Raw genomic sequence first — 63808 nt, forward strand, 5'->3', positions numbered from 1 at the left:
AATTCAACTATGTTGTGTGTAGCTGCATTTTACTTCTTTTCCCTGATGTGTGGCTCATTCTTTAAATATACCACAATTTATTTATCTATTTGCCTGTCAAAGAACACTTATGTTCCTTACAGTTTGTAGCTTACCTTTTTACTTTCTTTAGGGTATCTTTTGACGGAGAGAAATTCTTACATTTTTACATACTCAAACTTACCAACGTTTTCAATATAACTTTCAATACAGTGCACACAAGATGACTCAGGTATATACACATATAAAGTTTCAAGTGCAACCATCTTCATAAAAGAAATGGAGTAAGTGAATTCCTCCACAGCTGTCACCATAAGTTCTCAGCATTTTAGTTATTGAAATTCCTCACAGTGATGCTCTCCCTTGACAACACATTTATTTATTAGCACTCATTTCATGCTTATCCTTCTACAAAGGGCTAGGCATAATAAATTCTTCAGTACCAAATAAACTAAAAATAATTCCAATATATAAACAACGCTCAAAGTCATCCCTTGTTTGTAAGTATTTGAATAAACTAAAAATTATTTCTTCTATTTTCTTTGGATCAGGATGGCACCAAAAAAACAAAATTTGTTTTTCTTCTCTGAAGTTTTGGAAAGAAGGAATGGCTTTGTGTCAGGCTAGTATATGGCCTCCCACAGACACCCAAAACAGTAGCTACATCTGCTGGCCTCCTGGTAGATCCCAGAAAAGTACCAGAAACTTGTACAGTCCTTGCTGCATTTGAATCACAGTGCCCCTGTATGTCCCATCCCACATCCAAACAGACAGGGGACTCCTCCCTGCTGCTTGGCATGCCTTCTCAGCAGGCCTCGAAAAAATAGGGAGAAGTAAATGCCGCAGGGAGCCCTCCTCAGGATGAAGCTCAAACCTAATCTAATTCCACCCCGATCTGAAGGGATTGCCCTCTCCCAATTGCCCTGAGTAGGAAGACTACTACAAAATACTCAAAACTCTCTCAGTATTCACCAGAGCAATGGGCAAAATGTTGACACAGAGTTGCAGGAAGGTAGTCTCTCTCTCACACTCTTTCCATCCAGACAGAGACACACGGCTGCATCAGTCAAAGCAAATGTCAGCATCTTTTTTAAGTTCCTTATTACCACGGTTTTTTGAGTTCCATACTGCCTGAACCACCGTACTTTGTATTACCAACATCAATTTATTTTCACTTCTAATATTTCCTCATTGCTCAGTCTGATAGTCAAAAGAAGATTCTTTTGAATTTCACCATTGTGTGTGACCCACTGAATGCCTTGGTCAGGTCACTTTCCTTTCTGAGGTTCAGTTTCCCCATCTTTGTCTTCTTCACAAAACAGTCTACAGGTTGGTGGGATATGTTTTAAAATGAAAAGAAAACCACTGGCAGTGATTAGTTTCTACATGTAGAGAGAGTTGAGGAGCAGCGGAAGAAAAAAGAGAGTCTGGATGAGGGAGACGAGAAGGACAGAAAGATGATTGTGTTGCCTTTGAAATAGTGGAGGGATGGGAGAAACTACAGTCAGGGTATTCTTGTGTAAATGCTCAGCTTCAAGAGGTGCCTTCTCTGAACATACCAGCCCTTTTTCTTCCTCTACCCAACTTCCAAATTCTAACATTTGAACCATTCAGTGCCTATGAAGTTCTCACCCAAGGAATTTGGGAAATTATGGAGAAAGGCCTCTGGATATTTTCATTTGGAGGAGGCAACAGAATAAATTTTAATAGACCCAGACCTACCTGATTACATGGCTCCACTTAAGCCTGACACAGACTCAAGTTCCACACAACTACAGACCAATCCCAAGTTATGATCACTCACACTTTTGTTCAAATTGAGCCTAAACTCTGTTTCAATCTTAACTCCAAACTCCAACCCTACTCTACCCAAGGTCTATCCATGTTTAACCCCAAGTCAACCACAACCTAACTTTACTACCACTAGCCCCAGTTCAGCCCATCACCCTGCCTAATCCCTATATTCAGATTCATTTGGCCTAAAATTTCACCCCCTCTCCAGACCACCTCATACCAACCCTAATTCCCCCAATACAACTCCTTACCTAGTATTTATCCTGAACCATCCTCCAAATATCTCCCTAATTGCATGCTCCCTTCCCACTGTCCAACAAAATTTATCCCTGGTGTCCAACATAATCTCTCAGAGATCCCTTCCCCTCCTCAACTGGGACTCAATCTCTTGCCCCTAACCCTTCTTCTAAATGTGTGCTGTATGAGTCAGAGTTTTATCAGTTATCTTAACAGAGATTATTTAACATTTAAGTGTAATATTAGTGTTCATATTAATAAATTTAATATTAACTTTAATATAAAGATTTGTTACGTAGGCATTTAAGAATTAAAAATATAAAAAGAGGACACTCGGTTATCACAGAGGTAGCAACTGCAGGAATCAGCTACCAATTCCAGAGCAGGAATAACAAGAAAAAAGGTTGGAACCATTAAAAATAAATTAGAAGCTTGGAGGAAGAGACCTGCAGAGCTAAATTTCAGATCTCTGAGGAAGGAGCTCTGCTCAGCTAGAACTAGTATCTCTATGAGGCATCATGAGGCTGGCTCTCTGTGTTGGAAAATTGCAAATTGGATTCGGCTGTGCTAGAGGAATGCCCTCCCAGCATTGGAGTGAAGAAGCAAGAATGAGTGATGCTGTTGGCAACAGGAAATAAATAGGAAGCCCTTAGCAGGTAAATAGGAAAGAGTTCTTCCCCCTCCAACTTTGAAATGTGCTTCTGGCACCCCCTGTTGGCAGAGCTTAAGGAAACATTCTGCAAAGGAGAACCGCTGTTTGTAGAGTGCTAGCCTTAGCATTGCAAAGTAGAACATAGATGGTTGGATTTGAAGATGACAGACAACAGGCAATAGCATATTAAGTGACAAACATATTAGTGCCAGCCTTGACTGACACATTCCCAAGTCTTCCACCTTCCCATGACTGCAAAAGCAGCAACCTCTTAAATCCACCTTGGCAGAAAGCCACAAAGAGATGCTAACATGAAATGGACATGGAGATAACTTCATCAACCTACCTGAAACCCGGCTTCAGTTGCTGGCCACCCTACACAAGACCAGAATCTTAAAAAAAGACCAGAACTCCAGCACACTTGAGAGGGTCCTATATTATTTGAGTTCCATGAAGCAGGTTCCAAAAGTTGACAAAAGTCAGGATATGAAACTCTGTGGCTGCAGGGTCCCAGGAGAAGCAGGTGGCTGGTTTATGAAGGATGCAAAATAATTTTTGCAGCAAGTCTGAACTCTGACTGTATTAGCTTCTGAAGCATGGTAGGGTTTTGGTCAGTAAAATATAGAGAGAGGCAATTTATCTGAAGTCAACATAACAAAGATACAACATTTAATATGTATTCCATCTAGACATTAGAATGGGAAAGTGAGATACTGGCCAGCATCCATAACAAAAGTGGGCTTTCTCTCCTAGTAAGAGAAAATAATTTGTCCTTTCATAAAATGAGTAACAAAATATCTAAAGCCCTCACTTATTAATAATTACTTAAAGTAAATGAATTGAACTTCCCAATCAAAAAGGGAGAGTATATGAATGGGTTTTAAAAAAAAAAAAAAAAAGGTCAATGATATGCTGTCTACAAGAGACTCACTTCAGATTTATGGGCACACATAGACTGAAAGTGAAGTGATGGAAAAAAAAAAAATCCATGTAAAACATAACCAAAGGAAAGCAAGGGTGGCTATACTTATATCAGACAAAATAGACTTAAAGTCAAAACTATCTCTAGAGACAAAGAAAGTCATTATAATGATAAAAGGGTCTCTAGGGACAAAGAAAGTCATTTATAATGATAAAAGGGTTAATTCAACAGAATGATATAATACTTATAAATATAAACCTATCCAACATCAAAGCACATAATTATATAAACCAAATGTAGACAGATCTGAAGGGATAAACTGACAACAATACAATAATAGTAGGAGACTTCAATACTCCACTTTCAAAAATGGATGGAATATACAGACAGAAAAATTAATAAAGAGCTGACTTGAACAATATTATAGACTAAATGGACCTAACAGACATAGAACTTTCTATTCAATAGCAGAGAACTACACATTCTTCTCAAGTACACCTGGAACATTCTCTAGAATAAATCACATGCTAGGTCACAAAACAAGTCTTCAGAAATTTAAGAAGATTGAAATCATATCAACCATCTCTTTAAAAAAAAAATAGGTATAGAAGGAACTTAATACAATAAAGCCCATACTGAATCTCAACAATGAAAAGACCTCAACACTGAAAAAGCCCTTGGAAGAAAGCCACAAAGAGATGCTAACATGAAATGAACATGAGGATAACTTCATCAAGCTGCCTGAAACGAGGCTTCAGTTGCTGGCCACCCTACACAAGACCAGAATCCTAAAAACAGACCAGAACTCCAACACACTTGAGAGAGTCCTATATTATTCATAATCAATGAATTGAAAAACTAACATAATCAATGAGGAGAAACTGAAAGTTTTTTTCTCTAAGATCTGGTACAAGACTAGGAGACCCACTCTTGCCATTTCTACCCAATACTGTATTAGAAGTCCTAGTCAGAGCAATTAGACAAGATAAAGAAATAAAAGGCATCCAAATTTAAAATGAAGAAGTAAATTTACCTCTGTTTGCAAATGACATGTTTATATATGTAGTAAGCCATAAAGACTTAACAAGAAAACCTTGTTAGAACTAAGAAAATAAGTCAGTAAAATTGCAAGATAAAAATCAACATACAAAAATCAGTGGGATTTCTATGCACAATCTGAAAAGGAAATTAAGACAACAATGATATTTGCAATGGCAACAGAAATAATAAAATACTTAATAATAAGCCTAATCAAAGAGGAAAAAGGCTTGTACAATGAAAATTATAAAGCATTGACAAAGGAAATTAAAGAAGGTACAGGTAAATGAAAAGACCTCATGCTCATGGATGGGAAGAATTAATATTGTTAAAATGTCCATACTACCCAAAGTGATCTAGAGATTCAATGCAATCCTTATCAAAATTCCAATGCTGTTTTTCACAGAAACAAACAAAAAAACACTAAAATTCATGTGGAACTACAAAAGACCCCAAAAAGAACAAATCCATCACACTTCCTGATTTCAAAATATATTATAAATCTACAGTAAATGAAACAGCATGGTACTCACATAAAAACAGACACACCAATGGAACAGAATAGAAATTCTAGAAACAAATTTACACATTCAGTCACCTAATCTTCAACAAGGATGCCAAAAACATACCCTTGGATAATGGGTATTTTCTTCAACAAATAGTGTTGTCAGCCTCACAGAGGCAGAGCGTACAATGGCGGTTGCCAGTGTGGGGGATGGGGAAAATGGGGAGATATTTGTCACAGAGTACCAAGTTTCAATTATGCAAAGTGAGTAAGTTCTGAAGATAATATGCAGTATAGTGATTACGGTTAGTACTATATACTTGATATTTGGTAGTAGATGGTTAAGTGTTCTCACCACAAAAAAAAGAAAGAAAAAAATAACAACCAAGTGAGGTAATGTATATGTTAATTAGCTTGATTGTGGTGATCACTTAACAATGTATACATATATCAAAACACAAAGTTGTACAACTTAAATACACAAATTTTTATTTGTCAATTATACCTCAATAAAGCTAAGAAAAGAATGTCATTACCATCCCCCCCCCAAAAAAATGTGTCCTTTTGTGTAGGACACAAATAATAATTAAAGGGATTTTTTAAGAGACCCTTTAAAATAATAAATTGTCCTTCCCTCCTGTTGTGTAAGAGCTATGGAGCACTTATGCACTCAGCCTTGTGCTAAGCACCATAGGAACAAAGAAGAAAGCAGAGATGAGAATAAAAATTGAGGGTAGCAAGAAGAGAGGGAAGATGACAGAAGCAACTACTTTGTGTCAGGCTCTGTCCTAAACCCAACGTGGGCAGTAAGTACAGATACAAATACAAAAACGGAAGTTCCAGGAGAGATGTTAACCTTCCCAAGCTCGTGCAGCTCCTGAGAACAAGGATGGGAATGCAGATTTATCTGAAGTCTTGAACAAAGTACATTTTCTTCACAGAGTCAGGGTAGGATGGAGGACAGCAGAAGAAATATTTATAAAATAATAATGTATCAATATTTTCTTAATACCCATTATTAATTTAAATGTGTCCAATGTTGGTTTAGATAAGAAACCTCTGGGGTCATCATACTTGTTTGTTCTGTTTTTAACGGGAGGACTTGGAAGATCCAGTGATCGCCATCTGGCTTCTTATCTTTGAGAAAAGAGAAAATACAACAAACATAATAAATAGGACAACCAAGTGGAATTACAGACCTCATGGAGGTTAAGGTTAACTTCATAGGGCAGAGCAACAAACTTTGAAGTCTGGGTGTTTTACAAAACTTCTTTGTTAGCATGAATCTTCATGAGAATAGTTTTATCAACCTAAATATTACCTGCTTTCCTCACAAACTGCATGGGAGGAGGAAAAACATTTTCTCTTTGTTGAAATTTACTTCACCAACAGTGAGTAGGGTTTATAGTTTCAAGGACAGGTGCTGGAATCTCAGCAATCACTAACAGGGGGAGGGAGATGCAAGTTTAAAACTCACAATATAGAAAAAGACAAAAGAGAGTTTTCAATAAAGAAAATATGAGCATGTCATGTTTTACACTCACAGTGCCCCTCTCTGATGCCACTCAGTGGCACTTTACTTAGACTTGAATTTGTAGAAGATGGTTTAGTTCCTTTTTTTCAGATTTCTTTTTCCAGTATGCATTACTCCTTAATATCCACGTAAGAACTTTTAATTTTCATTAGTAAAGATTGCAAATGATGCAGCATTCTGTAAGTATCACCGCTAAATTTGAATGGTTTCTTCCAGCACCATTACAATACTGTATATTTCAAAGGCAAGAAAACAGAAGTGAAAAAGTGTTAAATTTTTTTTTTCTTTTTTGAGATAGTTTTGCTCTTGTTGCCCAGGCTGGAGTGCAACAGCGCAATCTCGGCTCACTGCAACCTCTGCCTCCCAGGTTCAAGTGATTCTTCTGCCTCAGCCTCCCGAGTAGCTGGAATTACAGGCAGGCACCACCACGCCTGGGTAATTTTTGTATTTTTAGTAGAAATGGGGTTTCACCATGTTGGCCAGGCTGGTCTTGAACTCCTGACCTCAGGTGATTCACCCACCTCGGCCTCCCAAAGTGCTGAGATTACAGGCGTAAGCCACCCCGCCCAGCTGATGTCTTTAAATACTCAGAATCCTTCTATATATACTTTCTACTTTCCACACCTCTTCCATCAGGGCCCATTCACGTTCCTCTTTTCATCTTTCACATTCCCTTTTCTACATTCAAGTCTTTCTGAAAACTTCTTTGCCTCTTAATCACATAACTCTCACTGCCGATTTCTCATTTATATGCAAATTTGTACATGAGATTGGTTCGATCAATTAATGTCAAGTCTTTGTTCTCCTGAAGGACACCCAATTTGGAAAAGGATTTGTAAATTGGGGCTTCAAAGCCACCATCATCTGCAAGACTCAGTCCAGCCAATAAATTATAACCTAATAAATCCTTGCATGCATTCAAAAAAGAAAATAATAGAGTTTAATCTTTGAAAATCCATATCTGTCCTTAGTCTTCTTTCAGTCTCATGGAGAGCACAAGTCTTGGCTACTCTAGCTACCCATGGTTTTTTCAGAGTGCCCACTAGATTTAAGCAGTCAACAACAAGACGCCTCCAGAAAGGTCACACAAACTATACATCTCAACATATATTCTGTGTTGTACCACCCAGGTGCCCATAAGGACTGAAGCTTTCATTTCCCCAGCGGCCAAGAGTGCTGGCTGCTGAGAATTCACAGCTGAGTCTCTATCTCCGGGAATTTCCCTCTACTGAAAGAAGCTACCATATCCAGGATCTCCACCTTTTCCCCAGGAAGAGCCCTATAGCCAATATTTGAATATTTGAATATTTGGTCAAAGAAAAGGTTCAATGTCCCCCAGCTCCAGCTGAGGCCTCTGCTGCAACTGCATTCTTTTTTTTTTTTTTTTTTTTTTTTGAGACGGAGTCTCGCTCTGTTACCAGGCTGGAGTGCAGTGGCACAATCTCGGCTCACTGCAACCTCCGACTCCCTGGTTCAATCTACTCTCCTGCCTCAGCCTCCCAAGTAGCTAGGATTACAGGCACGCACCACCACGCCCAGCTAATTTTCATATTTTTAGTAGAGACAGGGTTTCACCATGTTGGCCAGGATGGTCTTGATCTCCTGACCTCGTGATCCGCCCACCTCGGCCTCCCAAAGTGCTGGGATTACACGTGTGAGTCACCACGCCCAGCCAACTGCATTCTAATTTAACTTCTCCCTCTGCCCAATCCTGCTTCTTCATTTCCTTACAGATGTTGTATAAACCTCCTACATGAAAATCTCTCCCAATCTGTTTTCAGAGAACCTGACCCAAGACACATCTGCAAGAATGTTTCAGCCATTCAGAAGGTCAAAAGAAGGTTTTAGGCTGGGTGTGGTGACTCATACCTGTAATCCTAGCACTTTGTTAGAGAGAGATGGGAGGATTGCTTAAGGCCAGAAGTTTGGGACTGGCCTGGGCAATCTGGCAAGACTCCGTCTTTACAAAAAAATTAAAAATTAGCCAGGCATAGTGGCACACACCTGTAGTCCCAGGTACTTGGGAGGCTAAGATGGGAGGATTGCTCGAGCCCAGGAGTCCAAGGCTGCAGTGAGCTACGATTGTGCCAGTCCAGCCTGGGCAATGAAAGGAGACCCTCTCTCTAAGGAAAGGAAAAAGAAGAAGGAGAAGAAGACAAAGCTTCGAACTTTTCAGAGAAATGTGCTCAAGGCCCAAAGACAATGGAAAAGAACAAGGTGATCAAGAATGGCAAAAGTGGAGCAGAAAGAGGAAGGAATAGCCAGGGAACTGAGGAGAGGTAAAAGAAGTCCTCTGAAACGGGGCTGTGGTATACATTCCTGAGATGCCTCACTCTTCTAGGTGTTTGGCCAAACTCATTTGGCTGAACTACGTTGTAGAATCTTGCTAGTTGGCAATGGATTCACCAATGCTGAGCCTACAGAATATGGCAGGGGAACTCACAACCTTCATGTACAGCTGCCATCAGTTCCACAGGCTAATCGGGGGAATTCAGAGCACCCTTCTTGAAGTTGTAAGTTTCACCAGAAACAATATGGCATCATATTCTGCAAGTATGACATTTTTAGTGCAATCCAGGATACAATTATGAGGATTAATATAATGTCGTTGTTGACAACCTCACAAGCCAGGAACACCGGCAACTATATAAAAGGCAGGTACCTCTGTATTTTCCTACCATGGTGATGAAACAGAGAAGCACCAATCCTGCAAGGTTAAACCAGTATTACTCTATTCAAATGTTATGTATGTTGTCCCAAGAGAAAGTCCTGGGAATTTCTCCCTTGGTGCCATGTGGTATGTGAGCAAGCATTTTAAAACATTTAGGTCTTTTACATATAAATAAGATAGTTGAATGGATTTCTTGATGTTGTGTATGTGGGCTCTCATACTCAAAAGCACAGCAAAAATACCTAGACACAATCTTACCATTTCAGTCTTAATCTTTTGAAGTGAACGCTCTTTACCTTACAATTGAGGTTCAATGGCCAATCTGTAAAGTTCTGTGGAAAATTGTAGCAACTATCAAACCACAAGATTTTGCTTCTTGTCAGCACTATTAACTTCTTCTTTGAAAGAAAGGAAAAAATTTACATTTTTTCTCAAACTTCCCATGTTGTGAGATATGTCCCACATAAGGACTTATTTCCTGATGGGAAAATGAACACGTTATTGGCAGAAATGGGTTGTGTATTTATGGGAAGAAGATGAAGAAGGATAATCTAATTTTTAGGAACAAACCAGTGAAGTCCAAAGAAAGATCAACCAGAAAGTTGAATGCTGTCTCATTGGAAATTTTCAGTAATTGTTTCAATGTGGAATTCATTATAGCAGTGTAGAAGTTATTTGAAAACTCTGGTATTTTAGGGGCGAGATCAATGGCAGAGTGGGTCTTCAGCTGTTCAGGTAATTTTAAGACATTGCTAAGAAGTGGGTCATTTATCCCTGTGCCTAAAAGTAGAACACAAATTAAGAACAAGATGTTATTAAATAGGTGAGGAACACATTTCCTTACAGTGGGAGGCAGATATCTCAGGGCTGGACACCATGTTTGAAGTTGGTGCTTGGTAGGGCCCTTTCCAGACAGGTTTGAGCAAATCTCCACTGACTAAACTTGATATGAAATCCATTGCCAAGCTTATTCAATGACATGCCCTTATGGATCAATTAGAGGGCTTCTTGTGAAGAAGCATTGGCATACTTCCTGAGTGCCTTGCAATAATCTAGCTCAAGATTACCTAACACAATTCTTCTTCTCCAGTGATTGGTCCCTGAAGAGGCGGCAGAGCTTTAACCATGAATATTTCACAGTGAAGGCTGTGAAGGCATTGTTTTGTACACTGTGGCCCAAATACTGTCAAGAGGCAGGGTATTATACAAGTCCTTCTGCAGACAGTCATTGCATACATATTTACATGTGAGCATGGTTCTGCCCTTCCTAACAAGGTGCACAGAATCATTGAAATACATTTATCTAGACCACATTTCACACATGTAAAAACCTATCTAAATAGTTACAATAGGCCTCCAAATGGAAGTATGAGCTGCTTTCTTTACCTGAACACCATAAAATAAAATATCTTTTACAATATTGTTGAGTAATTCTGAAAGACTCTAAAGCACACTAATCAAGCCTTATTATTACTAAGATGCTATCTTCCTTTCTGTCTGTGTGTCATGCCAGAGATTACATAAGCAAAGTAAGAGCAAATATTTGGTGCAAAAGAACAGCTACCTGTGAAGGCCAAAGCTGTTCTGCATGCAAGAGATGCCTGTCACTCTCTGAAGGTCTAAATTTGAGTCCGGATGCTGGACAAGGGGAATATCTGTGAGCACTGCCAGTTGAACACAGGAGCATAGGTACACGAGATCAAGAGAAGGTCACCATCTAGCCTGGGTGAATAACTGAAGTTTTGGTACCTTATAATCAACACTGTAGATGTTAAAAGAAGGATCATTAGAAATTTTAGCTACTCCAAAGCCAAGGGAATCATTTTTCTTTTTATAATTGTCTACATTATAAAATGCATTTAAGGTTAAGTGCAAAATGACAGTCAAAGCTCTTTTGAGATATGAAAAAACACAATTTCTCAAGGGGAAAATGTTGACTACCTGTACAAAGTATACAGAAAGCAAAGAAGTATTTGCTACTTCATATTGAGAACACAGTACATATCTTAAGTTTAACTTTCTTTTCTCTATCAATCTTTTCTCCTCTATTTAGTTCAAATTTATTTTCATTAGCTTCAATAGATCTTGATATGTACATATGTGTATACAAACAATATATTTTTAAACAGACTAATGAAATTTTTGATTTATATTTTTGTTAAAATATAAAACTAGGATTTATATTTAGTTTAAATATAAGACTAAATATTAGACTAAATTAGACTCAATATAAACGTTATACCACCCACTGAATGGATTTGTAGTTTGACAGTTCCTTTTACGTTCCTTCTTAAAAGGAAAAGATGACAGTTCCATCTTTTTTCTTTCCTAAAATCATTCTGCCCCAGTCTTCACTTATCATCACATGCACTTTATTCCACCAAACATCATTTCTCAAAATCAATCTACTTGAATAATCATCCAGTCTGTTTAGAGCTTTCCCAGTCTTACAATCTGTCATCTTGACTACACATGCCAAGGCCTTTCTCACTTTTCCTGGTTGATACAGAATGTCCCATAAAGAAAGAATAAAAGGTCAGGTGCGGTGGGTCATGCCTGTAATTCCAGCACTTTGGGAGGCTGAGGCGGTTGGATCACTTGAGACCAGGAGTTCGAGACCAGCCTGGCCAACATGGTAGAACCCCGTCTCTACTGAAAATACAAAAATTGGACGGGCGTGGTGACATGCGCCTGTAGTCCCAGCTACTTGGGTGGCTGAGGCATGAGCATCACTTGAACCCTGGAGGCAGGGGCTGCAGTGAGCTGAGATCGCACCACTGCACTCCAGCCTAGGCAACAGGGCGAGACTCTGTCTCAAAAAAACACAGAAACAAAAAACAATAAAAGTATATTTCTTTACATTGAAAGATCAGTAACTTCAGTGGCTACTATATTAACCACTTAGTGAAGGTACAACAAAAACTACACATCGTTATGTTAATTAACTGAAATTATAATAAATTAAACTACTACTTTGGTCATTTACTTAATGCTTGCAAGTGTACTCAAGAAATCAAAATGGCTTCCCATTGCTTGACATTTGCTTTCCAAATACTTCACATTTCAACCCCATATCCCTACAAGGAGAAATAATTCAACATACTTTCCTTACCTAAAAATACTACAGGAAGCTAAAAGGCATTTAGAATTTTTTGGACCTTGAAGAAGAGTGTTATACTTCCAACATGTATTTAACTTACAAATCAGTTTCTATCCTGTGGCATAGCTTCAGTCTAAGTACATCATAGTTATATTAACTCTGTATTGCTTCATCTTGTCAAGTCAGACGGAGATTCTGTTGCATCAAGGATCTTACTCAAGATGTCTTCTTCGTTTGAATTAGGTAGAAGTTCTCCAAAACTACATGGTATTGTGGTCAATCTTTGTTCCACTGGAGGAAACTTAATTAGCGGTGAAAGAGACTTTTCTTTCACCAAGAGCCATGTGTAAAGGTAGTTTTGTATATTCAATGTGCAAATCATGAGTGTCCAAATAGTTAAGCATATCATCTGTTTGCACATTTTGGGGAGTAGGGCTCAATTCTGGTTTGTGTCTTTCAAGTGTTTCAAGATTAGACAGGTAAGATTCTTCTTTTTCTTGGAAAGAGATTTCTTCAGAGCCTCATATCTACTGCAAACAGCCTATAAATTGAAGTCTGATTCTGGAATAGTCTGTCCATCTCCCATAACATCTCCTAGAAAAATGCCACTGTCCACAGGACTACTTGGCTCCAGTTTAAACTGGATTCTAAACTACTGGAACTTTTAACACTTAGGGAACCACCCTCCTCCAGAAAAGTTTCATGCCAAATGCAAATATGCTAAAATCAATATCCTTACAACTAATTCCACTTGATATCTGAAAAGAGTTCCATAATGTAGTTTTATTCATGGAAGGTGTGTTACAAGAAGCCTGTGAATGGTCCAGTATTTTCATATACTCCTCTTTACTGCTACCCAACTCATCTATCCCATTGCTGACAGCAGGGGAAAATGCCTATTTGGCTAGTTTCTGAGCGCTTGGTTGGTAAAGCTGTACATTCCAAATCTTGCTTGCGAATTATTATTTATTTATTTACTTATTTGCTTATTTATTTATTTATTTTATTTTGAGACAGAGTCTCGCTTTGTTGCCCAGGCTGGCGTGCAGTGGCGCAATCTCGGCTCACTGCAAGCTCTGCCTCCCGGGTACACGCCATTCTCCTGCCTCAGCCTCCGAGTAGCTGGGACTACAGGGGCCTCGCCACCACGCCCGGCCAATTTTTTGTATTTTTAGTAGAGACGGGGCTTCACCGTGTTAGCCAGGACAGTCTCGATCTCCTGACCTCGTGATCTGCCCACCTTGGCCTCCCAAAGTGCTGGGATTACAGGTGTGAGCCACTGCCCCCAGCGCAAATTATTTTCTTACTCAACAAATCAGACTGATTTTGTGTTGGTGGTTCACCTATGTGACTGATCACCGCATATTTCTGAGACACACACTTGCAATCTCATTTCAGTCAAATGAGACTGGCCAAAATCTCATACAGTGGTTTAAGAGAAAACTGACTATGCTAAATTCTCTTTGATTATGCAAATCAGGTAATGATCCCAGCAATACTTCTGTGTGCTCAGTATCCATTTCAATTGGTTCTGTAGTTCTGTTTTCTTCCATTTCAATAGTTTTTCTCCATGAGCTCCTAATTTCCATTATCAAGTCTTCTGAGTATGGGAAATCTGGTTCCTTGTTAAGAAGAGGTTAGAACCTAGAGAGTCAATTAGTTCCCCTAAATTTACTTATTTTCTTTCACAGAGCTGTGGTGAACCAGATAAAACTGCTCCAGCAACCTCTTCTAGCAGATGATCTTGCTTTTTTTGGAACTGATCACTTTTTTTTTTAACTGGCAGAGACCCTCCAAATGCACTACTCTCTGTTCTTTGCAACATCTGATAATGGAGAATCTTCCACTTCAAAATCTGGTATTTTCTTAAAAATTGTTTTATTTGTCTCTCTGGGAGTTCTCATCTTCCTGTCCTTTTCAAGTGGTGTAACATTGTTTCTATCTGATGATGAAGCTGACCGCAACAAGAAAGAGGCAGGGCTGTTGGCTACATCATGTACAGCCCAAGGTATCATTGTCTCCTCTGCAACCATTTTCTTGGTTATCTATCTAAGGCCAAAATCTGATACAGTGGTTTCTAAGAGAATCCAGGCAACGATAAATTCTCTTTGATTAAGCAACACAGGAAATCATTCTGCCAATACCAGTGAAGCAGGATACTGAAAAAGAATACTCTTTGCATGCACTTCTGAGGTAAGACCAAACGAAAGGGGAGACATAGGTGGTAAAAGACCCACAACTGGAGTTCAACCTTTAATTAGAGTGAAGGAAGACAGACCAAGAAATTCTTTCCACTTCCTATGTCATTCCCCTTGCTTTTCAACAATAGAATGTCTTATAATTGTGAGATCTTTTTGTTCTATAGCTTATATGCTTCAGATCTGATTATCTCTGAAATTTGGCATCTTTTTCCAGGTAGTGAAGGTCTATTGTCAATCGTGCTTGGTCAGCCTGACTTTCCTATTTCATTACTTTCAAGACTTCATTAAATAACAGAATAACTGTTAAGAGTTTCCATTTTCCAGCCTCATAAACATTTCCTACGTGCAACTGACACATTTGTCTCTCAATTTTGTCAAGAGTCAACTAATAAGATTAGTTCCATCTAAAGCACATCGGTTAGGCTAAGGACTGAACTAACAAATTCTCTTTTTCCAGAAACACGAGTGTTTCATTCACTGAGTTCACAAAGGCCCAACCTTTTGAGTTTTTTCTTCTATACTACTTTGGTCATCATAGGGTTCCATTTTTTTTTTTTTTAATTTGGTTTTGCGGTTCTATACATCTAGATCTCAAATTTCAGACATACCTAACTAATAATTGCACATTGTCCTGAGATTTTGGGGTAATACAATCGGCTCTTTGCAAAATTTGTAAACATTTTTTACGTGCTAAATGGCATCTGGCATTGTGCTTGTGCAAACCTTGTGATTTCACGTTAAATGTCTGCAAAACATAAAGAATTTTTAGAATTGGTTTTAACATATTGTATTACAACAAGTCTTGCAAGATGTTACATCAGATGAATAAACAGAACCGCCAGGGGAAATAAATAGTGAACAACAATTTGAGGAAAGCATCCACATTCAGCAGAAATCCTTGTTAACCATTCACAGCAATGTTTCCTGAATACGGTATTACTTTTTTGGTCAAATGGAGGCCAACAAAATTTAAAAACTTCTTTGGTGAGAGACTCGTCCAGTATTTGAAACAAAAAATAAGAAACTATATGAAAGGCATCACGGTATGGGTTATCAAACATGTTCACTCCAAAGTGTGTGTTTGACACCCTCTCTGCAGGCCATGGTCAAAGCTGGGCCAGGCTCAAAGCACCTGCAGATACATTCAGAGATGCTTGTTCTGGAAAGTGGTGATCCAGGCCAAGGTCATCCTCGCGGTAGGCACAGTGATTGCAAAGAAAAAAAGCACAAGCCTTAGTGATTCTTAGGGTCCTCAGGATCCCTCCTTATGGGCAGCCTGAGGTCTCGGAGGTCCCTTCTTTGCCACTGCCTTCATCTCACTCGCTGGAGCCATTTCACCTCACAAGGCTGTACAATCTCCAGAAAATGGAGCCTGTCATGGAAATGTGGCCGCAGCTGCTACTCAAAGCCTACAATATGTTCTTAACTAAACAGGGAGTAAAGGACAATGTAACTTAAGCTTAAAAGTTCTAATGTTTAAAGCATAAGTATCTTATCAAGCACATTTTTGGACAATGTATATAATCCTTTGGTATAACTACCTTCATTTGGGTAATTTGAAGAACAAATTAATTTATATCCATGAGAATACATAGATTTTTTTTAAAAATGAAGATAATGTGGTAACAATAAACTTCACTTTCTGCATCTCTTATTTAAAAGTGTCAAGATAAAAAGATTTACAAGTGCCATAATATTAAATTGTTCTAAAGCTCCTAAATCAATGATGGATTTTAGAAAACATAAGTTAATTTTAAAGGATAATGAAATCACAGTTTATAACAACAATTTTACAGGGAAACAAGAACATTATAAAACTAGGCCCCAGTTGGTTTAAGTGATGAATAAACTCTACATAAATAGAATACTGTCTGAAGTTTATAAAAACCAAATTTATATACACTATAGGTTTAAATTATGGCTCAATTTAATTGAAGACCTATGTTTTTATTTATATATTTAAATATTATTATAATTAATAAAAACATCCAATTTACAAATGAAGTGTAAGGAATTTAGGTATTTAACTGTTTTGTAAAGTATAAATAAATTAAAAGTCTTAAATAAACTAAAAATCTCATGTTTGTATTTTTATTTCCCACTGAGGCAAATTCAGAGAGAACAAGTATAGACTTCTTTTAAGCCAAACTTTATCAAAAAATAAAAATGTTTCCCCTGCTTGGGAGTATTAATGGGAACTGGATATAGCTATAAAATCTCTCCCTCAACTAAATAATATTAAAATCTTTGTGGAAGGGTTTTATAACCCTTTTTATGGTTACTCATTACGCCTAAAGTTAATTTGCATATCTTTTATTCCTCATATTGTACTTGGAAGGAACATTAAGGTCATTTAACTAAAATTACATTTTGCCTTTTCTCATCTGAAAAGATTTTTAAGAGTAAGTATTTATATGAGAAAACAAGAACACCATTAAAATTATTTTTAGGATCTTTGTGATTTTGACAGGGTTCTTTACACATTTTTTATTTATATATTTTGTGTTATTCCTAAGAGTATAATATTCCTTATGACTAAAAGGTTTTAAACAATTCAGTAGGCCGGGCGCGGTGGCTCACGCCTGTAATCCCAGCACTTTGGGAGGCCGAGGCGGGCGGATCACAAGGTCAGGAGATCGAGACCACGGTGAAACCCCGTCTCTACTAAAAATACAAAAAATTAGCCGGGCGCGGTTGTGGGTGCCTGTAGTCCCAGCTACTCGGGAGGCTGAGGCAGGAGAATGGCGTGAACCCGGGAGGCGGAGCTTGCAGTGAGCCGAGATCGCGCCACTGCACTCCAGCCTGGGCGACAGAGCGAGACTCCGTCTCAAAAAAAAAAAAAAAAAAAAAAAAAAAACAATTCAGTAATTCAATTTCTTCATTTGCAAATAATCTTTTCAAGTACAAACCTATTATAAGATTCAGTCCTCCAAAGACGTATTTCTTTAATTTTCTTAATGAATTTGCACACCTTACGCGGTTTAAGTGATGGCTCAGCTCCCAAACACTTGCCACCTTCTCCCAGGCTGCAGAGTTTTTTTATTGAAGGGCTAACAAATTTAAGGCACTTGGAATTTGGGTTTGATTTAAAATTTTTTTCCCTGAAAGTTAATAAAACCTTTACACCCTTTCCAATAACCTCCACAAACAGGCTCACCTATCTAATGTAGAGATGCCTTTTAAAGGAAACCTCTTTCTCTCCTCAGTCATATCACATCCACACCAACATTCAAGGGTCACATGGCTTCTGCAACTGTCATCTATTTAGGCAGCATCAGAAAGCATCAGAAAAATGGACATGTTGGTAGGATTAAAGAAACCTCTTGGATTCTCCACTCCCTGTTTCTCAGTTTGCATGGGCTCACACATAGGAAAAAGTCTCACCGTTGTACCCACCCCGCCCCACTCCCCACCCCCCTACCCCTCCCGCGCCCAGGGACTGACTCAGCACAAGAAGACATCTTCCATTCCCTGTGGCTTCATCTCTGACCTGATGACCAATCAGCACTCCCGGCTCACTGGTTTCCCCCCACCCACCAAGTTGTCCTTAAAAACTCTGATCCCCAAATGCTGGGGAGACTGATTTGAGTAATAAAAAAAATACGGTCACCCATCCAAAAAACAAAAATAATAAGTCTCACAATCAAACAACAGAAGAAACTATAGATATTTGGTCCATCTGTAAATTGCATAGCAACCCCTTAACTTCCAAAGAAAAGGATGAAAAATGAAATTCTATTCAGAAAAGAAAACACTTACACAACTGCTTTGAACATCCTGTGAATTAAAACTTGAACTCGCCAGGCACAGTGGCTCACGCCTATAATCCCAGCACTGTGGGAGGCCAAGGTGGGTGAATCACCTGAGGTTAGGAGTTCGAAACCAGCCTGGCCAACAATGACGAACTCTGTCTCTACTAAAAGTACAAAAATTAGCCAGACGTGGTGGCAGGCACCTGTAATCCCAGCTATTTGGGAGGCTGAGGCAGGAGAATCACTTGAACCCGGGAGGCAGAGGTTGCGGTGAGCCGAGATCATGCCATTGCACTCCACAGCCTAGGCGACAAGAGCGAAACTCCATCTTAGGAAAAAAAAAAAAAAAAAGAAAATTTGACCTCCAGGGAGCAGGAGTTCCCCAACACTGAAGACAAGCAATACTTCAACTTAAAGCTTTTTGTCTCTGGGATCTTTTGTACACCAATCCTGGTTCCCAAACACACAAGGCACAACCTCACGCATTTTCCTGGAAGCAGATTAAATCTACACTAATTAACAATGAGAGGAGATGGAGCAAGATGGCTGAATAGAACCCTCCAACAATTGTTCCCCCCGACCCCGCCCATTCAAAGGAACACCAAATTGAACAACTAACCATGCAAGAAACTACTTTCATAAGAACCAAAAATCGGCCGGGCGCGGTGGCTCAAGCCTGTAATCCCAGCACTTTGGGAGGCCGAGACGGGTGGATCACGAGGTCAGGAGATCGAGACCATCCTGGATAACACGGTGAAACCCCGTCTCTACTAAGAAATACAAAAAACTAGCCGGGCGAGGTGGCGGGCGCCTGTAGTCCCAGCTACTCGGGAGGCTGAGGCAGGAGAATGGCGTGAACCCGGGAGGCGGAGCTTGCAGTGAGCTGAGATCCGGCCACTGCACTCCAGCCTGGGCTACAGAGCGAGACTCCGTCTCAAAAAAAAAAAAAAAAAAAAAAAAAAAAAAAAAAAAAAAGAACCAAAAATCAAGTGAGTGATTGGTTTTAACATCATGTCAAGGAAAGAGGCACTGAAGAGTGTGGGAAAGACAGCCTTGAATTACCAACACCACTCCTCTCTCATCCCCTGGCAGTAGCCACATGGTGCAGAGAATCTGTGTGCTTGGGAGAAAGGGGGTGCAGTGATTGTAAGACTTTGCATTGGAACTCAGTGCTGCCCTGTCACAGCAGAAAGCGACATGAGGTGGAATTCAGATGGCACCCATGGAGGGAGCATTTAGACCACCCCTAGCCAGAGGCAAATCATCCATCTCAACAGTCAGAACCTGAGTTCCACCTAGCCCCACCACCACAGGCTAAAGCACTCTGGTGTCCTAAATAAGCTTGAAAGGCAGTCTAGACCACAAGGACTGCAATTCCTGGCTAAGTCCAGGTGCTGTGCTGGGCTCAGAGCCAGTGGACTTGGGGGGCATGTGACCTAGGGAGACACCAGCTGAGGCAGCCAAGGCAGTGCTCACATCACTCCTCCAACCTCAGGCAGTGCAGCTCTGAGAGAGACTTCTCTCTGCATGAGGCAAGAAGAGGGGAGAGTAAAGGGGACTTTGTCTTGCAACTTGGATACCAGCTCAACTACAGTAGAACAGAGCACCAAGCAAAGTCCCCCAGGCCCCCATTCTAGGACCTAGCTCCTGGATGACATTTCTAAACACACCTTGGGCCAGAAGAGAATCCACTGCCTTAAAGGGAAGGACTCAGTCCTGACAAGATTAATTACCTGCTGAGTTAAGAGCCCTTGGGCCTTGAATAAACATCAGGGGTAGCCAGGCAGTACTTGCCGCAGGCTTTGCATGAGACCCAGGGCTGTACTGGCCTCAGGTATGACCCAGCACATTCCAGCTGTGGTGGCCATGGGGAGGGACTCCTTCTGCTTGAGGAAAAGAGGGGGAAGACTAAAGGGGACTTTGTCTTGCAGCTTGGGCACCAGCTCGGCCACAGTGGGGTAGAGTACCAAGCAGGCTCCTGGGGCCCCCGATTCCAGGCCTTGTATTCTGGACAGCATTTCTGCTCCCACCTTGGGCCAGAGGGGAGCCCACTGCCCTGAAGGGAGAGATCCAGGCCTGGCAGCATTCATCACAAGCTGACCAAAGGGCACTTGAGCTTTGAGTGAACATCAGCAGTAGCCAGGCACTACTTGCCATGGCCCTGGGACAGTGTTGGCCATGGGGAGACCCTCCTTCTGCATGAGGAAAGGAGAGGAAAGAGTGGGAAGGAGTTTGTCTTGTGGCTTGGGTTCCAGCTCAGCTGCAGTAGAGCACAGCACCAAGTAGATTCCCAGCTCCACACCCTGGTTCCCAAGTGGTATTTCTGAACCTGCCCTGGGGCAGAGGGGAGCTCACTGCCTTAAAGGAAAGGACACAAGCCTGGCTGGATTTGCCATTTGCCAACTGAAAAGCCTTTGGGCCTTGAGTGAACGTCAGCAGTAGCAAGGCCATGGGCACCAAAGGCCTTGAGTGAGACCCAGTGCTGAGCTGGCTTCATGTCTGACCCAGCATAGTCCCAGTAGTGGTAACCACAGGAGTGTCTGTGTCACCCCTTCCCCAGCTCCAGGCAGTTCACCACACAGAGACAGACTCTGTTTCTTTGGGGGATAGTAAGGGAAGAGGACAAGAGACTCTGCCTGGTATTCCAAGGAATTCTTCTAGCTCTTATCCAAGTGAAAGTTAGTATGAAAGGCTACGTAATGTATGATTCCAATTATATGTGATTTGAAAAAGGCAAAGGCTATAGAGCAGTAAAAAGACCAGGGGTTTCCAGGAACTTGGGGGGGAAGAAGGAGGGTGAAATGAAGGAAATTTAGGGGATGGTAAGACTATACTGTATGACACTGTCATGGTGAATACATGACATTACGCATTATGAAAACCCATGGAACTTTATAGCCCAAAGTATGCAAAGTAGTTATGCACATTTTAAAAATTGTTTAGGTCAGGGAGTCCCAGGATAGAAGGCAGACCATGACAAAAGACTCTTACTGGGTTACAGATATGAGAAGTAATCACACTGAAAGGAGTTGAGTGGATAAGAGCTGACCTGACTAACTTGGGAAATGAACGGGGTCTCTAAGACTAAAGGCAAAAAGGACTGCACATAAGCATCATATACTAGTTAATAAAGTTACTTTCCCTGGGGATGTGAGTTAACATACACATATGTATTTCTTTGTTCTGTCAGCTGAGAGAGTCTAGAAGCAATGACACCCCTGTAGCAATAGGAATATCTAGTGTCCAGAACTTGGTTTCTAATAAAATTCTCTAGTAAAAGAAACAGGCTTCCTTGGAGAAATGACTGACTCTAGCACTTGGGCAAGAAATATACAAGATGAGCCTGAAGAAGAATTTTCATCTAAGGGAACATGTGGCACCATGACAAAGCTGTGTGTTAGGCACTGAGGAAGGAGCTGAGGTATGAATGAAACCCTTTCCCTGAAGGCAATGGGAGTTCATTCATGAAGAAGGGAGACAGACATGTTTAAAGAGAGTGGCCATGTTTCTGTTCCGCAAACTCACTAAGGTCATTTCCACCTCATGGTCTTGGTTCTTGAGATTTTCACTCCCTGAAAGTCACTTTTTCTGGATTTTCCTGTGAATAGGAACTATGAGATCTTCTACCAAAAACCAACACCAACTCGTCAACCATGAGGAAGAAGAACCTGCAGCTCTAGTTGAGCCTTCAGAGGACTAACATCTAACTGCAACCTCATAAGAGACCCACAGCTGGAAGCACCCAGCCAAGCCACTCCTGAATTCCTGACCCACAGAAACTGTTAGAGATAATGGAATTATATTATCATTTTAAGCCACTAAGATATTAGGGTTGGTTATAATACAGCAATAGATAATTAAATGTTTGTCATGCCCCAGATATCAGCAGCCTCAGCATGGTAAGACTAAATCAGGAGGTGCTCCCTGGCTGTTTGCTCCCATAACTTTGATAGAGGAATTGGGCTATGGGGGAGTAATATTTAGCATCTGTACACAAGAGAGAGGTGAACTCAACATCAATACCCTTTTGCTTAGGAACTTATGCTTGGGAACTCATCTTTGCCTTCATAATCTAACAAACAAAACAGTAGTATCTTTGGTCATATATTGAGCCTTTAATGTGATGAATCCTCACAATAAGGTACATATTTTTATCTTTCTTTTCCAGAATGGTGGCTCATCTAAGAAAAAAGATTGACACAATGTTATACAATGGTTAAATGATAGCTACTCTTGACTCTTCAGAGGCTAGACCAGGACAATGAGCAGAGAAGAGAACTATGTCTAGGGGGGAAAGGAATCCAATAAAGAGTAAGAAGTTGAAAATACAAAGGGATGAGAAGTGATTAATAGAACAAAGACCCAGAGGAAGCAACAGATAATGGTGTCAAGAGGCTCAGGGGAAATATTGCCTTGGACAAAGAGAGGATAGTCCCTTTTAAAGAAGATGAATATTTTGCAGAAAGTATATCATAATGGTTAAGCCCAAAAACTCTGGTGTCAGACAGACTTGGATCTGAATCCTGGCTCTGTCACTTATTAATGAAGAGGCAGTTGTGGTCATTCACCTGTTTAGATGCCCAAAATCTGCACTGACTTATCGTCAGGTAATTCCTTGTCATATGAGTCAAAGCGAAAGAGCACATCTCCTTCTCTGAAGACAAGAAGGCCACAATTTTGCTTCTAGGGTAAAGGCATGTGACCCTGGTTTTTTCTGCCCAAGATCCTAACGCCAGGATTAAGTCACCCACCAAGGCCCTTGTGTCCTCACTAATGGTTATGGAGTTATGATCCTGTGGTTGGCAGCCCCACAAAGAGGCAGTTCCCCAAAGGGTGATGAAGTACACACAAAAGCAGTTTACTCCTACTACATCTTCTTTCAAGAGAAACTAATAGAAGAATCACATGAAAAGTTAAATTTTTAACATAACACAGACTTTCCAGGAAATAGAAATAAAGCACAAAAAAGCACATAACTTAAAGCATTATGGTCAGTTTAAAATTGTATTAAAATAAATAAACAAAAGATGGTCACAGTAGTAACAAATTGGTGGTCTAAAAGATGAAATGGAAAAGATATTTCACAATGGAAAACAAAAATACAATGAAATGAAAATTGTTAGCTGGGGTAATGCTTCCTGCACATTCCTCATGCTTTCATGAGAAAACCTGCTACACTCTTAAAGAAGGAAAAGTATTTTAAAGAACACTTTCCTGCCACCTCTACAAATAATAAGCTCAATAATTAGAAAGAAAAAAGTAGAAGGTACAATTAGAAACATAATAGAAGAAAATTTCTCAGAACTGAGGGAAAACATGGGTTTTTAGATTGAGAGGATTCACCAAGTCCCAGGGATATCTGTGAGAAAAAGCACATATCTAGACACAAATTACTTTTTTAAAAAATTGTATTTCCAGGACAAAAAGGCAATATCAGAAGTTTCTAGGCAAAAGATGCAAGATACCAACAAAGGAAAGAGAATCAAACCAACATCAGACTTCTCATCTGCAATTCTGGAAGAAACACAGTACAGTGGCCAGGCACAATGGCTCATGCCTGTAATTCCAACACTTTAGGAGGTCAAGGCAGGAGGATTGCTTGAGGCCAGGAGTTCAAGACCAGCCTTGGCAACATAGAAATGTATGCACCATGAAATAAAGCAACAAAATAAGTATGTAATGTAAAAACTGCTAAAAATATAAGAACTTGTTTAAATGCTTAATCACATGGGGATTTTAATATAGTTCTCTGAGTATTTTACCCTTCAAGTAAATAGAAAATAAGTAAGAATATTTACATTGATTAAGGGAGTGAAAAGCTTAATTTAATAGAGGACTTTGTCCCATATCTTATGAAAGAACCAAGTACTTTGGCAAAAAGAAATCATTTCTAAATTCCCAAAACCAAAGATTATCAGTCCCTTGTTTCTGACCATAGTCCATTAAGGCCAGAAATCAATCACAAACAAAAGTGACCAAAGGAAATAAACCACCTGGAAATTTATTCAGAAAAATAACATTAAGCCCCTCTTCTCAAGCTTTATTACTTCTGTGGCCAAGCAGGCATTAAGTATATGTTTATATGACTCCTTTCTACAGGGGCTGATAGAGGGTGAAAATGAACCCTAAGAGAAACAAGACTGAGGTAGATCCTGGGTGACAGCTGGACACAAAGTTTGCTCTGTGTGTAGGTGTTCATAGAAGTGACTGTACTCTTTCCGGGAGGCCTGTGTCAGAAGGAGCATTCCCGCAGCCCTTCACCTACCCTGGGAAGAGGGCATTTCAGGCCCTGTTATAAGCATCCTTTCCCCAACTCTCCTGCCTGCTAGTCACTCTTCCTCTCTTGACCTCAGTGCTCCCATCTGTAAAATAAGGAAGTCTGACCTATTTTATTTCAAAGATCCTGATGTTATGCATTGTCTAAAAATGGGTTTATTAAGATGTGTTTAACAGATTTAAGATTTTTTAATGTGTTAAAAATATGTGTATCAGAAAAGAATATTAAAATATTAATATTATTAAAAGAATACTAAAATATTCTTTTCTGAGCCCCCCCTAAGTTTAAGCCCCTGGCTCTGGAAACAAGGAGTTTTCAGTTGGTTCTGATGCAGTGTGATGAGTGCTAGGATAGAATGGGAGGAGCTATGAGTAGAGATCCCAACACTCCGATAGGAAGGTAGACTTCCTGGTTTGTGGATCCTCTGTGTATATACTTGCATGATAGTTTTACCTTTCTTCCATTCTTCTGCCTGCCCTCAGTGTATCTAGAACAGAGCTCTGAGTGGGGAATAATCAGTTAATGCTACTGGCCAAAGGATCAATGTCCCTTTATACCTCTCTTTGCATCATTACCTATGACTCATGCCCTGGACTCCGCCCCATGGAAGCAAATAAAAACCTGAGTCCAGAGCCCCATTGCAGGATGTTCTCAACTCCTGGATCTGCCATATCCTTCTCAAAGATCATGAAATTCTTGCTACTGGCTCTTACTGTATTTTTGGTCCTGTTCCAGATGTTCCCAGGTAAACAGAACCAAGGAAGAAGGGAAAAAGAACTGTCTGTGGAAGACTTAATACCTTTTCCTCCATTGAGATAGGGTTTTTAGGGACAGTTGAAATAGGCTTGAATTTATCAGAATGCTTTCCTCCTAGGACAAACCTACGGCCCCATATTGGGAATGTGTATCTGACCAGGATCCCTGGAACCATAAAGTAGGGCAGGGTGTCTTACGAGAAGTCCCTTTCATACTCAGCTGTAACTTCAGCATCCCAAATTGCACATGGTGCTTTGCGCCAATGTACCAATGACCCAACTGAGGGGCTGTCTGACTTCAGCTGTCTTTCTAATCTCTACCAAATCATGAGTCCTGAGGCCTTTCTTGGACATTAAGTTCTATTATCACTTCATACAAAGTTCCTGTACTCCTATTCTGGGATAAAAGTATCTGCAGAGTAGCTATGTGGAAGAAAGTACAAGCCTTTCTGCTCCTTTCCAACCATAAAATTCTGTGATTTTGTTAATGATTTCCAGCAAGATTTCACAAACAAATGGCCAGAGTTTTGAAACTACTGCTTATGAAGGCATGAATAATTTTTAGACAAGGTATCATTCTCCTCTTGTGCCTAACATTTAAAACCTTTTTTCTATGCATATATAAATCCACATAAATATATATGTACCTGTACTTCTTTTTTAACCAACAAAGGTAACTATACATTGCTCTAAAATTTTTTTAATTCAGCAATATATTCTTGACATCTTCCTTGTCAGCACATAAAATTTTGCCTCTTTGCTTCTGGAAGTTACATATTATTCCATCATGTGGATAGATCCTAGTTTATACATCTAATCTTTATTGAGTGTAAAATGAAATCTTACCAAATCTTTGATAAAACAAACAAAACCACAACTGACCTTTTGCACATACATTTTTATATATTTGGGTAAAAATGTCTAAACAAGTTCCTAGAAGTCAATTTGCTAGGTTGAGTAAGTGTATTATTTTGTTTTTCATGAGCACCTTTTCTAAGTCTCTGTGGGTCATACATGGCTGGATGAAATCACTTGCCTTCAAGGACAAAAAATAAAAGCTTTAGAAAACTCAAATGAACTTTTTCATGCAAACCTAGAAAAATTTGGGTTGTGGCAACTTCTCAACTGTAACACTGGTGTGAAAGAAAAACTAAATACTTTAAATAGTGAAGGAAATGAACTTTTAGCCTAGAACTTTATATCCATCTACACTGCTATTTAAATATAGGGGCATAATAAAAAATATTCTCAAGCATAGAAGGACTCAGAATGCTTGCCACATAAAGACTGGAGGAAAAACTCAAAAAGAGAAACAAATACAGAAGGATGTTGTAAATGATATATGAAAGGTAAGAATTACCAATTACTTGCAATTTTCTAGTTGACTTTAAAATTAGACTAGAAAGAGAGAAAGAATGTATCCGATAATTGCCCATAAATTTTAGATAATCACCATGGTTAAGGGAGGGGATGAGCAAAGCTCAGTGGAGAGAAAGCCAAGGAATATGAAAGTACTGCTAAAGTACTTGCCTTGGTAAGAGGTAAGATATAATTATTGATAAGTTTTAAATATCAATAAAGGTAGATTATTATGGACATGGGCTTTATAAGATTGCTTATAGAATAAGGATTAAAATAAAATGAATACATTTTATACCAACTAAGGGAACCTTTATCCATCTAATTGAAAATAGTAAGCAAGCAAAAGAACCTACAATAAATGGAAAATATAGAATAAGGTAAAATACATAAGTTCTAATAAAATTTTACTTACAATAAGTGTAAATGGGTTAAACTCATTAAATAAAGGCTTAAACTCTCAAATGAGACAAGGAAACCTCAAATAGCATGTTGTCTAAATGGCACAGATACATGTGCCACACTAGGCAAATATAACCTAAAAGAAAGCTGGAGTCACCTGTGCAACATGGTGAAACCCCAACTTTACAAAAAAAAAATAATAATACAAAAATTAGCCAGGGGTGGTGGCGCATGCCTATAGTCCCAGCTACTCAGGAGGATGAGGTGACAGGATCACTTGAGCCTCAGGAGGAGGTTGCAGTGAGCTGGGAGGGATTATGCCACTACATTCCAGCCTGGGTAACAGAGTGAGACCCTGTCTGAAAAAGAAAAAGAAAGGAAACTGGAGTGGCAATCTTAATATGTGACAGAGAAGAATTCACAGCAAAATGTATAATAAATGACAAAGAGATGGTTTATGTACAGATAAAGAAATATTTGAGGTTGAGTACAGTGACTCACACCTGTAATCCCAGGACTTTGGGAAGCCCAGATGGGAGGATGGCATGAAGCCTGGAGTTGAAGGCCAGCCTGGGCAACATAGTGAGACCCCCATTACTACATAAAAATGTTTTAATTAGCTGGCCATGGTGGTGCATACCTATAGTCCTAGCTAGTTGGGAAGCTGAGGCAAGAGCTCAGGAGGTCAGGGCTACAGCAACTGAGCCGTGACCATGCCACCACTACACTCCAGCCTGGGCAACAGAATGAGACCCTGTCTCTAAAAGATTATTATTGTTACTATTACTATTATTTGTTGTTGTTGTTGTTTTTGAGCTACAAGAACGTATTAGCAACTATTTCAGCTTTCAAATTTACAAAACGACAAATGACAGCACTTCATGGATAAGTCAACAATAATATTTAGAGATCTTCAGCTCAAATGTTAACACTTGATTGAGAACAACACATTGAAGGTCTGGCCAATGTATTCAATACACTTGAATTTATTGAATATATATTTATATCTGGACATTTCTATGCTCAACAGAGAGTAAGCATTCTTTTGAGCTCATACAAAACTTTGCAAAAATGTCCCACATTTAAGACCACAAAGAAAACTTCATTAAAGAATTGCATGCCAAAAAAAAAAATAGCATATAGGTTGTATTCCCCTACATAATCAATAAAATTAGAAATTAACAATAAAAGAATGACAAAGAACTCATATTTAGAAGCTAACACATTAGTCTGCAGCCACACCACCCTAAATGCGACCAATCTTGTCTGATCTCGGAAGGCAAGCAGGGTCGGGCCTTGTTGTGACTTGGAGAGAAACTAACACATTAGTAAATAAACTTTGGCCTACATAAGAAATCACATTTACTAACAAGCAAGCCACATGGATGAACCCAGAACAAAATGGTGAGGTAGACTCCCTGACTGTAATAAGAAGGCATCATAAAATTACACAGCAAAGGGCATGGATCCCAGGAGGAATAAAAAATTGGAACCTTTTTTACACTCAGCCTACTACATGGTATTAGAAGTCAGGACAGCATTACCTTGGAGGGGAAGAGGAACATTAATGACTGGAAGAGGTCATGAAGAGGTTTTCTAATCCTTGTTACATGAGTAGTTTTTTCTAAGACGATTCATCCAGCTGTATACCAATAATTAGTGTACATTTCTGGAAGTATGTTCTACTTCCATTAAAACTTAACTTTTAAAACTCGTGCATAGATTTGTTACATATAGTGTCTAGATGTGTACTCTACATAATCTTATCCAGATTTCCTTCAGCTGTTCTTCTTCTGTCCTTTTTTTCAGCATTCAAGCTGATTCTTCTATGTCCTTTGGTCATTTAACATGATAAATGTATCACTGAAGTTACGTAGAGTAGCAAATTTCAGCCATTGTTAGTTAAGTTCCCAAAAACCCTTTGGGAACTGTTAAGATTAATAATACAATATCAAAGCATGATGAAATGGGCAATGATATAAGATGCATTTCCCAACTTATTTTTCTTTTTTAATTAAAGTATGTGGCATTAGAAAAACTATTCAGATTCACTTAACAATCAACAGCCAGATTTTGTTCTTGGGTATCTAAGTGATGGTGGTTCTAAAAGTAAAAATTGTCAATTGCCTGTACTCTATCCCATGAGACTTGATAAATTCTATGACTTACCTATATGTTTTCTGTAAAATGATCAAATGCCTTTTACAAGCATTTCTCAAAAATAAAAGAAAGCAGATTTCCATCCACCTTAGGGATATTACATCTTTAGACTAAATGATCCTAAAATTAATATGGAACTATGAAAGACCTTGAATAGCAAAAGCAATCTTGAGCAAAAAGAACAAAGCTGATCACATCACACTACCTGACTTCAAAACATACTACAAAGTTATAGCAACCAAAACAATATAGTATTGGCATCAAAACAGACACATAGACCAGCAGAACAAAATAGAAAACCTAGAAATAAATTCACATATCTGCGGCCAACTGATTTTAAACAAAGGTGCCAGGTACACACAATGACGAAAGGATAGCCTCTTCAATAAGTGGTGCTGGGAAAACTGGATATCCACATGCAGAAGGGTGAAACCAGACTCCTTTTTCTAACCATATACAAGTATTAACTCAAAATGGATTAAAGTCTTAAATGTAAGGCCCAAAACTACTGGAAGAAACATAGGGGAAAAGTTCCACAATATTGGTCTAGGCAAGGATTTTTTGTACAAAACCTCAAAAGCACAGGCAACAAAAGCTTATCTAATCACATATAGACAAACGGGATTACATTAAACCAAAAAGCTTCTGCATAGCAAAGAAAACAACAAACAGAGCAAAGAGACGACCTACAGAATGGAGAATGTATTTATAAACCATACATCTGAAAAGGGACTAACATTCAAAACATGTAAGGAACTCAACAACAAAAAACAAATAACCCCATTTTAAAATGGGCAAAAAACCTGAATAGATATCTCTCAAACGAAGACATACAAATGGCCAACAGATATATGAAAAAAATGCTCAACATCACTAAGCATAAGGGTAATGCAGGTCAAAACTACAACGAGATATCACCTCACTCCATTCAGAATGACTGCTGTCAAAAAACCAAAAGATAACAAGTGTTGGTGAGGATGTGGTGAAAAGGGAACACTCACATACTGCTAGTGAGGATGTAAATTAGTACAGCCATTATGGAAAACGGTTTGGAGGTTCCTCAAAAAATTAAGAATATAATTAGTACGTGATCCAGCAATCCCACTACTGGGTATATATCCAAAGGAAATGAAATCAATGTGTCAAAGAGATATGTGCACTCATGTTTGTTACGGCACTATTCACAACAGCCAAGACATAGAGTCAACCTCAGTGTCCATCAACAAATGAATGAATAAAGAAAATGTGGGGGCCAGGTGCAGTGGCTCATGCCTACAATCGCAGCACTTTGGGAGGCCGAGGCGGGCGGATCATGAGGTCACAAGATCGAGACCATCCTGGCTAACACAGTGAAACCCCGTCTCTACTAAAAAATACAAAAAAAAAAAAAAAAAAAAAAAAAACTAGCTGGGCGTGGTGGTGGGTGCCTGTAGTCCCAGCTACTTGGGAGGCTAAGGCCGGAGAATGGCGCGAACCCGGGAGACGGAGCTTGCAGTGAGCTGGAATGGCGCCACTGCACTCCAGCCTGAGCCACAGAGCAAGACTCCGTCTCAAAAAAAAAAAAGAAAAGAAAAGAAAAGAAAACGTGGCATATATACACAATGGAATATTATTCAGCCATAAAAAATGAATGAAATTTTGTCATTTGCGGCAACGTGGATGAACCTGGAAGACACTATGTTAAGTGAAAATAAGCCAGGCACAGAAAGAAAAATACTATATGATTGCACTCATATGTGGAATCGAAAAAGTTGTTCTTATAGAAGTGGAGAGTAGAATAGTGGTTACCAAAGGATGGGGAAGGTGGAACAAAGGGGAAAAGGTGAGAAACTGGTCAATAAGTGTAAAACTATAATTAGATAGGAAGAACAAGTTCTGGTGGTCTATTGCACGGTAATATGACCAGAGTTGTTGAATATAGTGTGTATTTCAAAATAGCTAGAAAAGAGTTGTTTGGATATTCTCATCACAAAGAAGTGATAAATGTTTAAAATAATGGATATGCTAATTTTCCCAATTTTATCATTATACAATTTATACATATATTGAAATATCACATTGTATCCCATAAATATGTACAATTACTGTTAATTATATATTTAAAAAATGGTTGTTGCCTCTTAAGAATTTATTAGTGTGCGGATATTCTGGCTAATATATAAACTTTTTCTATAGTACAGTGGTCCTCAGTGTGGTTCTCCTGACCACCAGCATTAGCATCACCTGTTAAAAGTGCAAATTTTTAAGCCCATTTCAGATCTACTGAATCAGAAACTCTGAAAGTGGGCCCAGCAACCTGTTTTAGCAAGCCCCCGGGGGAGACTGTAATGTATGCTTAATTGTGAGAACTAGCAAATAATCTACTACAGCTCTGGTTCTGAGATCTCTAGTTAAAACACCAATTTTCTTTTTGCTGCCTCATGGAGCAATTGTTTTTTAAAACACTTTGTTGAAATATGATTGATATTCAAAAGCTGTACATATTTAATGTATACAACTTATTAATTTGGAGATAAGTATACACCTGTGAAACCATCATCACCACAATCTAGGGCATAAACCTGTCCATCACCCCTAAAAGTTTCCTCCTGCCTAGCGCAATCATTTTTAAGACATTTTAAGTTACAATTGTGGACCTAATTTAAGTTGAAATTCCTATACTTGTGGTATGGCGAATGTAAACAATTCAGCTGAGGTGGAATCAAATTAGCTTCCTTGGGCGGGCACAGCGGCTCACACCTACAATCCCAGCACTTTGGGAGGCTGAGGCGAGCAGATCACCTGAGGTCAGGAGTTCAAGACCAATCTGGCAACATGGTCTACTAAAAATACAAAAAAATTAGCCGGGCGTGGTGGCGGGCGCCTGTAGTCCCAGCTACTCGGGAGACTGAGACAGGAGATTGGAGTGAACCCGGGAGGCGGAGCTTGCAGTGAGCCGAGATTGCGCCACTGCACTCCAGCCTGGGCGACAGAGCAAGACTCCGTCTCAAAACAAAAAACAAACAACAACAACAAAAAACGTAACTATTAGGGTTTTAAGAAGGTGACTTTAGCCATGCAGTGACAGGATGAGTACAGAAGCCAAATTTTAGTAAGATGAGTGTGGGGGTAATAAGAAAGAAAATTGATAAACCTCTAGCTAGATTAATAAGGAAAATATTACTGGCAATGCTCATCTTGAACCTAGAAGGAAAAATTCTAAACAAAATTTTAGCAAATCATATCCAACAAAATATAAAAATAATACATCATGACCAAAGAATACATTCTACATAATATATAATCCTTCATGCCTCAGAAACGCAAGGTCGGTTTAACATTCAAAATCAAGCAATGTTGTAGCATTATTCACAATAGCCAAGACTTGGAATCAACCTAAGGGCCATCAGCAGATGAATGGATAAAGAAAATGTGGTACATGTAGACAAGGGAATACTGTTCAGCCTTTAGAAAGAAGGAAGTCCTGTCATTTGCAACAACATGGATGAACTTGAACCTAGGGGACATTATGTTAAGCAAAAAAAGCCAGGCACAGAAAAATAAATGATCTCACTTATGTGTGAAATCTAAAAAAGTCAGACTCATGGAAGCAGAGAGTAGAATGATGGTTACCAGGGCTAGGGGGTGGGGAGGATTGGGGAGATGTTGGTCAAAGGATACAAAATTGCATAGACAGGAGGAATAAGTTCAAGAGATCTATTGTACGACATTGTGACTGTCATTAGTAACAATGAATTATATACTTGAAAATTCTAAGAGAGTAGATTTTAAGTGCTCTTACCACAAAAAAAAAGTGATACGTATGTGGTAATGCATATGTTAATAAGCCGGATTTAGCCATTTCACAATGTATACATGTTAATGTTTCAAAACATCATGTTGCATGCTATAATATATACAATTTTTATTTATCCATTAAAATAGATTTAAAAAGTAAAGTTATTCGTGTTTGAAATGAAAGAAAAAGGGGACCAAGGCAGGAGAATCACTCCAGGCCAAGAGTTCAAGAGCACCCTGGGCAACCCCCATCTCTACTAAATTTTTTTAAAGAAGAAAATCAAGCAATGTAATTCACTGTATTAATGAAGCAAAAAAGAAAAAACATGTAATCACCTCAGTAGACACAGAAAATTGCAAGTTGACAATTCCAATAATCTATTTCTGATAGAAATAAAATTTAAATAGTAGAAGGGAATATTTTCCACCTGAAAAGGAACATGAAAGAAAAGCCTACAGCTAACATCACGCTAAATAGGAAAAGACATAATGCTTTTTCCTGAAGAATGTCTGGTCTCACCACATCTATTCAACACTGACTGCAATAAGGCAAGAAAAGGAAATCAAAGGTATCAAGACTCAGGGGTTGGGGGAAATAGTAAAACTCTATTAACAGATGACATAATTCTCTATATAGAAAATCCCAGGCCAGGTGCAGTGGCTCACGCCTGTAATCCCAGCGCTCTGGGAGGTGCAGGCAGGCGGATCACGAGGTCAGGAGATGCAGACCATCCTGGCTAACACGGTGAAACCCCGTCTCTACTAAAAACACAAAAAATTAGCCAGGCGTGGTGGCATGCTCCTGTAGTCCCAACTACTCGGGAGGCTGAGGCAGGAGAATCGCTTGAACCCAGGAGGTGGAGGTTGCAGCAAGCCGAGATCATGCCACTGCACCCCAGCCTGGGCAACAGAGCAAAATTCTGACTCAAAAAAAATAAAATAAAATAAAATAAAATAAAACAAAAATTAGAAAATCCCACTGAGTATAGGAGAAAGTTACTAGAACAAATAGGTGAGTTTGGTAAAGTTGTAGCCTACAAGTTTGATATACAAAATCAGTTGTATTTCTATATGTCAGCAATAAACAATCAAATTAAATTTTAAAATTATAATTTATAATAGCATCAAAAATATGGAATACCTAAGGGAAAATCTGACAAAAAGTAAGCAAGACCTGTTTATTAAAAACTATAAAATATTGTGGAGTGCAATTTAAGAAGACCTAATTAGAAAGAAATATCATTTTTATGGACTGGAAAACTCAATATTGTGAAGATGTCAGTTTTCTCCAAATTGGTCTATAGATTCAATGCAATTGCCATTAATACGCCAGTAAGATTTTATGCAGAAATTGACAAACATTTTAAAATTTATATGAAAATGCAAATTATATAGTATAAACAAAACAACTTTACATATGGAAAGATTTTCAAAATCATTATTAATTAAGGAATTAGAAATTAAGAACAGCTGGGTGCGGTGGCTTATGCCTGTAATCCCAGCACGTTGGGAGGCCAAGGTGGGCAGATACCCTGAGGTCAGGAGTTCGAGACCAGCCTGGCCAACATAGTGAAACCCAATCTCTACTAAAAATACAAAAATTAGTCAGACATGGTAGTGGGTGCCTGTAATCCCAGCTACTTGGGAGGCTGAGGCAGGAGAATCACTTGAACCCAGGAGGCGGAGGTTCCAGTGAGCTGAGATCATGCCACTGCACTCCAGCCTGGGCAACAGAGCAAGACTCTGTCTCAAAAAAATAAATAAATAAGACCACAATGAGATGCTGTATTAGTCTGTTCTCACACTCACTGTTATGAAGAAATACCCGAGACTGGGTAATTTATAAAAGAAAGAGGTTTAATTGACTCACAGTTCTGCATTGCTGGGGAGGCCTCAGGAAATTTATAATCACAGCGAAGGCAAAGGAGAAGCAGGCACCTTCTTCACAGAGTGGCAGGACGGAGTGAGTGTAAGCAGGGGAAATGCCAAATGCTTATGAAACTGTCAGATCTCGTGAGACTCACTCAGTATCATGAGAAAAGCCTGGGGGAAACCACGCCCATGATCTGATTACGTCCACCTGGTCCCACGCTTGACACGTGGGGATTATAATTCAAGATGAGATTTTGGGTGAGAACACAGATAAACCACATCATTCTGCCCCTGGCCTCTCCAAAACCTCATGTTCTCACTTTTCAAAAGACAATCATGCCTTTCCAACAGTCCCCTGAATCTTAACTCATTCCAGCGTTAATTAAAAAGCCCGAGTCCAAAGTCTCATCTGAGACAAGGCAAGTCACTTCTGCCCACGAACCTGTAAAATTGAAAGCAAGTTAGTTATTTCCTAGATGCAATGAGGGTACCGGCATTGGGTAAATACACCCGTTCCAAATGGGAGAAATTGTCCAAAACAAAGGCGCTACAGACCCCATGCAAGTCTGAAATCCAATAGGGCAGTCATTGTACCTTAAAGTTCCAAAATAATCTCCTTTGACTCCATGTCTCACATCCAGGCCATGCTGATGCAAGAGGTGGGCCCCCACAGCCTTGAACAGATCACCGTACAATTACTAGAATGACTAAAATAAAAAGACTGACTATACCAAGTACTGGTGAGGATATGAAGGAACTGAAACCCTTATACATTGAGAATGGAAAATGATACAACCACTCTGGAAAACAGATCCTAATATGTTAAAGACTTTCCTAATATGTTAAAGTCATAGAATACCCCCTACCTCTGTGGGAAACCATACCTGCCATGCAATTCAGCCAATCTACTCCTAGGTATTTTTTCCCATAAGACCAAAAATCATATCTGCACACAAAGACTTGTACATGAATGTTCATAGCATCCTCATTTGTGATAGTCAAAACTGGAAACAAATCAAATGTCTGAATGGATAAACTGTGGTTTACTCATGCAATGGAATACTACTCAGCAATAAAAGGAGTAAACTGGTGAAACATGTTACATGGCTGAATCTCAAATAATGCCAATGACTTATAGAAACCAGATAAAAAAGAGTACCTACTCTGTGGCTACACTTATATAAAATTCTGGAGAATGCAAACTCATGTATAGTTATATCTACAAAATAGATCAGAGGTCTTCTAGGGATGGAGGGAGAAGACAAGGAGAGGCAGGAGGGAGGGATTCCTAAGGGACATGAAGAATGTTTGGGGGTAGTAGAAATGTTCACTTTCTTGATTGTGATGAAGGTTTCATGAGTATATACATGTCAAAATGATCAAATTACATACTTTAGACACTGGAAGTTTGTTGTTTGTTAATTATATCTCAATAAAGCTGTTAAAAAAAAATAAGAACTTGGCTGGGCATGGTGGGTCATGCCTGTAATCCCAGCACTTTGGAGAAAATATAATGGGAGTTGAAATCACATAGGGTCTTGCAGGTCTTTGAAAGAAAGCCATTCAGAAACTTTGATCACAGGATGATAAGAGAAATGCAGATTAAAACAACAGTATGAGGGAGGCTGTGGCAGGCAGATCATTGAGGTCAGGAATTGGAGACCAGCCTGGTCAACATGGCAGAACCCCGTCTTTACTAAAAGTACAAAAATTAGCCTGGCATGGTAGCGCGCACCTGTGGTCCCAGCTACTCAGGAGGCTGAGGCAACAGAATCGCTCAAATCCAGGAGGCGGAGGTTGCTGTGAGCTGAGATCTCACCACTGCACTCCAGCCTGGGTGACAGAGTGAGATGCTGTCTCAAAAAAAAGAAGAAGGAGAGGGAGAGGGAGAGGGAGAGGAAGAGGGAGAGGGTGAGAGAGGGAGAAGAAGAAAGAAGAAGAAAAGTTCAGATATATTTCTTAATGGATATGGCCTGGATTTATCCCTTGACAAGAGTGGCTGGCTGTGGGCACTGGGCCAGGGACTCGCTGGACACCATGGACTGCACCCACCTAGCTTCTCCCCTGTGATGAGTCCTTCCCCTTCAGGGCTTTTTTTTTTTTTTTTTAAACAGCCCATCTCCATTCCCACCACCACCACCATCTCAGATATGAGATCAGGCCCTGTGAATTGGAGTAGGGGTAATCTAGATTTTCCTGCTTTTCTGTAGCATGAGCGAAAAAAGGTGTTTCTCAAGCTCTTAAGTTTAGAAAGGGTCAGGGATCTCTGCAATTATCAGGACATGTAGAGAAACCATTCATAAAATTAAGAACATAGATTTTTATGCTTAGAAGGAACTAGAAAAGACATTCTTTATTCTATATAGAAATCCATCCTATTTAATCACTTAGGCCCTGCTTGAAAAATGAGTTATAGAATACCGCCTCCCTCTCTGGGAAACCATTCCATAGTAAAAGAGTTCTGCCTGTTAGAACATACTAATCTAAAATTAATTTGGAGACCAGGCGCAGTGGCCCATGCCTATAAATCCAGCACTTTGGGAGGCCAAGGAGGGAGGATCACTTGAACCCAGGAGTTTGAGACTAGCCTGGGCAACATAGTAAGACCTGTCTCTACAAAAAAAAAAAAAAAATTAAAAAATATTCGGGCATGGTGGTAAATACCTGTGCGTCCCAGCTACCCAGGATGCTGAGGTGGGAGGATTGCTTGAGCTCAGGAGATTGAGGCTGCAATAAGCTGTGATTGCACCACCTCACCCTAGCCTGGGCTACACAGTGAGATCCTGTCTCAAAAAAATAAAAACATAAAACAAAATTAATTTGAAAATAGCAGGGTTTTTTTGTTTTTTTGTGTTTTTTTTGAGACAGACTCTCACTCTGTTGCCCAGGCTGGAGTGCAGTGGCACGATCTTGGCTCACTGCAACTTCCGCCTCCTGGGTTTAAGTGATTGTCCTCCCTCAGCCTCCTGAGCAGCTTGGATTACAGGCACCCGCCACTACGCCCAGCTAGGGAATTATTTTTTAATGACATTGGGTAGCATCCCCCTTTGAGTCTTATAAATGATCTCCCTCAAACTTCCGCAGCAAGTGACTTGGGCAAGTCACTTTCCCTGGTGGGCACAAATGTGAGAGAGGGATTTGGCTTATAGATTGATATGTGTTCATTATCGTTTATTTCCACAAACCTTCACTGACAGCATGCTTTGTGCCTTGGGGGCTCGAAAATGAAAGACACGTTCCCTACTCTCAGGAATTTCACAGCCCAGTGCAGGGAGACACACAGATAAGCAGACCATTCAAAAGCAGGTTTATGCTAGAATGAAAGGGACTGTGAAGAAAGGCTGAGCCCTAACGAGAGATCGAGAGATCGGGGAAAGCTAGGGAAGATGTCCCAGTGTGAATCTTCCCGCTCCATTGCCCCAAACACCTCCTCAAAGCCTGTGACTTGTAACCCTCCGCATGCCCTCCCAGTGCCTGGATCAAATGCTCAGCCTGTGTGCCACACAATAGACTGATGTTATGCATCGATAAACTCTTAGACATCCGGCTGGTTCTGTGCCCATCCCTCTGCCCCCACTGCAGAGAGGCCAATAAAACTCTTGCTCAGACTTACCCTGCACACAGCATTCTGAACTTCTGGATCTACCATCTCCTGTTTCCCAAGCACCATGAAACTCCTGCTGTTGGCTCTTCCTATCCTTGTGCTCCTACCCCAAGTGATCCCAGGTAATCAGAGGTCAGGGAAGCTACGAAAATAGAGGTATAGTGGGTTCTGGATCGTGAAAATTCCAATGTGTCGTTGCACCCCCAACCTGGGCAGCTCCACAGCTCCCACACTGGGACTATGTTCCTGACTGGGGTAAAACCTGGGAGTAGAGCAAGTTTTCCTCAATAGACAGGGGCAGTCCCACCATCCAGAGTTGTCCCTGGTTCTATACTCCAAGTTGCCGCCTAAGGAACTAGGGGAAAGCTAGGCTCACATCTCTTCTCTTTCCAGCTTGTGCCAGCTTTTGAAAATGATTCCCGCAGCCCACTTTGCATGTTTTCTTGGCCCTAAAAGTCCTGCTATCGCTGTAATGAGGTTCTTTTTGTTTCTAATGTTCTAGAATTTGGTGAACAGGTCAGAAATGATCGGCTGAGCTGTTATATGGAAGACAGAACTGGCTTTTCTTCCTTCTACAGTGAAAATCTAAGCTTTTCATAATCACTGCTTTCTTAAGTATATCTAAAGGCCTGACCAGAACTTTGAAATCACTGGTGAAGCAAGCCTGTTTCCTCTTTGTTTTATGTTTTTCAAGGTGCATTTCAATGTGTGATTGAACTTACATAAAAATGAATCTAAGTATTTCTGTTTTATAACAAAGTAAGCATACTCCATGCATGGCTACGCAGCTCTCTTTCTTTCTTTTTTTTTTTTAAAAAAAAAAAGATGAAATCTCGATCTGTCACCCAGGCTGGAGTGCAGTGGCGCAATCTCAGCTCACTGCAACCTCTGCCTCCTGGGTTCAAGCAATTCTCCTGCCTCAGTCTTGCAAGTAGCTGGGATTACAGGTGTGCACCATCATGTCCGACTAATTTTTGTATTTTTAGTAGAGACGGGGTTTCACCATGTCGGCCAGGCTGGTCTCAAACTCCTGACCTCAGATGATCCACCCGCCTCAGCCTCCCAAAGTGCTGGGATTACAGGCATGAGTCACCGCGCCCGGCCCTGTGCAGCGGTCTTCTTTCACTTCTTATTCTGTGGCCATCTTTCCATGTCATCATCTAAAGATCTGCCTTATTGTTTGTAAAGTTGTATACTTCTGCTGTAGGATAAGCCTTATAAAATCATATACAGTCATTTGAGACATTTCTTAATTTTCTAACAACACATCAATGAATATGCTTGTACAAACATTAATATATTTACATATTTGGACAGGGGCTTAAATAGGATAGATTCCTAGAGGGCAAATAACCAAGTTAAATGTAAGTCTGGTGGTGGTGGGCAAGAAAATAAAAAAAAAATATTCCATTAATTCCTCTATTCCTCTACCCTCATTGCAGAGAGGCCAGTAACTCTTGCTCAGACTCCCACTGCACATGGCATTCTGAACGCCTGGGTCTACCCTGGCATTCAGGGTAGGGAAACAGGGAAACCTCTCCTGTTTCCCAGGGACCAGGAACCTCCTGCTGCTGGCTCTTCCTGTGCTTGTGTTCCTACACCACAATCCTGGGTAATCAGAAGTCAGTAATCAGAAGTTGTGTATCTTAAAGGATACTGCCAGCAGAAATTGCCAACTCTGGGGGTTTTGAATAATTCTCCAGTTACAATTCCAGACACAAACAGGAATAATTCTGTGTGATCTCTTTGAAAGCAATTGGTCTGCTTTGAGTTCTAGTGGAGATACTGAGACTAGGAAAGAGACAGATGTGAAAGATTTTGTACATGCAATCCACGAGTCATAAAAACTCAGCATATGGGGAGTGAAGGATATATTACAGGATCTAGGGCTTCAAGTCTGAGTGCTAAGAGCTATAAATTTGGAGTCATTCTCTTGGAGCAAAGAGTTGAGACAATGAAAGAAGCATAAAGTCTTGATGCTTTATCTTAAACAGCCCCTACATTTGAGGAAGAATAATAGAAATCAGTGACATTTATAGGGACAGGGAGATCTCCCTACCCTCTCATCGAAAATACACAAGGGTTTTTCTATCACCATAGTCCTTCAAACACCCAGCTGATGAATATAAAATAATCTCTTACTGTCGTGGTTGTTTTTTTGTATTTGTTCGTGTTTTGAAACAGAGTCTCGGTCTGTTGCCCAGGCTGGTGTGCAGTGGCATGATCTCGGCTTGCTGAAACCTCTGCCTCGGGGGTTCAAGTGATCCCCCTGCTTCAGCCTCCTGAGTAGCTGGAATTACAGGCATGCACAACCACGCCTGGCTAATTTTTGTATTTTTAGTAGAGATGGGTTTTCAGCACGTTGGCTAGGCTGGTTTCAAACTCCTGACCTCAAATGATCCACTCGCCTCAGTCTCCCTCGTACTGTTGTTTTAATCTGCATTTCTCTTATCATCCTGTGATCAAAAGTTCTGAATGGCTTTCTTTCAAAGACCTGCAAGATTCTATGTGAAATCAACTCCCATTATATTTTCTCCAGTTACTCTCCACTTAACTTACTCTATACTCACCATAACTACCTTATTGTTTTTCAGAACCTTTGAGACAGGTCCTGCCTCTAAGCCTTTGCACTTGCTGCTTCCTCTGCCTGATATATACTCTGCCCCCAGTTAGTCTCATAGCTCACCCTGCCTCTTCCTTCTCAAAACTCAAGGTAAATCTTTCACTATTTCCCATCACACACTTCCTAAACCCCTTCGCTGCTTCATTTCTCTCCATAATGCTTATCATTCTTTTTGTATTTTCATAATGCTTATATTATGTATCCACATAAAATATGTTATACTTTCTTCTCTTATTATCTTTTTTTTTTCCTTTTTTTTTTTTTCTTTTTTGAGACAGTCTCACTCTGTTGCCCAGGCTGAAGTGCAATGGCACGATCTCAACTCACCAAAGCCTCTGCGTCCCAGGTTCAAGTATTCCTCCTATCTCAGCCTCCTGAGTTAGCTGGGAAAATAGGCATGTGCCACCACGTGTGGCTAATTTTTGTATTTTTGGACACATGCTTATTTTATACTTTGGGTTATAATTTTTTATTTTTTAAATTTCAATAGCTTTAGGGGTACAAGTGGATTTTGGTTACATGGATGAATTGTATAGTAGTGAAGCCTAAGATTTTAGTGCACCCATCACTGCAGTAGTGTATATTGTACCCAATAGGTAGTTCTTCATCCCTCCCCCTCCCCTTACTCTTCCCCCTTCTGAGACTCCAATGTCCCCTCTGTATGCCCTTGTGTACCCATAGCTTAGCTCCCACTTATAAGTGAGAACATGTGGTATTCGTTTTTCAATTCCTAAGTTACTTAAAATAATGACCTCCAGTTCCATCCAAGTTGCTGCAAAAGACATTATTTTGTTCCTTTTTATGGATGAGTAGTATTCCATGGTGTATATGTTCCACATTTTCTTTATTCATTCATCGGTTGATGGGCACTTAGGTTGATTCCATATCTTTGCAGTTGTGAATTGTGTTGCAATAAACATACACTACACAGATATATTTTATATACTCATGTGAAGGTATACTTTGCAGTAGAATGGGATATGACCAATGCAAATAACTTAATCACACTTGTTGAAGTAGCAGCAAGATGTACTTGTTGAAGTAACAAGAAGACGTACTTTCTGGCCGGGAGCGGTGGCTCACGCCTGCAATCCCAGCACTTTGGGAGGCTGAAGCTGGTAGATCATGAGGTCAAGAGATCAAGACCATCCTGACCAACATGATGAAACCCCGTCTCTACTAAAAATACAAAAATTAGCGGGGTGTGGTGGCACGTGCCTGTAGTCCCAGCTACTCAGGAGGCTGAGGCAAGATAATTGCTTGAACCAGGAAGGTGGAGGTTGCAGTGAGCCGGGATCACACCACTGCACTCCAGCCTGGTGACAGAGTGAGACTCCATCTCAAAAAAAAAAAGAAAGAAAAGAAAAAAAAAGATGTACTTTCTTTACTCAGGTACCTTTACACTGAAGGTAGCTTCATTATAAGCAGCCCCAATTCCTCATGACTGGAGTTTCTTTTCGATGATGGTAAGATTCATCCCACTTTCAGAATAGTTAAAAACGGGCAAATGGGAGGTTGAGTATTTACCAGACCTGAGGTGGGAGTCTTGCAGCCGTCATCTAATTATGATCCACAGTGTGGATACAGGATGCCAGATATATAGTCATGCTAGTGAAATTGAGAGCATCAGTAACCCAAAATCAGTGGTTTTTCCTTTTATTATTCAGCCTATGGTGGTGAAAAAAAATGCTGGAACAGATCAGGGCACTGCAGGAAACAATGCAAAGATGGAGAAGCAGTGAAAGAAACATGCAAAAATCATCGAGCCTGCTGCGTTCCATCTAATGAAGACCACAGGCGACTTCCTACGACATCTCCCACACCCTTGAGTGACTCAACACCAGGAATTATTGATAATATTTTAACAATAAGGTTCACTACAGACTACTTTGAAATAAGCAGCAAGAAAGACATGGTTGAAGAGTCTGAGGCGGGACAGGGAACTCAGACCTCTCCCCCAAATGTTCACCATACCTCATGACTTCTTCTCGAATGTCACTAACCCCTGTCCTCAGAGTGATAAACTAAGTCACATACATATAGATAAAACACCACAGTGACCTCCCACTTCCCACCAATATGTAATTCTATTAATAGAAACAGCTGTGTAAAGAAGTCTAAAATTTTCACTATTTCCAATGATAAACTCTTCAGTGCTCTTCTTGAAATGTCAAATTATTTCCACAAGTTTTAATCTATTTTTAGTATTTCTTGTTTGCTGGTGACCTATGCACAACCTCAATAGCTTAGTTAGCTATTCCAACAACAATTTTTTTCATGTGTTTTTCTGCCTTCTCAACAGGTGTCTTAATGGCAGCATAAGTGGTCATGATCAAAATTCTAAATCTTTGCATCTGTGAGAGTAGCTACTAGGACACTAAAAGCTTTTTTTCTAGAACAGGAGACACTTCAGGTGAAAGCATTCATTTTCCTACTAACCATGGCCTTAGAGGAAGGTTTTATCTGTCACCGTATCACTGTAGGAAATTGACTGTCCCAAGTGTGAGCTATGAAGACTCCTTTTTGCCCCAGTGTCTTTCGGGTTGAAATAGAAGCTGTCGAAAAGCTTCTATGGCTCTGTAGACCCATCTCTTTGACCAAGCCTTGATCACACATGGACATCCAAGGGTAAGGATGGCCCCTCAATTGTGGGTGAAAGGATGGGTCATTTGTCCACCTGATTACTGAGACTGAGAGCTTTGTCTCCCTGTGACAGAAAAAAAAAAAAATCTTCACATCCTGTCCCATCCACATAACTCTACAACAAACTTCATTGTTACAAATTTTCCAGTCTTGCTGTTCCCAAGAACCTAAACAACCAGCCAGTCCATTACCAGCATTCATGAATTACTGTAGATCCATACCTAGGCAAGCCTTCCTTCTGCTGGAAGGATTTCCCTTAACCACTGTCTTTTGGGCCACTGCCACATCAGGCTGTAATGCAGCACTTCTGTCTGGTGCTAGCATGTCATGCAGACCATTCCACAAACCTGGCCTTGCTTTTTCCTCCTTTATTAACTAACCATAGGAACCCCTCATGATACTATTAGTGTGTGATGAAGAAGAGGCAATAAAGCAGGAATGGGTGATATAGGCATCTGAACCACCTGCTTCTGCAGTTTATGCTTGCCAGACCTGCTAAGTTCCAGTTTTGAACATATTACTTTCATCTAACATTGGAAATTCTTCACAGGTCTAATTATATTACTCAAAGGGTTAGATAATACCTAATTCATGATGGGAAATTTGGGTCTCATTATTTTTTTAAGCTTGTTATTCCTGATAATTCTGAAATTTGAAGTCTTTGAAAGTCTGAATCTCTAGACTGTGATTTCTGCTGACCTTAATTCATGGTGCCTTAGTTCCTTGTGTATTTTGTGATTTGGGGCTCTGGTCTGTTCATTTTCCTCAGAAGTTTAGTTGACTAAACTAGTTGAGTCCTGAGTTAAAGGTCTACTCCTTAGTTTTCTTCTGTCTTTTTAGCACTACTAGTCTGGGACAACTTTAAGCTTGATTTTTTTTCATATGACCCATGTACTGTGAATTCAGGCTGAGAGACTATATGAGATGTACCTTGAGGTTATAAATTCTCAGTGAAGACTTTTTTTCTATTTACTGAATACTTAGGTTCAAAATCAGGCAATTTTCCTTGAAAATCTCTGGTGAAGGAAAAGGGATGTTGTATCTGCTTTATTTTTATACAGCATATGTAACACTTTAAGGACTGAGATTTATATAGGGATCTCCTACGAGACTCATATTTTTTCAGACCCTAGTCACTGCCTTCTCTCCCCTGCTTACCCCCACCTTGGCCAAAGCCATGGAAACCAAAGCTCAAGTTCACCTGATTCAGCAAGTGTCTTTGTGACAAAAGTCAGCTTCAGTCACTGCCTTCGAAAGAGTGCCCACTTGCATTTGGTTTTAATATTCTTTCTTTTCTTTCTTTTTTTTTTTTTTGAGACAGAGTCTCGCTCTGTCGCCCAGGCTAGAGTGCAATGGCATGATCTCAGCTCACAGCAACCTCCACCTTCTGGGTTCAAGAGATTCTACTGCCTCAGCCTCCTGAGTAGCTGGGATTACAGGTGCGTGCCATCACGCCCAGCTAATTTTGGTATTTTTAGTAGAGACGGGATTTCACCATGTTGGTCAGGCTGGTCTCGAACTCTTGACCTCATGATCCACCCACCTCGGCCTCCCAAAGTGCTGGGATTACAGGCGTGAGCCACTGCGCCCGGCTGGTTTTAATATTCTTGGCCTTACTTTCTTGCAAGGTTAAAGATGTTTTAAAAGTTTTGTTGTATATTTTAAGTACATTTTTTCCGCTGTTTTCAGTGGGAGGATCAGCCTGGGTTCTTCAACCAGTATTCTTCCTGGAACAGTGGTTCAGAACCAATACTTTCATCCAGATCATAAACTTTGTTGTTGGGATAGGTGGCAGCACCAGAGGAAGAAGAAAAAAGATCATTGTCAAAGGATGAAACTATCACTCAATGTCTAAAACCAAAATGCTGAAATGATTGCTTTCTCTTTTTTTGAGGTGGAGTTTTGCTCTTGTTGCCCAGGCTGGAGTGCAATGGCAGAATCTCAGCTCAGTGCAACCTCTGCCTCCCAGGTTCAAGCAATTCTCCTGCCTCAGCCTCCCGAGTAGCTGGGATTACAGGAATGCGCCACTGTGCCCGGCTGATTTTGTATTTTTAGTAGAGATGGGGTTTCTCCATGTTAGTCAGGCTGGTCTTGAACTCCTGACCTCAGGTGATCCACCCGCCTCAGCTTCCCAAAGCACTGGGATTACAGGCGTGAGCCACCATGCCCGGCCTGCTTTCTTAAGAACAGGAGAGCCATGCTGGTCCATCATAAGCTCCTTCATCAGAGCGAAGTGTTGAACTTACACAGCATTTGGGGAACACATTTTGAGGGAGTTGTGTTGGCTACAGAGGTGGGAATTGGTTAATGACAATTTAGAAGTGTGTACACTGAAATGAATTCAAAGCTGATTGACATATTCAAAGCACAATGCTGTCACTGACAATTAGCTTTCAGAAGTGTGTTCACTGAAGCAAGTTGTCATTGACCATAAAAAATGTTTAAAACATTTCAAGGTATGTACTTGTTATCATGACCATAGGACTGTCAGCCTTTTCCTAGGAATGTGGAGAGTTTTTATTGTCAGAAGAGAAGAGTAACCCCAGAAGAATCCAACGAGACAAATAACAGATGAGGAACCCCAAAAGATGACGGAGAAGGGGCAGCCTGAAAGTTAGGAAGAAAACAAAGAGTGAAATCACAGAACCCTAGGCAGTTAAGGTTTTAAAGGGGAGAATAACCTATAGTGGAAATGCTGCACAGAGGCAGATTGAGATACAAGTTGAAGAACATTCTGAAACTTTCAAAAAGGAGATCCAGTTACACTTGTTTATGTTTTTGTTTAACTTGTGGACAAAGACTTATAGACAGGTGCAAAAACTAAATCATCTTTTCCAACCCAGAACTCATGGTTTAGTATGAGTTTTGATACATATAAGAAGGCATATTATGATGAAAAAAAAAAAAAGGAGGTCCACTGGTGACCTTGACCAGAACCAGTCCAATAGCAAATAAGCACAAAGGCAAATTGTAATGAGTTGAGGAGAATCAGAGAAGTAGAGAAAGATAATGGGTAAGTACTACTCTACTTTTGACAGAATTTAGAACTGTTAGTAGAAGGTAAGATATAGAAAGTAAAATTTGAATTTTATATTACAAAGCTGGTGTTAGTTGTCATTGGGGACATAAGCCTCTTAGGTTTTGAAGAATTAGAGGACCTTGACTATCCACAACAACAGCACCCAATATTCAAAGACCTTCTGCAATAACCACCAAACAGGCCCTTCAGTCTCACAGCTTGAAACCAACACAGCTTATTCCACATTACAGCAGCTCTGTTGGTTATAAAGTTTTTTCATGAACTAGGCCAAAATTGTCTACAAGACCTCCACCTACTGCCCTATGTATTCATCCCACTGGTTAAAGACCCTCCCTGAGTTCTACATGGCACAGATTAAGTCATAAATCTGCCTAAACCCTTCAACCCTCCCTTATTCGATTCATTCTTCCCCCTTCCTCACTGGCTTGTCTAGCCTCTCTGTAATTGTTTTCCCAGTTTTCCAGCCTTCTCTCTCACGGAGCTTATCCAGAATGAGACAGACATTGTCACCATGCAAAGCCCAGTCTCTCACTATGATTTTCAGTGGATCAAAGACAGACAAGGGTAGCAGGTACATGAATTTTAATGAGGGGGGTTGACAGCAGGTCTCTGCCCAGAGAGGTTGAGAATGGTAATCACCAGCACTCAAGGTAGTCTTGGCCATTGCTTCTCATAAGACCAATCGGTATTTTCCTCTTTGCCGGAAATGCTTATCCTCATGTAGGACTGGAGGCAGCAGGCCTGATAATTTCTGCAATAGAGGTAGGGCTGTTCATTCTTTTTGCAAGAGGCCCTACAAATTCCACTGTTACCCATGCATCGAAGGATGTGGCGTTTGCCTGGCAAAAGAAAAAAAAAATACAAATAGTTAACTTCTACCTAGGAGTGACATAAATCTGATAAGTCGGGAAGCATCATAAAAACCTAAACGGGGAGCAGGGAGAAAACCTAAAGGGAAATAGTGACTTCTACTTCCAGAAAAAAAAGAGTCAATGTATTTTTCTCTATTTGTCCTGCTAAGTTCCATTTAAAACCCAGTGGGGCGGGGTGTGTGTGTGTGCGTGTGTGTGTGTGTATGTGTGTGTGTACTCTGAAAGGTAAAGTAAAGAAGAACAAGGTAGGGACCTCAGGATCTAAGGAAGGACACAGTCATGGGTTTTCTTTTTGCCTCATCGATCCCAGACTTGTGCTGGAGAGACTGACAACCTGGAAATACAAACGAGTACAGACATAGAGTCCCAAGGAAAGTCTCCTCTCTCTAGCCAAAGAACCAGGAAAGGTCAACCCAGCAAGAAAGAACATTTTAGACAATAACCACTCAGCTCCAGGAAAAACCAAAGACAAAACTACACTCCCACTCATACATCCACCAAAGAAGGCTATGTGGGGAGACTCGAACTCTGCCCTTTCCACTCTGTAAGGAGGTGTAACCTCCTAGAGTGGAACCCAAGTGGGGAGCGGGGACTATTATCACTGCTGAATGATCACAAGGCCAATCACCACCATGCAGTGTTGATAGGAATCATGTGGGGAGCCTCGACTTCCCCTATCTGGTGGGAAGAAGGCATCCCTCCCTCCACTTCCCTGATGGGGTGGTGACAGAAGGAGCCTAGTGCAGAGTCAAGACTTTCACCACCACACAGTACTAACAGGGCCACCACTCCCTGAGATGTGACTTGGAGGTCACACAGGGAACAGAATATCCCTCCCCATCCCAACCAAGGTAGTACCAGAGGAAATACACCTGGACTTCCACCCACCTGGCAGTAGCCAGGCAGCACCCCACTGTCCTCACCAGAGACGTGTCAGAGGAGACAAGCCAACAAAGATCATTGAAATATGATCCAGCATCTCATAACATAATAATACCAAAAACGCCCAGGTTCCAGCAAAAATTACTCATCGTACTGAAAACCAGGAAAATCTCAACTGTAATGAAAAAAAAAAAAAAAGACAATCAACAGAACTGAGAGTCACCCAAGTTGTGTGTATCTGTAATTCATTCCTTTGACTTCCGGGTAATATTCCAGGGTATTAATGTAGTAGCCTATTTAATCATGTGTCCGTTGAGGGCCATTTTGGTTGTTTCCAGGTCTATTGGGAGTTTGGGATTTTTTTTTAAAACCATGTGTTTCTTTATTTAACAACTTCTCCCCAAAAGGAAATGTTTTTGAAAATCCCTATCATTTATAAATTAAAGAGGATCAACCTGATAATAGGTTTTATTTTCAATAAAATGACAGGAACATTTAAAACTACAATGGACTAAATAAAGAATTTTTTATACTCTTGCTTCTAGTAATAATAAAACAGGTAATTTAGAACATATATCTGGCAGATGAAAGGTGGACATTTTTTTTTCCCAAGACAGAGTCTTGCTCTGTTGCTTAGGTTGGAGTGCAGTGGCACAATCTTGGCTCACTGCAACCTCCGCCTCCCCAGTTCAAGCGATTCTCATTCCTCAGCCACCCATGTAGCTAGGATTACAGGCGTACACCACCACACCCAGATAATTTTTATATTTTTAGTAGAGTAAGGGGTTTCTCCATGTTGGCCAGGCTGGTCTCGAACTGCTGACCTCAAGTGATCCACCCACCTCAGCCTCCCAAAGTCCACCACACCCAGCCTGGACACATTTTTTTAATTTGTCAGAAGGCATTAAAAGACAAAATAATGGAGAATGAGTGGGCCTAAACTAAGAAAAAAATTTGTTAAAATCACTATTTTTAATTTTAGTTGTTCTAATAGGTATGTAGTAGTGTCTCATTCTGGTCTTAATATGCATTTCCCTAATGGCTAATGATGTTGAACATCTTTTCAAGTGCTTATTTGCTATCTGTATATCCTCTTCAGTGAAATGTCTTTTCATATCTTTTGTCCATTTCTAATTGGATTATTACTGTTGAGTCTTTTTTTTTTTTTTTTTTTTTTTTTTTTTTTGGGAGACGAAGTCTTGCTTTGTCACAGGCTGGAGGGCAGTGGCGCGATCTCAGCTTGTTGCAACATCCGCCTCCCAGGTTCAAGCAATTCTGTCTCAGTCTCCTGAGTAGCTGGGATTACAGGTGTGCGCCACCACGCCCAGCTAATTTTTTTTTTTTTTTTTTTTTTTTTTTTTTTTTGAGATGGAGTCTCTGTCGCCCAGGCTGGAGTGCAGTGGCACTATCTCGGCTCACTGCAAGCTCCGCCTCCCGGGTTCACGCCCTTCTCCTGCCTCAGCCTCCCAAGTACCTGGGACTACAAGCACACACCCGCCACTCCACCTGGCTAATTTTTTGTATTTTTAGTAGAGGCAGGGTTTCACCGTGTTAGCCAGGATGGCCTCGATATCCTGACCTCGTGATCCGCCCACCTCGGCCTCCCAAAGTTCTGGGATTACAGGCGTGAGCCACCATGCCCGGCAATTACTATTGAGTCTTAAGAGTTGTTTCTATATTCCATATACACGTTCTTTGTCAGATATATGGTTTGAAAATAATCTTGCTCTGTTGTAATTTGTCTTTTCAACCATCCTCTTCACAAAGTGAAGGGTGTTTCACAAAGTGAAAGTTTAAAATTTTGAGTAAGTCCAAGTTATTGATTCTCTTTCTTTTCTAGGCTGTTCTTTCGTATCTAAGACCTCTTCACCAAGCACTCGGTCTGAATGTTTTTTCCTATGCTTTCTTCTAGAAATTTTATAGTTTTACATTTTTTTTAATATATAATCCTTTAAAAATAATTTTCTTTAGAGATGGGGTCTTGCTGTTTTGCCCAAGCTGGAGTGCAGTGGCACAATCATAGCTCATTGTAACCTCAAACTCCTGGGCTCAAGCGATCTTCCCAAATCAGCCTCTCGAGTAGCTGGGAACTAGAGGCACATGTCGCCACACCCAGCTAATGTATTTTATTTTTGTAGAGATGGGATCTTGCTATATTGCCCAGGCTGGTCTGGAACTCCTGGGCTCAAATGATCCTCCCCTCTCAGCATCCTGAGTCACTGGGATTACAGGTGTGAGCCACCATGACCGGCTGTTATGATCCATTTTAAGTAAATATTTGTGAAAGGTGTGAGGTTTAGGTTTAGATTTTTGTTTGTTTTGTTTTTTGCCTGTAGATGTTCAATTGCTCCAGCATCATGTGTTGAAAAGGACCTTTCTTCCAATGAATTGCTTTTGCACCTCTGTCAAAAATCAGTTGGCTGTACTCCTATGAGGCTATTTCTGAGTTCCCTATTCTGTTCCATTGATTGATGTACCTGTCTCTGCAAGACCACACAAACTCAATTACTATTACTATACAATAAGCCTTAAAATCTGATAAAATAATTCTTCCAACTTTATCCTTTTTCAATTTTGTTTTAGCTATTCTTATTCTTTTGCAGATTTCTCTTTAGGCAAGGTATAGACAGAATAGTCTGGTCTATAGCTACAAAAAAAATCCTGCTGGGATTTTGACATAAATGAATATGTCAATTTGAGGAGAATTAACATCTGCTATTTGAGTCTTACAAGATAGGAAGATGGTGTGTCTCTTCATTTATTTAGCTCTTATTTCTTTTATCAATATTCTATAGTTTTCAGCATATAATTTCTGTACATAGTTTGTTAGATGTACACGTAAGTGTTTTATTTTCTTGGAGTGACTTTGAATGGTATTATATTTTTAATTTCAGAGTGCACATGTTCATTGCTATTATATAGAAATACAATTGATTTGTGTATGTTTACCTTGTGTCCTGTGACCTTACTGAACCTACTCATTAGTTTTAGGTGTTTTGCCTTTGCTTTTGTTTTGTTTTGTTTTGTTTGTAGATTTCTTAGAATTTTCTACATAAACCATTATGACATCTTCAAACAGACACCATTTTATTCCTTCCTGTCTAATCTGCATGCCTTTCATTTCATCTTCTTGCCTTAATGCAATGGGTAGAAATACTCAGAACTAAAAGGAACAAATTATTGATACACATAGTGTGGATGGATCTCAAGAGCTTAATGCTGCTTAGCTGGGCACGGTGCTCAGGCCTGCAATCCCGGCACTTTGTGAGGTTGAGGTGGGAAGATCACTTGAGCTCAGGAATTCGAGACCAGCCTGGGTGACATGGCAAAAACCCATCTCTACAAAAAATACAAAATTAGCCACACGTAGTGGCACACATTTGTAGTCCCAGCTACTGGGGAGGCTGAGGTGGGAGGATCGCTTGAGCCCGGGAGGCAGAGGTTATGGTGAGCTAAGATCACACCACTGCACTCCAGCCTGGGCAACAGAGCCAGACCCTGTCTCAAAAAAAAAAAAAAAGAGCATAATGCTGAGCCAAAAAAAAAAAAAAAAAGCCAATCACGAACTCTCACATATGATTCTATTTATTCAACAATGTCAAATGACAAAACTATAGAGATGGGAAAACAGATTAGTGGTTGCCAAGGGTTAAGCATGGTGACAGTGCATGGGGATAGTGAGGAAGGCTGGTATGACTTTAAAGGAGCAACAGGAGGCAGATCTTCGTGGTGATGGAACAGTTCTGCAGCTTGATCATGATGCTGGTTACATCTGCACATGATGAAATGGCATGGAAGTATACACATATATTGTACCAATATCAGTTTCCTGGTTTTCATATTGCATTACAGTTATGTAAAATCTAAGCATTGGAGGAATCTGGGTGAAGAGTACACAGGACCTCTCTCGTAACTTCCTGTGAATCTACAATTATTTCAAAATAAAAAGTAAAAATATGAATAAATAAAATAACCTAAGGGGCTACAGAGAGATTAAAAAAACAAAATCTAAAAAACAAGAACCCCTAGGAGACCAATCCTAGCTCCCATTTTACTTGCTGTGTACCCTGGGGCAAGTTTCTGCGACTCTGTTCTACCCTTTTTCTCATATGTACAGTGTAGACTGGAAAAACAGCTAACCCCTAGAATTGTGAGGATTAGTGGCTGAATATATAGAAAGCAATAAGGGACTGACACATGGTAAGAACCAAATGAATGTTAACTATTATTGTTGTTTTAAATTATCATTTGAGCAAGACCCAGAAACTCCTCTGCATCCTTGCTAACCCTGCCAGCCAGAACCACGTATACCTGACACAGTGGTCCTCTGCTCCCTCCAGCCCAGAAAGTTCTCCACCCAGATTCTTGGAACCTGGAGTCAGCTGTTTGTGCCCCCACCAGATCCACTCAGGCTTTCACTTGTGAATTCACTATTCATATTCAAGAAACACTCACTAAAACGCATTCATGTCCAGCGCTGGGCTTAACATCAGGCATGCAGATGTAAATAAAACATCATCTCAGCCCCTATGGATTTCCACCTAATATGTGTGTGTTTGGGGGATTGCTGGAAAGGGGACAATAACTCAAATAATTACACAACAACATAATACGTGTCATAATTTCTTAAGAGTGACAGTTTGTGAAGCCAATCAGAACTCAGTTTGGAGAAAGAGTGATAACCTAGAAAAGGGACATCAAATTCTCCATAGCCTTTAAAGAGCCAGTAAGCAGAGAAAGAAATGTTGAGTGCTGAGGGAAATTACGGTTCAAGCTAGAATTGTATACTTAGCTAAAATTTTCTTAACAGATGATATGGTCTGGCTGTGGCCCCACTCAAAACTCATCTTAAATTGTAGCTCCCATAATCCCCACATATCATGGGAGGGACCTGGTGGGAAGTAACTGAATTATGGGGGTAGGTTTTTTGTGTGCTGTTCTCGCGATAGTGAGTAAGTCTTGTGCGATCTGGCCCGGCGCGGTGACTCATGCCTGTAATCCTAGTACTTTGGGAGGCCAAGGTGGATGGGATACTTGAGGCCAAGAGTTCAAACAAGCCTGGCCAACATGGTGAAACCTTGTCTCTAGGAAAGAATACAAAAATTAGCCAGGCATAGTGGTGCATATCTATAATCCCAGCTACTTAGGAGGCTGAGGCAGGAGAATTGCTTGAACCTGGGAGGTGAGGCTACAGTGAGCCAAGACCGTGCCACGGCACTCCAGCCTGGGCAAGAGAACAAGACTCTGTCTAAAAAAAAAAAAAAAAGAAAAAAAAGGAAAAAAAGTCTCACAAGATCTGATGGTTTTATAAAGGGCAGTTCCCCCACACACACAGTTTTGCCTGCTGTCATGTAAAATGTGCCTTTGCTCCTCCTTTGCCTTCTGCCATGATTGTGAGGCCTCCCAGCCATGGGAAACTGAATCATTCAACCTCTTTTTCTTTATAAATTACCCAGTCTTGGGTATTTCTTCATAGCAGTATGAAAATGGACTAATACAATAGATAAGCATACATTTAGATATTTTCAGAAGTAAACCCGCTGAGAGACTTGATTACCAACAGGAGCTTCTTAAGTGTAAATTACAAGGGTTTAAAAATATAGTTCAATAGAATGAATAAGATCTGGTATTTGATAGCACAACGGGTGACTGTAGTTCACAATAATTTATTGTACATTTTAAAATAACTAAAAGTATAATTGGATTTTATGTAATACAAAGAAGAGATAAATGCTTGAGGTGATGGATACCCCATTTACTCTGATGTGATGAGTGTACACTGAATTCCTGTATCAAACTATTTCATGTACCCCATAAATATATACACCTGTGTATTATAGAAATTAAAAATAAAGAAATTTTAAATAAAAAAATTCACCAAAAACAACAAAATAAACTACAAGAAGAAAGAAAAGATTTCTTATATGAAAGTCTGAGAATCAACGTGAAACAATAATAGATATGGTATGGGAAATCAGAGCATGGTAGATAAGAGGTGAGTCACAACCACAGTGTAAAATATTAAATTTAGGCAGATATCTGTAATTTGAAAATTGGAATTTGGAAGAAGTGTCCTCTATTCTACATGTATGCTGATTAGGATCAGCTGAGATCCCTCCACTCTGACATTATCCTCCCTAAATACGTGAAATGCAGACTTTTAACACAAATTTTTAAAATTTTTTTCTGATGTTCAGAGACAGCCTTTCCACTGTTCACGTTTCACTTCATGTGAGTGGTAAGAACAATAATGATCATTATCATTCTTTTCTTTTTGTTTTTAACCTAACCTGAGTCAATTCTCTCTGCCTTCTATTTTTGTAAAATATAGACACTAGAAGACACCATCCCAACTGAATTTAGACAATGTTATTGTAAATTTCAAAAATAAAATAAAATAAAACTGAAAAAAAAAGCTACTGCTCTCACCTTAATCTGAATGAATGTGAATACACAATACAATAAACAAACATTTCTGCCTTAGACCGCAGGAATACAAATTAACAAACTGCTAGACAAGACCATTATTCTGCTAGATGGAGAGTGAGGAAAGTCTAAAAGAGGCAAGGAATGGTATCACCTCACTGTTTTCTCAACTTAAAAATCCTTTTTCTACTCCAGATCTCTGCTCAGGCCTCATTTTAGGATTCCCTGAGAATTGTTCCTTTCTTGTAGAATGCCCAGAATCAGGTGATAATCCAATGTCTGCATTACTCAGTGACAGTTTAGTACCTACTTTCTATCAAAGAAACAAGACAAATAACAAAAGACAAAAAAAAAAAAAAAAAGAACTCAGTTTGATCCCCTGCTCTATCTTAATACTGTGTGACTTGGGCTAATTATATCACCTCTCTGGGCCTCAGTTTCCTAATAAGTAAAATAGGGATGATAAGAGGATTGTTGTAAGAATGGAATGACACATAGCAAGGGTCAATGAGAACTATTATTACAGCTATTATAATTATTAAGAAATAATAAGACAGGGCTGGATGTGGTGGCTCATGACTGTAATCCCAGCACTTTGGGAGGCTGAGGCAGGTGGATCACTTGAGCCAAGGAGTTTGAGAGCAGACTAAGTGACATAGTAAGACCCTACCTCTAAAAAAAAAAAAAATAGAAAAATTAGCCAGGCATGTTGGCACGCACGTGTAGTCCCAGCTACTCAGGAGGCTGAGGTGGGAGGATGGCTTGAGCCTGGGAGGGTGAGGCTACAGTGAGCCATGATTGCACCACTGCACTCCAGCCTGGGCAACCAAGCAAGACCTTGTCTCAAAAAAAAGAGAGAGAGATAGTGAGACAGAGTTTATGTGAAGACTTTCATGGGTGGGAGCATCAACTGAGCTTTGAAGGATGAGAGGGCATTCATCACAGAGGTGAGCTGAGTGTTGGGGACCAGCCGGAGGGAGCCATGAACAAACACAATGTGGGGGACAGGAGAGGATGGCAAGAGGGTGGCAGTGGCTGAAGAGAAGGTATGTGAGGGACAGTCATGGGAGGTGAAACCAGGTCACCATGTGAAGGCTTTGAATGTCCAGACCCTGGGTGGTGATGAGCAAAGGAAGAAATCTAAGCAGGAAAATGACACAGAGAAACTTCCTACTAAGAATCCTTCTAATAATAGAGATTAATGCAGAGAAAACCTGAGGGTAGGGAGACCAGCGAGGAAACATTTTTGATGGTCTCACCCCAGGCCTGGGAGCACAGGTAGCTCTCATGGGCAGCCTAAGTGTCCCAGCTCCCAGAGAGGCAGTAAAACTGTGAAAAGATTATGCAGCTCCTGTCTCTGAAGTGGGCTGAAAAATACGTTGTGAACCTAAATATACATCAACAGATGAAGGGATAAAGAAAGTTTGCATATACACACAATGGAATACTATTTGGCCACAAAAAAAGCATGAAGTTCTGTCATTTGTGGCAACATAGATGAGCATGATGTTAATTGAAACAAACCAGATACAGAAAGATAAATATTACTTGTTCTCACTCTTATGTGGAAGCTTAAAAATGTGGATCTCATTGAAGTAGAGAGTAGAATTGTGTTTATCAGAGACTGGGAAGGGTAAGTGGGAAAGGAGAATACAGAGAAGCTGGTTAACAGATACAAAATCACAGCTAGATAGGGGGAGTAAGTTCTAGTGTTCCATAGCTTTGTAGGGTGACTGTAGTTAACAATCATTTATTGTGTATTTTCTTTTTTCTTTTCTTTTTTTTTTTTTTTTTTGAGACAGAGTCTTGCTCTATCGCTCAGGCTAGAGTGGAGTGGTGCGAACTCAGCTAACTGCAACCTCCGCCTTCCAGGTTCAAGTGATTCTCCTGCCTCAGCCTCCCAAGTAGCTGGGATTATAGCCACCATGCCTGGCTCAATTTTCATATTTAGTAGAGACAGGGTTTCACCATGTTGACCAGCTGGTCTCAAACTCCTGACCTCATGGTGATCCACCCGCCTTGGCCTCCCAAAGTGCTGGGATTACAGGGGTGAGCCACCCACACCCAGTCTATTGTGTCTTTTCGATTAGCTAGAAAGAGGACTTTGAATGTTTCCAACACAAAGAAATGATAAATGTTTGAGGTGATGGATATGCTAATTACCCTGATTTGATGGTTACACTTTCTATACGTGTATTGAACTATCACGTTGTACACCATAAATATGTGCAATTATTATTTGTGAATTAAAAATAATTTTTTTAAAGAAATGGATTATCAGCCAGAGTAGGATCCAATACCAGGCACAACCCTAACATTTGAAGGTCCCGGGGCAAGAAGGCAAATGAAGGCTACTGTGTCATGTCATTTGTCTGCATGCTTAAATGTTTTAATCAAGCTAATAAAAAGAATACATAAAAGATATCTAGCTTCGTTTACAAGATAGCCCTTCATAATGACCTGAAAGGTCAGGTTTGAATTTATAATTCTCTGATTCCTCAGAACTCCATGCAGGAACATGGCATTCCGAGGGGAGCCTGCCCAGCCCACAGCTCACCTCTCTTCTCACCCATCCCCAGCTCTGCCCACAGACCCTGCAAACAAGAGCATCCCTTGATGCTTCTCCTGCCTAGGGGTTGGCACCCAGTGGGCCCAACCCTCCAAGGATGGACCTTGAGGAAAGGCCCCTGCAGCTCCTTGAAGCAGGCACAAGGTTTCTCTGGGCAGGCAATCCCAGGACCCAGCTATTCAAAGCATGGCCCAGAAAGGGAGGAGGGTAGGCAAAGGCTCCTCGTGGGCATATTCCCCTTGCCCCCAGCAACTCCTCACCACATGAGGAGGGACTTAGCCAGAGGAGGCCCAGAGTCAGATCGAGATCAGAGGAGAGGCCCCTCTTTCCAGAGTCTAAGAGCGGAAATATTGAGCTGAGAGCAAATAGTCTTCCTGGACCATAGTGAACTCCTTCTGTCTGTCTCTATGCCATGCATCACGCTTTATCGAGCACTCTTGGTCCTTGGCCTCACTGCAGAGGACGCAGTTCAGGGGTGAACAGCTGTGTTGGTTAAATGGGGCCCAGAGAATAGGACTTGAGATAATGAAGCCTGGGAAGACACCCAGATCCTCTAGGTTCCCAATCAGGATTCTTAAATGTTCCCCACGAGTGAGTCTTCTCCCGGGCTGAAGTACCAGTTCAGATGAGTCAGGCTTCTGTCTCCCTCAGAGTCTAACACCGTTAGAAGGCACACAGCTCATATTTCATAAATCCTTGAATAAATCAATGAACAATAGCTGATGACATTTGTTGAGTGCTTACCTTTGCATTAGTATGTCATTTCATCCTTACTGCAATCCTGAAACAGATTCTACTATTACTCTTATTTACAGAGGAGGAAGATAAAGTTCTGTGAGGTTTATATGCAGAGTCTGCCAGTAGAAAGTGGCAGAGCTGAGGTGAACATGAGTGAATGGATCGATGAAAGAATGGAAAAAATGAATAATGAACAAATTCATATATAAGTAAGCAAATCATGCGCTTTATCTTTTTTTAGTACTTAGACACCTTCTAACCCCTGGGGCTGGGCCTCCTGAGCACTAGAAAGCATCAGCTGGTTTCTCTAGAACCCCAAGGATTTGGGTTATATTCAGCCCCATCCACCCTCAGCCCATTCACTCTCAAAATGGACTAACTCTCCCAGCCTAAGGATTCTCCCACTCTCTAGGCATCTGCTATGCCTTTAAATCTCTCAGCTCCCACCATGTTCTCCCCACTCCACTCCTGACTCAATAGCCTCTCCTGCAGTTGGTAGATGGGGAATCATCTTCAAGACTGTAGTGATCACACCATCGCTATGACCCAGCCCTAGTGACTTCTCTCGACTACCTCTTCACCTCCCATACCATCGCCCCACCCTCAATCCATTTGGGGTATCGTTCCTTATGACTGACAGACACCAGAAATAAATTTGTGAGTTTTAATTAAATGTGGAGCCTAAACAATCTGAAACAAAGTCATTTCTATCCATTATGTATATTTCTCTTCGGTTGTGGAGCTGTTGTGGACATCCGAGGAGTGGTCCAGCCAAGGATTCCATGAATTGTTACTGGTTGGATTGTTAAATAACGACTAGGGACACAGCACCGTTTACGATTTCGGCAGCGTATGATGCTGTCTTCACCATCTTTGCACAACAACCGGCAGTGTCCATCCATCCAACACTCTACTTTGGGGCATTCGAACAACAATTAAGCAGATGTTAGTATCCCTCAAGTGGAGAGAAAAGAGAAGGCAGAGGAGGAACAGGAAGACAGGGAAGAAGAGAAGAAAGCCAGTTAAGTGAGTAATGCTAGACCCAGTCCCAGGAAAAGAGAGAAGAGACCTTGAGAGGGAAGAGAACTGAGACAATGGTTCCAACTGAGAACTCCGAAGTTTTCGGGGGAGCCTTTTTTGGACTTCTCACCCTTCTGTCTTCCTATCCCCAACTTCCTATTCCTTACTTTGGAATCAACTGAAGCTAATTAATGTCCCACCTAGCAGAGCTAGGAGTGAAGGTAAAAGGACATGAAAACCTGTAATATTAGGAAAAAGAGGATTCACTCACATTACACAGACCCGGTGTCTTATCAATAACCTGACCCTGTTTAACATAAGCCAAACAAGCCTCAGCTCCAGCCGCAGCTCAATCTCCAATCTTCCTTGACCCTATATTAACCCAATTCAAACTCAAACTCATTCAGGCCTACCTTAATTAGAACTCCCAGCCTTACTCAACTCAATGCCCCTAAGCCCCAACTCCAGGTCAAACCCTAATCTAATCCAATCTAACCCTAATCTAATCAAGTCACTAACCTCAATTCCCAGCAGTATCCCATCACCAAGCTGAACCCAAACACCCTGCAGCATCCAGCACTGACTCCCAGCCTCAGCCCAAGCCCCAGTCTAATCCCCGACACCAGCTCCACTCAACCCCAAATCCCATCCTCTCTCCAACTCTGCCCTAAACCTTCAGGGAAGCCCAGCTCCTCACCTCCTGCTCATCCTGACATTCCTTCTATCACCCCAATCCCAAGGTTTTTCCTCCACATCACAACTCACCCCAACCTCCACTCTAGTCTCCCAAAGCCCTCAATAAGTCCCCAACTTGCACCCATGCTTTGCCCCTCAAACCTCTCCCAAGCTCCCACCAGGATACCACTCTGGCCCTCAAGTGCCAGATGCTCCAAACGTCTATCATCCCACCACTCTGGCAAAAAAGAATCAGAGAGAGATATTAACCTGAGATGATCCTGGGGAAACTTCCCAAAGTTGCAGGAGAGAAGGAAAGGCTTTACATGATGCCCACAGTGAGAGAGGAGGGAAAGATGGGAAGTCCATGACCAGGAGCCCAGACCCCTGAGAGAGGCTCACGTTACCTGATATCACTGGTACTTCTGTGGCCAGAAGGATGGCAAGAAACAAGAAAAGAAATTTCATGGCTGGCAGACCTGAGAGGAGGAGGCACCTGAGCTGCAGGGGAAGGAAACAGGGTTCCCTGCAGCAGCGCAGAGATGAGCTTTGCTTTTATCAGCAGGGCTGTGGGCAGTGAATTAGAACAGGAGGGGATTTATATGAGGTCATCCAGGCCAAAGGACAGTGTGTAGCAGATGTCTCAGCAAAGCACAAGATGAGAGTGTGGGAAACTGGCCAGTACCAGTGCCAGTAAAGGGACAGGCCAATTAAAGCCATTTGGCCTTTGAGAGCCACAAAGGAATTAATTAATACATAATAAATATATATCAAGAAATATTTAACTTAAAAATTACTTTGGCTGGGCGCGGTGGCTCAAGCCTGTAATCCCAGCACTGTGGGAGGCCGAGATGGGTGGATCACGAGGTCAGGAGATCGAGACCATCCTGGCTAACACGGTGAAACCCCGTCTCTACTAAAAAATACAAAAAACTAGCCGGGCGCGGTGGCGGGCGCCTGTAGTCCCAGCTACTCCGGAGGCTGAGGCAGGAGAATGGCGTGAACCCGGGAGGCGGAGCTTGCAGTGAGCTGAGATCTGGCCACTGCACTCCAGCCTGGGCGGCAGAGCGAGACTCCGTCTCAAAAAAAAAAAAAAAAAAAAAAAAAATTACTTTGCATTTCTCTGATAAATAGTAAGAACATTTATTCAACACTGGTCTTTTTATTTCTTCGTTTTGAATTATTCAGTCAGATATCTGGACAATTCTATTGGGGTGTTGTTGTATACTTGCTGATTTGCAAGAACTCTTCAGTGCTGTTATTATATCAACTGTCTTGTCATGCTTGGTGACAATATTGTTCTCCATGATTATGTTCTGTTTTAAAATATATTTTTTGCCTATAAATGTTTAAATCATATTTAAATCTTAAAAACTAAATAAACAGGCCGGGTGTGGTGGCTCACACCTGTAATCCCAGCACTTTGGGAGTCCAAGACGGGGAGATCACAAGGTCAGGAGTTCGAGACCAGCCCGGCCAACATGGTGAAATCCCATCTCTACTAAAAATATAAAAATTTGCTGGGCATGGTGACGGGTGCCTGTAATCCCAGCTACTAGGGAGGCTGAGGCAGGATAATTGCTTGAACCTGGGAGGCAGAGGTTGCAATGAGCTGAGATTGTACTATTGCACTATAGCCTGGGTGACAGAGTAAAACTCCACCTCGACAATACAAATAAAAAGTTTTTAAAAAATAAATTAAACAAGAATTACTTATTCTCTGCTTTCTAACAGAAGGATACACATGTGTAATGTCTTTCGGGACTCTGAACTTGCCAATCTTGTTTCCAGTTCAGGGCCTTAGCAGTTGTCATCTGCTCTCCCTGTAAAGCTCTTTCTCCAAATCTTCCCACGAAAATCTCCTGCTCATCATTCCATATCATCCCAAATGTCACCTTCTTGGAGAGGCTTTCCCTGGTCACCTTAGGTAACGATATTCCAACCCTCAGTCACTCTGGACTGTAATAACTTGGTTTATTATCTTCATATATGTGTCCATTCTTTCAAATTTTATTTTACATATTTGATCTTTGTCTCTCCACTTAGAATGTCAGAAACCTGGCTTATAACCCCAGTACCCATAACATCACCTGGTGTATTAAAATACTTATTCAACTGTTTTAACTGATATTCCCCCCAAACAAGAATGACTCCAAAAGACAGACATGGATTTCTTTTTTATGTAAAAGTCTGGGTATGCAGTTAAGTGTGACGGCTTCACCATTCAGCAGGGAGCTAGGTTCCTTTTGGCTTGACGCTCTGCCATCCTCATGAAGAGGCTGCTTCGTGTGATGACCATGAGCTGCTCCAGTTCCCACCGTCAAGTTCCCATCCAGTCATCAGGAAAGGAGGAGTGATGGAAGTGAAATGCAACACCCTTCCTTTTAAGGACACCACTCAGAAGTTGCACCCTTCAGCTTGGCACCGTGGCTCACACCTGTAATCCCAGCACTTTGGGAGGCCAAGATCGATGGATCACTTGAGGTAGGATTTTGAGACCAGCCTGGCCAACCTGATGAAATCTGTCTCTACTAAAAATACAAAAAAATAAATAAATAAACTTAGCCAGGCGTGGTGGTGGGCGCCTGTAATCCCAGCTACTCAGGAGCCTGAGGCAGGAGAATGTCTTGAATCCAGGAGGTGGAGGGTGCAGTGAGCTGAGATTGCACCATTGTACTCCAGCCTAGGCAACAGGGTGAGACACTGTCTCTCCAAAAAATAATAATAATAAGTTACACCCTTTGCTTCCAATTCTGGCCACCTCCCAAAGCTCATTCAGACCATCATGCCCAGCTGCAAGGGAGGCTGGAAATACTTTCTTTATTCTAGGCAACCATTTCTAGCTAAAATGAACGGGTTGTTTTACTAAGAAAGGAAAGAGATACACGGGGGGGTGGAGTTCTAGCAATCTTGGACATACCTGGCATTAAATATTAAATAATATTTAATAAATATCTGTAGGCAATAAATAATAAATATAACTCACTTTAATAAATAATTCTAGATAAGAAATAACTTATACATTGAATAAGTATATGTTATTCTATGAGAAGTGATCTAGTGGGAAGGCTATGAGAAGTGATCTAGTGGGAAGGCTATGAGAAGTGATCTAGTGGGAAGGCTATGAGAAGTGATCTAGTGGGAAGGAAACCCAAGTCCCTGTAACTCCAGGGCTTTGGGAGGCTGAGAGGGGAAACTGCTTGAGCCCAGGAGTTCCAGGCCAGCCTGGGCAACATATGTGACCTCCTCACTACAAAAAAATTTTTTTTAATTAGCCAGGTGTGGTGGTACACACCTGTAGTCCCTGCTACTCAGGGGGTCAAGATGGGAGGATCGATTAAGTCTTGGAGTTCAAGGCTGCAAAATGTTCAGTTGTTTTTCTGCCTCTCCCGCAGCTAGAATATGAACACGTGGGTAGGTTCAGCCAATCAGATGACTCCATCCTATTTTTTGAATCAGGTGCTCATGATTCCAGGAAGAAGGAACAGTAGAGAATTTATCTTAGCAAAGGACCCTGTCATGATGTCCAGTGTCCAAGGGCAATAGGGAAGCCGGGCAAATAGGGGTAGAGTTTAGGGTCCTGAGCAACAGTGTTTGGTGGCAGCTGTGTCCTCACTAGACTGGGTCCATGGGGTGATTTTTCACTCTGGGTCCTCCTACCCTTCCTCCCTGATTGCTACCCGTTTTCTA

General features: G+C 40.6%; 2 protein-coding genes, 1 non-coding gene and 1 pseudogene across 4 annotated transcripts; 2 read left to right on the top strand and 2 right to left on the bottom strand.

Moving 5' to 3' along the window:
* Nucleotides 1-12640: 12640 nt before the first annotated feature.
* On the bottom strand, nucleotides 12641-15861 carry LOC100426097 (HAUS augmin-like complex subunit 6; annotated as a pseudogene).
* Nucleotides 15862-38668: 22807 nt separating this feature from the next.
* Nucleotides 38669-43421, top strand: DEFB118 (defensin beta 118). Its single transcript, NM_001037344.1, is given in 2 exon segments — nucleotides 38669-38752; nucleotides 42921-43421. Coding segments are annotated over 2 exon segments (372 nt in total). The 5' UTR covers nucleotides 38669-38694; the 3' UTR covers nucleotides 43235-43421.
* A 3236-nt stretch (nucleotides 43422-46657) lies between these two features.
* Nucleotides 46658-46785, top strand: LOC114670678 (small nucleolar RNA SNORA40). The gene has a single exon (XR_003720374.1). It is a non-coding gene; the product is annotated as a small nucleolar RNA SNORA40 (small nucleolar RNA).
* Nucleotides 46786-47501: 716 nt separating this feature from the next.
* DEFB119 (defensin beta 119) lies at nucleotides 47502-60693 on the bottom strand. Of its 2 annotated transcripts, none has more exon segments than NM_001032908.2 (2): nucleotides 47502-47775; nucleotides 60526-60693. In NM_001032908.2, coding segments are annotated over 2 exon segments (255 nt in total). In that variant the 5' UTR covers nucleotides 60587-60693; the 3' UTR covers nucleotides 47502-47581.
* Between the last annotated feature and the right edge of the window lie 3115 nt (nucleotides 60694-63808).

Source organism: Macaca mulatta, chromosome 10 (assembly GCF_049350105.2).
Source record: "Macaca mulatta isolate MMU2019108-1 chromosome 10, T2T-MMU8v2.0, whole genome shotgun sequence".
Taxonomy (NCBI): domain Eukaryota; kingdom Metazoa; phylum Chordata; class Mammalia; order Primates; family Cercopithecidae; genus Macaca; species Macaca mulatta.